Below are 64,503 nucleotides of genomic sequence, written 5' to 3' on the forward strand. Positions count from 1 at the left end.
ATGGTCACACTCTGGGCACCCCAGGATGCGAGGAGAGTCTTAAACTGCACCAGAGGAGGTTTAGGTTGGACGGGAAGAGGAATTTCTTCACGGAAGGGGTGATCAGACATAGGAAGGAGCTGCCCAGGGAGGTGTTTAAGGAAACAGCGGACGGGGCACTCAGTCCCGGGTGCGGTGGGCGCAGTGATGCTCGCTCCAAGCTTGGGCTCGATGAGCTCAGAGGTCTTCCCCAAGCTGTTTCACTCTGTGACTCGGAGCCCGCACAGGCCGATGCGGGCAGGTGGCTGGGTTACCGTGAGGGAACATGATGAAAACGTTCATTTTGGGGCGATCCCCGCTCGCCCCCCGGGCCGGGCCGGGCGCGGCCGCCGCCGCCTCAGGGCGCGGGTCCCGCCCGCCCTCAGCGCCCGCCCCGCCCCGCGGCACGTGACCCCCGGGGGGAGGCGGGCGGGGGGCGCGAGCTCTGCACCTGTCAGTCAGCGCGTCACTTCCGCCCGTCGCCGCCGCTGCCGTCGGGGACCCCCCGCTCGCGGCTCGGAGCTCGGAGCGGCTGTGAGGGCACGGACGGCGTCGGCTCCGGCAGCGCGGCGGCCGCGGCACACGGCGCGGGCAGCGGCCGGCGGAGGAGGGCTGCGAGGAGAGCGGAGCGGCGAGGAGAGGCCCGCGCCGGCCCCCGGGGTAGGAAGAGGCGGAGGAACCTGCCGGTGGTGCTGAGGTCGGCGGGGAGGGCGAGTCACCCGGCAACGGTGAGGGGCGCGGGGCGCATGCGCGGGGGGTCCCCGCTCGGGCCGCTCGGTGTCACGTCAGGCTTCAGGAACCTTCTGGCACCGGCCCGAGCGGGGCGCGGGAACTTCCTCCTGCCCAGCCGCTGCAGCCGCGAGCTGCGAGCTGTCAAGGGGCGGCAGCGTCCCCCAGGCTGCTGTCGGTGGGACGGCAGCGCTGACAGCCCGGCTCCTGCAGGAGTGTGCGCCCAGGCTGCGCCCTCCTGGCACGGAGCGGCCGGGTACCCCTGGCAGGGCGCGCTGACAGCCCCAGCCCCGCTCCCTGACAGCCCCGGCCCCGCTCCCTCACAGCCCCTGCCTTTCTCCCTGACAGCCCCGGCCCCTCTCCTTCACAGCCCCGGTCCCGCTCCCTCACTGCCCCGGCCCCGCTCCCTGACAGCCCCTGCCTTTCTCCCTGACAGCCCCGGCCCTTCTCCTTCACAGCCCCGGCCCTTCTCCTTCACAGCCCCGGCCCTTCTCCTTCACAGCCCCGGCCCCTCTCCCTCACAGCCCCTGCCTCTCTCCCTCACAGCCCCTGCCTCTCTCCCTCACAGCCCCTGCCTTTCTCCCTCACAGCCCCTGCCTTTCTCCCTCACAGCCCCGGCCCCGCTCCCTCACAGCCCCGGCCCCTCTCCCTCACAGCCCCGGCCCCGCTCCCTGGCAGCCCGGTGGGTCCCAGAAGTTGGCACAAGGGCGGTCACTGCATCGCCTGGGTCACCAAGGCAGCGCTGGGTCATGCACTGAACGCGCCAGGCTGTGACCGAATATATCTTCCGAGGGGTTTGCTGCTGTGAGTTTCCACTGTTCATGGAAGCTCCTTAGGGATTTCAGTGGAAATGTTTCTTGCTATCAAAAAGTTGCTTTAATATGAGATGGCCCAGTGTTGGGGTGCTCCTTCAAGGTTTGGAAAAAAACAACAAAACCCGACAACAAAAAACCCTCCCATCACAAACTGCAATGCCAGCTTTTAATGCACAGCTCTCTTATTCTCAAATTCCTTGGTCTGGCTGCATTTTAAGAAATTTGTATAAAATTTCTTACTGCTGCCAGGCTCAAGATGGGGAAAAGAGGTAACAGATGAAGAAAGTAAATACCACATTATAACTCTTGCCTGTTAAAAAAAAAAAAAAGAAAGTGAATATATGAAGAACACACAGTTGTTTATTTTTTTTTGGCATGTGTTCCTGAATGTCCTCAGGGATGGAATTGTTAGTTTGTGAATTTAGAACAAATTGTTAAACTGGATTAGTGTTTAGGTTTGAAGTTTTCCTGTCTTCCATGCAGTTTAATCTGCAGTATAAAAAGAGCAGAAAACTGATTTGTTGGCCTATATTATAAGCAGTTTAGCTATTTTGTTTTTTTTTTTTACTGCTCATAACTAGTAAATTGCTTTATGTGTTCTTTGTTGCATAGACTTTAAGATATTTAAGATCTCTTTTAATCTTCTTTGTCTGTATTTTGTACATTGTTTGGCTCCATAGGGATTCTTTCCTTGTCTCGACTATGTAACAATAAGGAATTAAATACCTCAATGCTTTGAAAGCATCAAACTGGAAATTTACAGTATTGTTTTAGAAAAATCAATCAAGTAAAGTGTCCCATGGTTGCATTTAAGGAAGCTGACTCGGAGAGGCTCCTGGTAGCTTTTAATGCTTGCAGATTTTGACATGAACAACATGTCAAAACATCTGAGTTTGACAAATGATCGTTTTTACCTGCTCTGTGTTAGTTTGGGCACTTCATTTTTGTGTTGCTTGAAACACTGGAGGATCTTCTTGCACTCATAAAGACTGAATTTAACATTTGTCATGTGTGGCTCCTACCCTGAGAGCCTGTGCAAGCAGTGAAGCGTTGCTCTCCAATGTATATAATGGCATGTTTGAGAAGCAGGTGAGGCTGGAGAAATATTCTGTGTGTTTGGAACAGACATCAGAAAGTTTTGAGTCCCTGCTTGCTGCGTGGGAAGGCTTTATGGGCTTGGGTTTTTTCCTTCTCTGATACTCAGCCTTTGGATTTCTGCTCAAATGCTACAGCTGAGCAGTGATGCCCCTTTCCAGGGGGAAAGTAAGAAAAACCCACCAAGTCTGAGCTGATTTTTTTTTTTTTAGTTTGGACTTTTTTATTTTTGTGTGGTGATTCTCTTTTTTCCCCCATCCCCCACAAAAGAAGCTGTGGCTGCATGGAGGAGGAAGTGATGTTGGTGCAAGTTGTCCTTTAATTCCGTGCCTAGCAGGTTAACCCTGCTGCCATATTAGCACACAGAAATCTCCTGGCCATTTGGGTGGCAGTGAATCAGCTAGTGCAGGGCAATTCATCATTTCCATCTGTGAGGATGAAGGATGGAAACTTTTTCAACTTTTTTTCCTTGCATTGCAGGCCTAGTTGCATATTTATTGATAAATTCAGACTGTTATTTAAGAGCTGAAAATTAACATTTTATCCAAAACATGAGGAGGAGATACAGAAGTGAAGGAATATTAAATCTTTTGTGAAGGGCTACAGAAGAAGGAGATTGTTACTTGTCATGCAGTTTGTAAAGTGATGGCTCTGTCAGTTTTTCAGCAGAGGGGCTCTGTGTCTCTTGTCACAATTGGATTCAGGCAGAGAATACAAGAATTTTCCATTGCTCCCTGGAAAGTTAGTATAATTGAGCAATTCAGTCTTGATAACTATTATTTTCTGTAAGGTCAGAGATCAAAAATTTTGTTTGAGAATGAGTAGCTGTCTCAAGGCTTGGTAAATTCAGATTTATCTTCACAGTTTGTACTGGCTTGATAGCCAGCTCAGTCAGTTCAAGTGAATTCTGTGGATTATTGCACTCTAAAACATAATATATTTGTTACTGCATCTTCTACCAAGCTTTTTTTTTCTGTCAAGCTGGTTTGTTTTGAAGTCTTAAAAACATAGTTTAGAAGGTCAAAACCTGTTATGTTTGCACCATATGGGTGGAGTCATTCCCTACAAGAAATGGGTAATATTTTGCAGGCCCATGTTCTGATTAGTGAAAATAGTTCTATTGTGATATTAACAGTTCTACTCTTGTGGTCTTTCCCCTGTGAATGTGTGAAATCCTGTATATTTGTCTTAAGAAAAAAACAAAAATGTGCCATTTGAACTTAAAATACAGATAGGGCTTTACGTTTGTGTTCAAACAGCTTGTAACAAAGACTCTGGTTGCAGAGGCTTTTTCCTATAGAGAGCTTTGAATGGTTTTTATTTTCTTCTCTGTTTGGACATTTGTAAGGACATTTGGGTGGGGCATGTGCTGGATGTGAGCCCTGCATGTGGTGGGAGCCCTGCACGGATTGTCCAGGTTCCAGTGCTGCTGGCAGCTCTCCTCATGTGGCTCTTCTGTGCACAGTTCCCTGCAGTGTGCTAGCATTAAAATTTGTGCTCAGCTGTGTAGGACAATAACACATGGACAGAACTGAAAAGGTGAGAGCTGCAATCTTATCAACATGGTTCTTTCTTCTTTTATACCCTTTCTTAAGTGTGTATTTTTGAAAGGTTTTCTCTCCTTTCTGCTGAACTTTATATTTAATGAAATCTTTTGTTGTCTTGGCACTCTAGAAATATAATCAGGTTAGTTAATTTTAGTCTGCAATGTAACTCTTAACCTTGTGATTTCTTCAAATTTAGTCATAATTAAGTTTTGACAGAGGACCTCAGTACCAGACCCCTTTTTTTTTTTTTAATTTCCCCATCTCTTTTAATTCAGAGAATCATTGCTGCAGCACTGAACTCTTGGTTGAAATGTCTCTCTCCTGCCGTGGGGGTGCTGAGCCTGTCCTTTATTTTGGTGGCACGTGCTCGAGGCTCTGCCAGAGGCAGCGTTTGGGTATCAGGGGCTGTGAACCATTTTGTGATTGCTGAGTTCCAGTTTGTGTTTCTGCTGACCTGTTTGGGAGGGGAGCAACAAACTGATGATAAATGTATGTAATAGGATAACTTATGTATAATGAATTAAGTGCATTATATATTTATAGTTTGCTTTTTTGGTGTCTCTGAAATAGCTTGGCTTCTGTTCCAAAGTCTTTTTTAACAGCAGTTACAATTGTTAAACTGCTTTGCTTTTATAACGTGAAGCTTGCAAGTTGCAGAGTTTTGCTGATAATTTCTTCCTGTCTGTTACTTTCCTGTTCTTTAATGATGCCATTGCAGCCAGGTTCTGCACTGTCTGATGCAGGGGCAGTGAGATTTGTGTGCTTGTGGAGTAGAGCTTTGCATTGGGGGGTGGCGAGTAGGATGAATATAATTAGCTGTTACACAAGATACAAAAGCCTTTTTATTTATTAACTACTGTTGTTAAGAGTGTGATGGGATCTGTGTGAGCAGGAAGTTTCTTTAGAATTCTGCACATGTGCATTGGCAGCAGCAGATGAGAGCAAATCTGGCAGTGTGTGGTGGTGGGTGTGAGCACTGAGCAAACATCTACTTTTTCTGGGATCGCTGATGGTTTTATTTTCTTGCTACAATGTACTTGGAGGATTCTAAGTTGCTGTAATGCTGGTAAAAAGCCTTTGGATTTTATCTAGTAAGTGAATATAAAACATTCTTTTTGCTTATCAAAATCAGCTAACATTTTGATGACCTCTCAGCTTGTTCTTTAAAAGTGTAGAATATTTTTGGAATGTTGCTTAAATCAGTCACTGTATTTGGGGTTTTTCTAATGGATTGGATCTGTCTCTCATGAGGGTCTGTGAACAATGGGCGTTTTCAGAATGTGCTCAGGTTCTGTCAGCTGAAATTGTAGACTAAACTTTAATGACTGGAAAATAAATACTAATCAGTATTATGGTTTCTTGGCTTGTAAATAAATGAAAAAACTCACAAATTCCAAAATTATATTAGTTTTAGTTATATCTCTTCCAGAGGAGTTTTCATGAGGTGTTTTGTTTCTTTCTTGCATGGAAACGACATAAAGGCTTAATTTAAATTGTTCTAATTTGTAAATTAGAAGGCTTGCTGCCACATTCCCAGGGAACAAAATTGCATTAGAATTGCATTCCACTAAATCTTCTGGTGCATTTTTTGTGCTTCTACTTGCTGTGTCAGTATAAGCAGTATTTTGTCAGTTGAGTGGTTTTGAGACCATCTCAGAAGTGCTGCTGGCCAACGATGGAGAATTTCTGTTTAACAGCACTGAGGTTTAATGTGTGTGTGAATGCACACGTGAGGGCATACACAGACAAACTGCTCATTAATGAGAGCTGCTGTTCATGCTTCTGCTGGCTCCTTTTTGATTGTGTGCAAAACTGCAGTGGGCTGGTGTCCTTCTGATTCCTGCTTAACCAGAAAGCCAACAGGGCAGTGAAGAGTTGGGAACCATAATGAGAAACAAAGGGAGCAGCAAAGTCACATCTGCTTGGGAAGAAATTCACTCTAACATGGATTCCTTCAACACTGCAAGTGAAATTTTGTAGTTCTACCTAATTTCAAACAGTATGCCTTAATGGGAATGGGGATTGTGTTCTTAAGAAGACCAGCTTATTAAATTTAAAATAATAACTGAGCCAAATTTGCCATTCTAGACTTGTGGCTAGAATACCTCTTGATAGCTGATTTCACTGAGGCAGAAAGAGGAAATCTTGCTTTAAGAGTCTATTTTAAGCTGATCTTGCTGGTTTAAAAACTTTTATTTTAAATAATTATTGTTTTGACTTTCAAATGTATTAATGAGTTCTTAAATGTGATTATTCTTTTTACATAGAGGATGTTCTGTGTCTGTTTAAGCACTTGCACATCTCTGCATGCCTTTTACTGTACTCTTGAGACAAATTTGTCCTTTCTGTGTCCTGTAGATTCTGTTTGTGGGATTAATTTCAGTTTGTCTTTTGTATAAATTTACTGCAAGCCATGTCCCCTCCCCAGCCTGGCCATCCTTGCAATTTTGACTGGACTATTTCAAACAAGCAAAATGCTCTGGTTTTACTTGTTAGCTGAACAAAAGCTGAAAATCAGACGAGGAAAAGCTCTTTTGCCCAAAAGCTTCATCCATTGGGAATGCTCACAGTAATTTGAGTATACAAATGGCATGAAAACCAGTCAGTGCTAATTGTTACAAAATTCAGTTTCCTTTTAACTCAGCAAAACTAAAGAGTGAGATGAGGAGCGCTGGTTGCCGTTTTTGGAGGCAGAAATAAGCGCAGCAGTCAGTGAGTGGCTCCGTGTGCTCTGCAGAGCTGGGACTCAGAGCTGTGCCCAGGGGAGGCTCCTTGCTCTGCCCTGCCTGGCAGCTGCCTCTGGGTGATGTCAGCAGCAGAGTTCCTGGGATTCCATCTTGCAATCTGGCTCTTAGGTTTTGGCCAGCATTTAGAAATTCTTCTTAGAAAATCTGTTTAAAATTTGATCATTTCCAATTTAGCAAAAAAATCAATTATTTATTTGGATTGGCAGTATGTTTGCTGTAGGCAGCCAGGGAGATGTCACAGGTTTTGTCTATGAGTAAACATAATACATTATTTTTCTTCATCAAATCTCGAGGAAGAAATCAAAAAGTTTGGGACTAATGTTTTTGTGGAATTGAGTTTGTAAATAATTATTGCAGACAAGGAGCATTGATCTCTTTGCACTGCAGGGTGTGTTTGTGATCTGTAGGACTCACTTTGCAGGCATGTGATGCTTCACAGGGTCACAGCACTGCAGCCGAAAAAGCCAAAAAAACTTGAGGTGTGTTTCCTGAGAAGCTGGGATGAGCCATTTTGTTGCTTTTTTCCCTATTTAAAAATCTTAGTTTTTACTTTTATGCATTAAAAACAAATATTCACTGGCAATGTTTGCTAATGCCATGAAATAATGTATTAACACAGAGCAAAACAGCAGTCAGTGTTAGCTTTGGGTTGGTTTCAGAGACAATACGAATTTCTTGCTACATAAAATGAGCAAATAAAAGAATTGCTGAAATAGTTGAGACTTGTGGCAGACATTGTACACACAAAATTAATGTTTTCATTCCTATGGCACAGTTTCAGTTTGCAGCATTTCTTTGTTTATTTTTGCTTGTTGTTTCATTCCTTTGTTTTAAGGAAAGGTGGTGGAACCCTGAGAACTTTCATTTAAAATGATGCCCATATATTATTTGTACTTCAGTCATTAATGTAAAAGCTGAACTAAATGTAAATCTAAATTTTCAAGTGTATTCCTCAAATATTAGCAGTTAGCCATGTATTCTGTGGGGTTTTCAGTGGCATTTCATGTGTGGGTGTAAATGCTTCTCCATTTGCCAAGATAAGTGAATGCTGTTATGGCAGAATGAAGCTCACGGTGCTGTTTTCCCAGCAGACCCTATAAAGCACTTGCCTTAATTAAAAAAAGCAACCCAAAATTTTTTAAATAACACCAGACAGCACCGAAATCCACAATACAAAACAAAACTCTGTATTTTACCCTCATTTAAGATGCTTGGGCTCAACATGTTACAAAGGACATAGTAAGTTTTTTCAGTCCCTTGTAAAATTGTGGTGTAATATGTGGTTACAATAAGGTGTATTTTTACTTTGCTGCATTTATGTTTTGTAGAGCATGATTGTAGCTTAAGGATGTGTGGGAACTCAGCACAGCAGTCCTGATGTGCAGAGTCACCGAGACAGCCCTTGGGGGGCTCCGAGGTCCTGGAACGTTGCCAGAAGTGTTTGGTGGTTGGACTTTGATCCTGCACAGGACGTAACAGCTGTGTGAGGATGGGAGGATCACACAGGGATAAATGGTGAAGGGATAGGTTAATTATAAAGTGAAAACACAGGTTTTAGGATCTCAGTACAGGGGGGTTCTGAGGGGACAAGATGGAGGAATTAGGGCGTGTCCTGTCCTTCTTCTTCTTCTTCTTGTCATCCATCTTCGGTGGTGATGGTGGCACTTTGAGATTGGTTCTTACTGAATGTGCACTGGTCAATAAGGGTGAAAGGTATTGGGGGAAAAGGTAAATATCTTACACACAGTTTTGGGTGTAAGGATAAGTGACCGCCCCGAGGGCTCTCAGTGTGCTCATGGCTGGCTGCTGTGCAGACCTCTGCTGGGCTGGGGGAAATATTGTAGATAAGAATGAATAAACAACACTGGAGACTGAAAAACCTGGAGACTCCTCTCGTCCTTTGGAGCCCCAAGGCCACCCAGAGCCTTTCCAGGCCATTGGAACAGCCGAGCAACGGGACAAGGATGTTTTTAAATGTTTGTAGTAACAAGCAGGGGAAGTAGATTGAAAAAAATGCAACCAGAATGTTTATAATTAAACTCAAGCTAGGTAGTTTTCTTTTGTGTGGTTTTGGTTTTTTTTTTTTTTGTTTTTTAGTTGCTATTTTTTGTCTTTTTCTTGATAGAACTTGTGAAGCATTTAGGTTATGAAATTGTGAGGGAGAAACATGTGCTCAGAAGGATCAGGATAATATGGGCAGAAGAAGAAAGAGTGGAATGAGTGGGTTAGCTCCTGTTTGATTGGGGCAAAAAAAAAAAATTAAAAAACTCCACAGCATTGCTTAGAATTTGTGAAAGACTCTGGAAATAATCCTGGAAGTTGCATGTCCTGTCCTGGTTCTCGTGTGTGCCTGCAGTGACGTGCTGCACTTCCTGAGTCACGGGAGGGCAAACGGGAAAGCTTCTGATCCACAGAAAAAGGGCAGATAAAATGTTTAATTATTAACAGTTTTTACAATGTTGGACATAGCAGGAAGTAAAACTTGCTGAAATAACTTGAATAACTTTCAGAGTTTCTAGCTCTTTCTAGATTTGGTAAATGTCAGATTAATTGTATCACAGCCTGTGGAGAGAGCAGAGCCTGAACTAAAAGGGAAAAGACTGAACTGCTCTGAAAATAGATTGTTGTGTATAATGATATATTGAAATGTGTGTGTCTGAGAAGGTGAAAATGGGGCTTTCACTAATTTTTCTAGGTGATAATAAGCCATATAAAGCTTTCTTCAAAGTATAAACCTGGGTTGTAAATCCGGTTTTGCTCTAACAATGAGACAACCAGGCTGTTTCAACTTCATTCTTACCTTGCCAAGCCAGTTAAAATAGAAGTTTGTATTCTTTTTCTTTTTTTCATGCCTCTTGAATGAAATTAATATTCAGGCAGCCTGTTCACTGCTGAGCTTTCATGTCAGTGAACTGAGCACAAAGTTGCCTCTGCTGAGAAAGCTGGGCTGTAAGATTGTTCAATTGGTGCAGAATTATGAAGAAGTGGTTACTTCTAATTTGGCCTTTTTATTAGGTGATGTTTGTTTTGAAGGTTTGTTTGTTGGTTTTGGTAAGTCAGCCTGAAGCATTGTGGCAGATCCATCAAAGGTTTTCTCCCAGGTGCCCTTAACCCCACAGCTGGCCAGTGAGAGGTTTTCTGTTCATTGTGGGCAAGCTGACTTTGGTAGAGCTTGAGAAAATAAACTGTGTGCAACTTCATATTTTAAATTTTGCTTGATATGTTTGGATTGATTGAAATCTACTTACATGCAAAGATTATGTTGACTTTCTCTTAAAATACCAGAACAATAAATAAAAATGGCTGTACCAGGCCTCCATAAATTATAGGAGGTCATGAATTGCAACTGCTTTATTGTTGGAACCTGGTAGGATCTTTTAGTAACCAAGAATTTGCAATAACAGATTTGAACATGATAGGGTGAAAAAAAAAAAAGTCAAACCCATTGACTAGAATATAACCCTTCATTTTCTGTTGTCAGCTCACCTGGAGCCCTGATCTCAGAGCAGGATTCACTTGTGTGAGGCTTAAGAGATTTACAGCCTGTGTGTAATACAAGGCACAGAGACCATTTAAACACTTCTAAGCCTGAAATATTTTTTCTCTAGGTCTCAATGCAAGGAAATGCTGAGGAGATGGAAGCAGTCTTACATAGAGCTTATGACCAACTCCCTCAGCACATGGATGCACTTTAGGGAGGGTTGGGAGCAGCAAAACTGCTTTATTCAAACTGCTGAGAGTACTCTGGGCTCCTGTTGTGATAGCTAATGAATGGTCTGGCATTTTGGTACTGAAAGCAGAGGGCTTGGTTGTCAGGAATTTGCAAGTGAAGATAAAGTTTATTTGTCCTGATGTGGAACAGAAGCAGGAGCTGTGGGAGAACAAAGGGAGGGAAGGTACTTGTCTCCAGGCTGTCATATCAATCTCCAGTTATGAAACAAAAGGTTTCAGTGAATGTTTTGAAGCTGGGGAAAGCCTCTTTGTTATCTAGTTTTGGTGATGAGTGTTGTGGTTATGTGTGTGTCACAAGCTGCTTTTGCCCAATCACAGTTGCTTGAGTTTATTTAGAGCAGGCAGTGGGGAGATCAAGGGGCTGATGTGACTCTGACTGATTCTGGGCATTACATTGGCTCCACTGTGCCATGAAGCTGCAATTTAAGTTTTTAATACCACAGAAAATTAGAAAGGCAATTTACTGTGGTTTGTAGCTATTTTGAGAGCTGAGAAGATGAAAAATGTCCAGATAATCTGGATCCTAAGTAAAAGGTGGCAAAAGTGTGGGTGGTTCTGTGGAATCTGACATGGTGAAGTTGCTTCCCGTACCCAGACCTGATGATCACTTGGACTCTGAACTGGCAGTTAGGACACGTAAGAACTTCCTAGAAAGGATGATCACTACCATCAAAGACTGCTTGACTGTAAAGGTTCCTTAGTTAGGATTTAGGTTTTGCTCTTGCTGTTTAAAGATGTTGTATTAGACCAGTGCCTGAGATCATTCTAAAAATTTCATAGCCATTAAATATTTTAGCACGGTAGGTACTTTAAAACACTCTGTGTAACCTACTTAACTCTCCTTGATTCTTTGGAAGAGTATTGAATGAGTCTGCAAATTATTTCATAATTGTTAAGACTTAGATGTCCAATGCTAACTTTCACTTCAGATTTGGTTAACTCATAAATGAAAGGAGGGATTTGCTGTTTTAGGGGCTCTCTCATAAGCTGTGCTAATGTGAGCTTTATGCTTTCTTGTTCAGAACAAGAAACTGATGATTTGACAAGAATTCCTCTAACGTGATGTTTGGATTCCTGACTGAGTTGAAAACTGTTGAAAACTTTATGATCTAATAATATTTTCCTTCTTTTCAGATTAACTGCTGAAGTACTGATCGAGTTCTGCTATTCTTCAATGAGGAACTACAGGCTGATCTTTTGCCATAATCTTAAACAACCATAAATGACAGAGGAATGCTTGGTCAGTGAGGGCAGCTGGCGCAGAAAGCGTTTTTCAAACTCGGCTGTTTAAGTACTCTGAGGTGGGTTTCTTAACTGTTTCTTAACTTGCTTTGCTGGGGAAAAAATAAAGGAAGAGCAAGTGTGAATTTCAGAATGTCTAATCTATTAGAATTTACCTCTTGGTAAACAGAGAATTTTAGTTTGGTTGCAGTGCTTTGACTAACAGCATTTACTTCATGTTCTATGTGCCAGCTTCTGTCAAAGTGACTGCTGGCATTTAAGCAAGTATGTTTTCTTTTCTTTTTATTAGTTATTTTGAAAGGACAGTTTTTTCTTTCCTAGGAGAAATATTTTGGTTTTGACAGGATTACAGCCTGACTGACTTACACTGCCTTTTGTTATCGATCTAGATCCTTTATCAAGCAAACACTTGCAAGTGAAGCTCAAGCTTCTGCATGATAGAATGGTATCACTGAGCATCTAGAAACTAGCTTTGGGGGTTTTCTGATCAGTAAAAAATTTAATTTGATTCAGGTGTGGAAAGCTTTATTATGTAGACCAGAAAATGCCAAGTATATTTTAAAATTATTACAGCCCAGTTGAGTATCACAAAGTACTTAATCATTTCATATGATTGAAATTAGGGTTTTGGTTTGGTGTGATCCACTGGTTTCATTTCCTGTTGAGAGACTTTTGTATTGAGTTCTGAGAGCCTAGCTACTAAATACTGTCAGAAAAAGTACTGAGGAATTTACCAAAATACCTTAGAACTTAATTAGAAATGTGGTAACTAGAATTTTCTGCATTTTCCTTCCTGCTGTATACATTCTTCTCAGTCCTCTGTTGAGGGCTGGACAGAACACCTCAGTGGTAGTCATTTATTGAGCTGGCTGTGTTTGGAGACATTACAGAACTGTCCATTAAAGCAGTGCATGGATGGAGACAGACTAGAGAGTATTTGCATTAGGTAATTAAAACACTTTGTGTTACAGATTAATGCTTTCCAAAACATACATTGAACTGGGCCTTTTGGTTTTAATTTCTCCTATTGACAGAAAAGACAGCTTTGATTTTTGGCTGCAAAAAGATATGAGGAAGAGCTCCTCCCCTTCCTTGAGTAACTGCAACTCTGTTCTTGCTAACAAAATATTTGGAATTCCACTTGATGAGCTGCAGCAAGAAGGGCAACCAGACAATGAGGTTCCATTCATAGTCCGCCATGTCGTGGACTATATTGAGGAACATGGTATGTATTACCTTGCCTTATTTAAAATAATGTATTTCACTGGCATTCTTACAGAATGGATTGTGGGGTTTGAAGAGTACTTGTTTCTGAAGTTCATTATTCAGTTGGATGTGATTTGGTTGTTTTGGGTTACTTCCTTTCTTTGCTCCTTCTGTTATGTGTATCACAGTAATGTAGTCAGCTCTGCAGGGCACCTCATAGGAAATGCTGTGGTTTAGGTACTGCTAACATGTCCCATGTTATTTTATTGTTACTGGACACATGAATGTGTGTGTTGGGAAGGGAACTGTGGAAAACTGTTGTCCAGAAAATGTTTCAGTCAGTATGGGAATTGTGCATAGCTGATTATCACTATTTTCTCCAATATATTTGTCCATACCAGAGCTAAAAGTTTATTTATGCAATTGTTTTCCTGGCTCAGGGGGTCTGGAACAAGAAGGACTTTTCCAAGTCAATGGGAATGCTGAGACAGTGGAGTGGCTCCGGCAACGATACGATAATGGAGAAGATGTGGACCTGGTTAAAGAAGCAGATGTACCCTCAGCTATCAGCCTTCTTAGATTTTTTCTTCAAGAACTTCCAGAGCCAGTTATTCCAGGCAGTTTGCACATACATTTGATGCAACTTTCTCAAGGTAATAACTCTTTTTGATTCAGTGTTTTTATTTGATGATTTTAAGAGTAAAACCCAGGATTGAATTGAGATTTGTAGTGGCACTAAGGTGTTTTTGGTGCTCTGTGTAATAGTAAGAGTGATAATATTGCTGTGCACTTTGGCAGTGTTATCTGTCAGGACTGGAAATGGGACTGAAGAATATTCACTTGGTGTGACAGCAGAATTCCCTTCTATGACTGTAAAATCTAGTGTGAAAATTGTTTTTTTCCTCTCATCTTTGTATAGATCACTGTGGATAGGTTTACACATGGATTATTTCTAGCATACAATTCCCCAGTTAGTTCTCTTTTGTTGAAGATAGAGAGAAACTTAATTTAAACTTGCAGCTTATTGACTTTGCTGACTTTTTTAAAGTGTAAAAGTTATTTCAGAAAACTTTAAAGTTATCTGTAACAAGGGAATCAAACCACATAAACCCTGAAACAGTGCTTTCAGATGCTAAAATGAGACTTTTGATTTTCTCTAACTGGGGTTTGCCTGTCTGATAAACATCTCAGTCAGTTTTCGGAATTACATCATCAGCTGCATTTGAAGCAGAGGAATTGTTTAAAGACCTGCAGAAGGTGGTAGCAATTGTTGAGCCGTGTGTTAGTTCTGCAGTTAGGTCAGGCTCAGTTCTCAGGGTGCCTTCATTGCACAGCAGGGTGTGGCCTGTGTGCATCGTTAGGAGCTCATTGCAGGCAGGTGGTTCCTCAAAGAGAGGTGATTTGGCTAATTGGGGTGTGAATGTGGTCATCCCAGAGCACGTGGCCCTGTGTCCCTGCTTTGCTGCCAGAGGACTTCAGTTAGGGTAAAAATGTTCTGCTTTTGGGTCTCTGGTTGCTTAGAACTCAAGTTTCAGGAGGGATTGCTTAGACAAAACATGGAGATGTGTCTGTTCAGAGTGGTCTCATTATCACCTTGCTGTGGTCTTCTTGTAAAAGTCTACATTGTTAATGTACTTCTTTTTTTCCTGTTCTGTTTCCAAAGTGCAATTTCTAGAGTTAGAGCTGTCAATGAAATGTTCATTTTAATGTGTAATGTGTTTGGAGGACCATTTCCTGTGCTTGGTTGCCTGTATTCAGGTGCTGTAGGTGTTGACTGTGTCTGAGCAAATGAAATCCTGCAGATCCTGCTTGGTGCTCCTGTACATGCTCAGCAGGGAATTTACTCACTCTTTGCTCTGATATCAATAACTAGTATGTCTCTGCTCTCTCATCTAGAGGGGCAGAGATGGTTCATCATCTTCAATCATGCTTTTCCCTTTTTAACCGATCTTAGAAGAGTTTTCAAGTGTCTGAGAAAGAAAGAGAGGCCTCTTTGTATCAATTTTTCTCCCATTTTGCTTTCCTGACATTTCTTTTCCTATGGATGAAATTTCTCAGTTAGGTACAAACAGCTGTAAATCTTTGAACCTTGCTGCCTGTAAGGCTGATGGGGTAACAAATAAGATTTATGGGGACATATTTTGATGAAGAGTATAGTTAAATGGGGTGAGAAAGAGGAGATTTTATGGTGACCCTTTCTCAGATCTGAAATTGAATCAGCAAGCTTCAAGCTGAGCACTGTGAAGGTGATTACATTGAGATAGCTTGGATTTATCAGTTAAGTATTATAAAAGCAGGTAGAGTGGTGAGAATGGGATGCTTGTGAAGGAAAAGGTGTCAAAGCAGCCTGTTGCCAGAAGAATTTAAGTAGATGGCAGTTAACTCACTGTTGGAGCAGTTGCTGTCTCTAGAGCTCTTCTGTGGAGCTGCTGTTATGTAACAACGGTAAAACAAAAACATTTCAGAGTTTGCCCTCTGAAATCAGGAATTTGAGTGGGCATTAATTGGGGAAAACGTGCAGAAGAGAATGTGGTGAATTATGAACAAATGCAAGAAAGTTTTCACATTTTAGGTTGTGGTTTGGTCAAATCAGTTGTCTTTTCAGAAGTAAGTAATTGTCAGAGGCAAAAAGCTGGTTACTATCAAATAGATACCTTCTTTGTGACTAAAATATTTTTATTACTTTTTCAGATTATAATAATGAAGATGAATTTGGAAGAAAGTTGAGGTTCCTCTTGCAGCAGCTTCCACCTGTTAATTACAGTTTGTTAAAGTTTCTGTGTAAATTTTTAGCTAACGTAGCATCACATCATGAAGAAATTTGGTCAGCAAGTTCTTTAGCTGCAGTCTTTGGCCCGGATGTTTTTCAGTAAGTTAATTATAAAAGTTAATTCGCTGTTTCTGTGGGAATTTGAGTGTCCCTTTGTAATTTAACGTCATTCCTGGTCCCTGAGCAACAGTAATAAAGTGCACAATATGTTTCAGGCAGAATCCTTTTCTGTTCCCACCCACTCTCTCACCGCAGTTTGGTTTTACAATTTTTGCTGAGATTTAAACAGCAGCTTGTCTCTGAGCTGTGGCATGAGAAACCACTGTTTTGATGATTGCATTGCTGTATTTATTCTGAGGTTCAAATATTTTAGTGGTAATATATAAGGCTACTATATGTAGCAAGAAAACAGTTCTGAAAAAAGGCTGGTAAAGTACCAGCTCAAACTGTTGTTTCCTCTCCACAGGAAAATATTTGACTTTTAAATACTCCTCATGAAAATTTAATTGACTGAATAGTTGCTAATTCATGATTTTTAAATATAAAATAGTATAAAGCTTTATAAGGCACTAGTGTGAGGGCATGCCTGAAGTTCTGTGTGTTCAGAATGGGTAGGGGGCAATGGTGTGAAGTATAGCACTGAGTCATAGGAGACTTTCAGAGGTGTTCTTTGGGGAGATGTTGCATTTAGATTTTTAAACTAAAACAGTGTTGAAATCTTTAGCATTTACACAGATGTGGAGGATCTGAAAGAACAGGAACTAGTTAGCAGAATAATGGCAGGACTTCTGGAGAACTACTATGAGTTTTTTGAAAATGAAGAGGAAGATTTTTCATCTACTAATGATTTAAGCTCAATAACTGAGCAGGTAAGAATATTTTGAATGGCTGTGTATTATCACTTAACTGTCTGTTACACACATTTATGTTTATCAAAGATTTGTTGAAATACAGGTTCTTTAGTATGACTTAGAAGTTTCTTGCAAACTGACAAAACCTGACATTTTCTTAGTGCTTGATTTTATAGTAAGTGTAGCTGTACTATATTGAAAAATACATAGGAACTAAACCAACACAGACACTGTTATAAACAGCTTTCTAATTAGCAATTTAGGAGTAAAGAACTGTTTTTTGATCAAACGAAGAACAACTCTTTTGTTGGTCTTGGTCAGGAGTGTTTCTAGGTGTGTCTTACAGGAACATGCAGGGTCTCACACTCCACTTGATGTTATCAGTGGTGCTTTCCTGTGCCAAAGTTTTTGAATGGTGTTTCTGATTCTAAGAGTTGAAAATGATGGATTTTCTGTAATGAGGAAAAAGGGGAAAAATAAGCAGTTGCTAAGGTAGGTAACAAAGAGTACTGAATTTTACAGCCTATCTCACAAACCCCTCCTCTAGCAAGACAGGTAAGGCAAGTACTGGGGCACTTGGCTGCTTCCTCTCCCCTGCTGTAGGTGCTGATCTGGTGTGCCAGGCTGGGCAGCAGGTTCTGGAGTGAGCAGTGTGTGCTGTGAGAGCTCCTGGGGCAAACTCTGCCCCTCTGCAAAGCAGGAACCTGGCACTGAGAGCTGCCCCAGCCCTGCTGCATGCAGGGAGCTGCTGAGCAAAGCTGGGCTGTGGCTCCTGCAGCTGGAGGAGTCACTGGGTTGGGATCACTGCTCTGTAAACCAGAGCTGCTCTGTGCTCCCATGCTTTGAGATTATTGCCTTGGCTGTGCCTTGTTGTGTTTCAGCAAAAGGGCTTCCTAAGTACGGAATCTCTTTGGTGTGTGGTTTTGTTTGTTTTTTCCCTTAGCCGGAGGGCTGGTGGAGTGTCCCTTTAATTTCGTGGTGTCTCCAGCAGATGTCAACAGTGCACTTGTGTGAGGCCAGAGCCGTGGGACAGAAGGGCTGCTGTCCCTGCAGGGCACAGCAGCTGCCCCAGTGTGTGGGTGGCCTTGCCTTTGCTTCACTGGCACATCCTCTTGCAATTACAGAGGAAAATCAGGGATAAATACATTTCTTGCCTGGAATGTGGTGCCATATAACACGTTACACCCCTTTGAAAAACTAACCAATATCTTCTCTCTGTCTTCTGTGTAATTTTAAATTTCTGAAGTTTCAATTTTTCTTAATTTAGTGTTTTTGTTTTACACTGGTGACAGATACTATAAAGCATATTTTCTTGAGGCTGCTGCTTTAATTTTTGGGTTTGCAAGATTGGGAGATCAGTAATCAGTCACAGAGACAGCTTGGGAGTCAAACAGAATCACTTTTTCCTCTTTACCTTTCCATGTTTTAGACATAGTTTCCTTTAAAAAATAAAGTTTGCTGTCTTGAGTTACCACTTGGTTATATTGTTTTGCTTTTTAAATTTGCTGTATTTTGCTGCTTCAGTAAAAACATCTGTGTTTGGAAACAAAGAAACAAAAATAGACGAGAGCACAGAAACTTTGTAAGTTTTCATTCTGAGCTTTGAAGTTTGGGTTCATAGACGTCTGTATTGCCTTCCCTAGGAGGGTTTGATACGTGGATAAGGCTACCTGTGGAATAGAGGAGAATGATCAGTTTTAGACATAGAAGAAGAAAGGTTGTGTAGTTCATTATTTCAGTGTGGTTGGGATTTTGTTTCTTCATTCTGCTTGTGTTTATTTTTGGCATCAGAGGTGCTTTGTGCTTTTCAGTTTTTGTCCAGTGTTCAAGAGCAGCTTTTTAATGGTGTAGAATTTACAGTTTTACATAAAAGCAAGTCTAGTGTGCCTGGTTTTTCCTAAAATTGAAAGGTATTTCCTTCTTCATGTTACTTTCATCTTTTAATTCCCTGGACCTCTTGGAAGGAGCATTTCAAGCCCTTAACTTTGATGAAATGTTTTTTAGATCAATGATCTCTTGGAAGAAGAGGAAGATGTAAAGCTTGAGCAGTCAGAAGAACTTCCAGAAGACAGCACAGAGAAACCTGTGGAAAGGCCAGCTGTGGTGCATCTAGATATGACAGGGAGTCTCTCAGATTCCAGGAATGTTACAGCATCAACAAGGTAACTTGGTTCTGCCTGGAGTTTGGGTTTAAGGTTTGGATTGTAATTTATTCTGTCTGAGAGAGAAACTGCCAGACTTTTGAAATAAATGTTGGTGTGTGCAAAGTGAAGCTTTAGAAGTAGGTGCAGTTCTTATAATAGTAAAATGTGGGTTAAAATAACTGTTCCCAAATTCAGCAGAGGAATGCCTGTAGGAGCAGATGAGATTAAGTATGGGAATTTATGCAGGGAAAGTTAAAAAGAGCATATTTTAGTGAAACTGTAAAGTGGTTTTTAAACAGTAAATTCTACAGCAGAAATAAGAAGAATCTGCATACTGGTAGATACAAACCTGTTCTGTACCATCCTTGCAATGGGAAACCCTGGGACTGTTTCTTGTCATGTGGTGCTGGAGAGCTGTGGGCAGGTTTGGAAGTTGCAAAATGTGATGTAGGCAGGAATGTTGGAGGGTGACCCAGCTTTAAGAGCAACTCCCATGAAAGAATGTGTAAACATAAAATCATACTTTCATTTGAGAGCTTATTGGTGCTGGCTTAATACACAGATATATATTTTACTTGTAGTATGCAAGGATTTATTGCTTTATTTGTACTTAGAGTTTACATTCTGCAGATGGTGAGTTTTACCTCTTCCCCTCTGCAGCATGTGTTTAGTATGGGCATTGCATGTAAGAACTTGCAGGGATGAGTGAGGAGGAATGTATAATAAAAATGTGACTAAAAGCAGAAGAAATGCAGGGAAAATCACAAGTAAGTCACTGCCTAAGAATGGGTAGTGGATTTTTGGTTGGAAAGTGTTCAGCTGCTGGCTGCATGCTTCATTCTGCTTCATGGCAAGAAGTTGTAAAATACCAAATAATGCTTGAATCATTATTCTGTTTTGTAATTTTATATTTAAATAGTTAATTATATATTTTAATAGTTAATTATCTTTATCAGTAATAAAGCTTCTTATTTTTAGTTTGAATTAAATTTTAAAAAAGTTGCAGTTTAACTATTCACAGGTATTAGGTTGCTTCTGGAATGTGTAAACACAGCAGTAGTGACAAACTCAGCATGTTTGAGAGTTTAAATTGGATAGCCTGAAGAGACAAACATTTTTACTAGATGTTTAAGGTTAATTAAAAATGAATAGGCATTAATTATGGTTGGCATTGTAAATAATTTGTGGGGAAGGATAAGGAGGAATCCTTTAGAAGAAGGAGAATCTTGACTGTAAAACCAGAACAACTGCAGGAAACAGTTAAAAAGAAATTAAGTGAATGAGAAAGTGCTCTTTATTAGACTTTTAACCACTATAAATACTGTAAATATTTTCCCAAACCTGATGGCTTATATGTACACATTCAGTGACCTTTTTCTGGTTTTAGTTTCTTAATGTAAAAAAAAATAAAATTAAGAAAGCAGATGTTAATTTGAATTTATTTGGATTATTTATTTTTGTTCTATGTAGAGCCTTTGGCAGTTTATACAGGAAGGAGGAGGAGAAGTAGATCTCAAACATGATTCTTGTAGCTCTTTAAGATGGGGTTTTGTTTCCTTTTTGCTGTTGTCAGATTTTGGGAACCAAATATCTGTGTATTTTGGTCTCTCTATGAAGAGTACTAAAAGAGATTGTTTATCTTGATGTGTACAATGGGGCATCTGACCTTCCTCCTTGTTATTTGCTATAACTTCCTACTAATTTTGCTCACTGTCTTTTTTCTCCACTCATTCTGTTTGTTCTTGCTGGAACCTATGACCTTCCTGCACTGCATGGTGTTAATTTGACTGAGTTAAAGATCCTGTGAGAATGTGGATAATCATTAATGCACTTTGGTTTAGTGACTGCTTGAAAATGGTATTTCTCATAAACCTGGGGAGTGATCTTTGAGCCCATTACCCAGCAGGGAGCATTTGTTGCTGCCAGGTTGGTGTTGAGCACATAAAGGAAATTTGTTCTCCTTTACCAGGAGCCTTTTCCCCACAGCTCTTTGCCTTGTGCTGTCCTGACTTTTGGAGTAAAGAATTACTGACTCAGCATTACAGCTGAAATTTAAGACATGCTGTTGAAATAAGTACTTTAGAATCCTCCTCTGTCATTATTCCCAATTTTTCATCCCTGAGCCTTGCCAAGCAATATTTGCTTTAATTGGGAGTTCATCTCCAATATTGTCAGTCAGAAGCCTAATATAAAATATCTTTGGTTATATGTGTAAAATACGAGATGTGGCAGGCAGTAAGTTATATAAACAGTTTACTTTGTTTCTACTAAATGCAGTGACAAGGGCAACATCCTCACTGCTTCTGGGATATTTTTGTTAACCCTTTTGTTATTTAACTAGCTCTGATCAGAGAGAAGTGATAATATTAACACCTGCCAAGGGAGACAAAATCCATGGTATAGCTGCCTGAAATTAAGAGCTGCCTAAACTGCTAAAGAATACATTATTCTTTTAATGTAGTGCTGTTTTTAGCATCCAAATACTTTTTCCTCCTTCCATCCTGGAAAATGTGTAAACAACACGTTAGGAGAGCTTTCAAGTGTTGATTGGGCAGCTTATTGTCAGGAGTGACCTCATGTTGCAGTCGATTTCTATTTAGACTGCAGCCTTTAGTGCAGCACTCCAGAGGTGCCGCTCGCAGGCAGCCCCCGAGCACAGGCAGCAGCATGCACAGCCAGCAGCCCTCAGCACGCTTTGCTGCCTTCCACATGAGGCATTTCTACCTGAAGTGCTCTTTTGGGATAGCAAAAATTATCAGAATGGCCTGCAAAGTTCTGCTGCACAGGTAAATATATGAAAAGAAAATGTCATTTTGGTATGATCTCAAGTAAGGGTTTAACTTTTAAAATTATGGGAGATTAAATGTGGTTTGGAGATACCAAAATGAAATAATAGCACAACTGATTATTTTAATGAGAAATATGAATCTGTGTATGGTCAGGAAATTACCAAGGAAAACTTGGACATGTTTTATCTCCAGTTAATGTATTTTTCTACTTGAGATATGTTTTTACTGGGACCTTTTCTGGCTAGGGAGCTAATGCTGGAGGGGTTCTCAGGAGGGAGTTAGCATTATGAAACAAAGATGTTTACCTTTCTGTGTCTTGCTGTGTCATGCTGCGTTAAGGCTCTGTCTGGCATTATAAATTACAGCTTTTAAAAAGTATCCTGGAACTGTGGTAGGTGGGCTTAGAAGTTGTAGTGGCTTTTCTCTTAAAATTGTCACATTTGTTTCAGAAAGTGCTTAATTGCTAAAGTGATTTGTTGAAGATGTAAGATATTCTTCATGTAGTAAGAGGATTCTTTAGGATTTGTAATACTGCTGATTTATGCACAGCTTTTGCTGAGTACCTCTAATGCTCCCAAAGGTATTGAGTGAAAGCACTGGAGAGCCATCCTGTGCTGGGGGCTGAAGGTTACACACTAGGATGGAAAATTTTCTTCTGAACCATGTCTGGAATCATCTGGATTCTTTGGAGATGAGTTTGATTCTCCCTGTTCTTGACACATTTCCTCATTGTCTCAAGTGGTGGAAGAAAAGGTTTTCAAGTCATCAGTTTCCTATAAATAGTGTTTGTACTTGTGCCCTTGACTGAGTTTTTCTTGCTCTCTTTTGCAATTAGGGTGTTGCAGTGTTCTGTGCTCTAATTGCCTCATTTTTTTCTACCAATCTGTCCAAGGAGTGACTGTTTTATTAGTAATTCAATTTCAATCTACACAATTGTGTATTTGTACCTTTAGAATACCAGCATACCTTTAATACAACTGCAACTTTGTAGAACTTACTGAGATGGATACTAAAAACTACATTTGTCATATTTTGAAATATTACTGGGATTTTTTCCCAAGATTATGCTTCTTTTATCTTACTTTGTTCATGAAGCTAAACTTGTAGCTTCAAATTTTCATTTTTTATTTCAAGTATTGTTAATACAGAGTATGTTTATCAGGAAATTGACTTTGTACAGGTCGTAGGGCTGTGCTGAACTTCTGTGCATGGAAATACAAATGACATGTAAATATCCTAAGCTGTAAACTCCCTCCTGCCACTTTTTGTTTGTAAGAAAAATATAAAATGTCAGCGTGTCCCCCCTCAGTTATTTGATCTGCAGCTGTGAAATCAGTGGCTACAAGATCTGGCTTCCATGTCAGGTGTTTTAATTTCCTGAAGCTGTGTCTGCTTGGAAATAGAAGTGGAGTGTTGCCTGTTCTGTCAATGCATTTGCAATAGATGAGCTTTGGCTTTTCACCAGGCAAACACACACACAAATCATAAGATGAACTTGATTTGTCAGCCAGTTTCCATTTTTAAAAAAGGGAAGAAAAGAAATTAAAAGCATCTATGAGCACCTGCTTGTTCACTTTGTGTCATATGGGCTTTAAATGCTGTGCACTCTGCTCTTGGCCCAAGGTGCAAGTACAAGGTGTCTAAGACAAACTGGCATAGTTATTTTTAAATAAATACTTTAACCACTTTATCACCTTATATTTAATTGAAAGCACTTTATTGCTTGTGTTTCACCTACTTGGAGGTGAGTCTGCTTGAGGTGATTTCTCTCTGGTGGTGGAACTACTAATAAACCTTCTAAGTTCTAATCAAGGAATTCTTTACTGTGTTGAAACTATTCTTGGGCAAACAGAGAGACTGTCTGCATTTTTTAGTGCAAGCAAGGCTCATGGCAGTCAAAACTGATAGGGCACCTCACAGAGGTAATAACTTGCTCAGTTCTCCAGGGGAGTGGCAAGCTCCCTTGTATTTCAGGGTTTACCATATGCATTCATGAAAATAATATTTTTAATCAACTTTGGCCGCAGTGTTGTTGCATGGTAAAGAGTAGAATAAAATTTTCTTCAGCTTTTTGAGCTTAATTATCTGTAATAGAAAGAAAAAGCCTTTTTTAACCTCCCTCTCTGCCTCCAACTTAAGCTGAAATTAATATTAAATTTTTTTCTGAGTGAAATTTGTGTGTGTTGCAATTCAGGGCTGTTTATAGCAGATTTCTCATCTTTTATTCTTTATTGTCGCTTTGTCTGAAGTTTTAAGTATTCTGTTTATAATAAAATTTTAATCATATTAATGAAAAATTGTAGAGGGACCACACACACATGAATGAACTGGCTTGTGTTAGTTATGTTGATTTCCACCCTCCCACCCCTCCTCGAGGAGCTTTCTAGGCTGAAGTGGCTTTGCCTGGAGATTTCCAGATGCTTTACAAAAATCAGGCTCCTGTCCCAAAATCTGCCTTCTACTTGGAATGTTGTAGCTGTGCTCAGAGTGTTGTAGATCTGTTGAGCATTGCAGAACAGAATTATGCAACAGTGGGAAGAACCTGTGGAGGAAAGCAAAGTAATTTGGAATTTGCTTTAGGCAGCAAGGTTAAAATCTGCATTCTTAAGCAAGGTGTCAGGAAATGTTTGACTACAGAATGATTAGTATTTCCCATGGGAAAAACCATACATCTGAGAGCTTGGAGCTTCATAGCACAACAAATATTGGCTCTTGAGAGACTGAAATCTGCATTGCTGCTTCTACAACTTTCTGCCTCGTGATGCTGCTCCTTAAGATTTTGTTATTTAAATAATAAAGGACTGCAAATCAGGGTGTTCCTTTCATGTTTATTCTACTTCTGTTAGCTGCATCACATGCAATATTTAAGTATTTTTAGGTTGCTTTCTGTTGACTTCAAGACTTCTATTTAGTGTGAGAAGTTTCTGCATTATATTAATTTTTCTTTCTTTATTGCAGTGCTCATATCTCTCCCATAAGTATCTTGCCAGCCTCTGCAGAGTAAGTATAATGAAAATATCAAATGTTTGAATTGTGCTCTTACTAGAACATGCATAGAAGTTATGTATCCTTCCAAATGAATGCAGTAGGTTTGATTACAGTTATGAAGGAACATATTTGAGTCTGAAGGATTTCACTGGTGGCTTTTAACACTAATGCAGGAAATACCAAATGCCTATCAGTGTTGTTGGCTGCAGGAGCATGAAAGCAGAATGTGCTTGCATCCAAAGTCCAAAACTTTGATTTTACACTTAGATACATCTGAAATTTTTTACTTAATTTTATAATACCATTCATATTGTGATTTTAGCACAAGTGATGCTGAGTAAAATTCAGTGGAATTCTTTGTACATATATGGAGGAAAAAATAAAAGCACCATTTCAGCTAAAATTGGATTAAATAGCTTAAGATTTTTACAGGAGGATTTTTAGAGGCCTCTTTTGTGTTGGGGATGAGCTGCCTGAGAGGTGCTCAGCAGAGCAGTCTGTTTTAAAAGAATACTGTTCTTTTCTTGATGAAATTTTGGGTGTATCCTGTGTCCTTTATCGGGTACTTGCTGATTGTTGCTCCTATTTGTTGGCTTTTGCCTTTTAAGATGACAGCCCTGTTCAGGAGAGGGTGCAGCCACATGAGATGAAGTGGAGCCTACTCCAGGGTTGATTCTGACCTGTTATAAACACAGTATTTTATTGTCACATTAATCTCTAAGGCTTTTATAAGTTTATGTGTATAGTTGTTAAAAAATAGGTTAGTTATTTTAGTGTGTTGATTACTCTTAAAATACTGTTGATAAACTTCATAATACTTCATGTAAATGAGTAATTTCCACTGCTTTTTGGAAAAGCTAGTCTCTTTTGCCTTGAAGTACTGCCATCAAAGATTATTGTCATGTAAGGTTTATCTGTGCCTTTCTGTCTACATGATCAATGCAAAAGTAGATCTCTTACTCGGACTTTTCCATCTTTTTTTTAGCATTTTAGAAAGAACAATCAGAGCAGCTGTGGAACAGCATCTCTTCGACCTGCAGAGCAGCTTAGATAACGATCTGAAACACATACAGCAACAACGACTGGGCTGTAACAATGAAACAAAAAGTCCCGGTGGGGATGAGGAAGGATCTAACAACCAGTAAGATTTTGTTGTGTCTGTAATGAATTCTGTAGGGTTGTGTATCTCAACTCTTCCAAAAAAATCTACCCTAATTCTCCACCTCGACCCAAAAGTTTCAGCTTTGGCTGTTGAGTTCAGTTTTATCTATTTTAAAGCAAATCAACTTCCATCAGATGCCAGTAATCAATAGCTCTTGAAGCAAGTATTTTAAATTGATCTTGTAGCTAAGAATGCTGTAAAGTGTAGTATCTGCTGAATTCTGTGCAAATAGCACAGAAACTTAAATTTATTCAAGTGCTTTCATTCTTATCTCATCAACACGACTTACAACAAAATTTTAACATCTTAAAGCTATTGTAGATTCTGTTTCATAACCCTGTCTTTCTGTGTCAACATAGCTACTTTACTGCTCTGGCTGCCAGTGGCAATGAAACAGCCAAAAATGGATAGAATGACCACTGTGGGTCTATTTGCATGCAGTTCCAACCTTATTTGATCAGATTTTATTTTTCTTGTAAATCAGGACAGATTCTGAGTGTAGTGATTGCCATGGCAGCATTTGGAAGCTGGTACATTTTGGTACATTTCATTAAAAATAAGTAGTCATGATTAATACCCAGATTTCAAAAATGTGTGAAAGATTTCAATACCTAAATTTCTTTGTTGCTCAGAGCTAGAATACATGAACAGAACCTGAAATACATGAAGTGTTCAGCGACTCAAATGCTCTTTTCTAAATTCTTCAATCTTTAGTGGTTTTAGAAGACAGGAATAAAGTTTGCAGTGGATGATAAAAGTAATAATCATTGCTGGTAATGATCAATTAAATCTGAGTTTAGTGCTAAAGATTCAATGTCTTTGAAGTAATGTGTAAGTGGGTAATTGCCTCACAGCCCTGGAGCAGCTGAATTCCTTCAGTCGCAGTGTAAGTGCTGTAAAGGTTGGCTGATCTCAGAGGGGGAGGCTCCAAGTGCCATCACTGCTGGTTTGAAACCAGTATCCTCCTCTGGCACAGACACTGCTGCAAATGCTTCTGATCATCATTCCACTGTGGATTAACTGGGAGAGAGGATACATGATATTGTTCTTCAAGGGGGTGTCTGGGTTCTTTAAAGCAGCAGACTGTGCACAAAGCAAATACACAGTTAAATTAAGAACTGAAAAAAGCAGTGATCCAGTGCCAATTTCTTAGTGCTAATTTAATGGCTGGAATTAAGAAAAAAGAGCTAAATTGTTAATTTTCAACCCATCCTGTTTATTTTCTCTATATCTGATAGAGAAGGAGATTTCTTGATGTGGTCTGGAATTCTGTTTGAGTGAGGGCAAGGAAGGCAAAGCAGTCAAAGGCTTGTGATGAATGACAGAGTCATGTGGTGGCACATAAAGAATATATGTGAATACAAATGTGGTGTCAATTAGTTTTAATCTGGCTGTAATGTTACATGCCTTAAGTTGAAGTCTCAGCAGATTAAATGTTAGAAATAATGGGATTTCTCACTGGAGGGGAACCCAGTGACAGTAGCTATAAACTGACTGGCTTTGGTACTGAGAGGAGTGGAGCCACAGCAGTGTCATTGAGTCCCTGTAGTTTCAGGATGTCTTTGCTTCTGGCTATTGTGTTTTAATTCCTTAGGCTGGTATAGTAAGTGTTTGGTGTATGCCTGGCTCTTCAGACAAGAAACAAATAAATACATTTTAATATGTCTGTCATGTCTGGATGTATAAAAAATCACATCAATAATTAATTTTGCCTACAGGTCAGAATAATTCTGTTCAAAAAGAAACCCAAGCAAAAAACATCCTGATGTTTGATAATGTTCAAGGGGGGGAGGTGTGTGTGCTTTTTTCTTTTTCTTTTAAAGGTGTAACAACAGATTTCTAAAGTCTTTCTGTTTGTATCTTCAGGAATGATGTTATTGAAGATAATGACACTGGTAGCAGTGAAAACACAGGAGACTGCTCTGAAGTATTGGTTTGCACTGATTTAGACAGTGAAGCTATGAAACATGATACTGTAACTGAGGAAGAAGAAAGCATTCAGGTGAGAGGAAGAATCTCCTGTATATCAAATCATAAATTGCTGCAACTTTAGTGCTCTAGAGATCCAAGTTCTCCTAGGATCTCTGATGTAGCATGACATAGTGCTCTTGCTCTGTCAGTTGTCTTCCTATTGTGCCATGTGCACTGAGAAATCTCTGTGTCTTTTGGTGGGACTTGTTTGGTCCCTGACTGATATTTTTCCATTCTTCTTTCACAGACACCAGCCCTTCCTTCTGCTGAGGTAAGTTGGAGTATGAGGCAGCATAGCACTGGTTGGAACAGCCTCTGTGTTAGTGAAGGCTTCCTGAGGAGCAGAAGCTGTAGAGCAGAGATGGCAGCATAGCCCAGAGTCACCTTGCATGGATCAGGAAAGGGGAGCAGTCACTTTGAGACTTTGCAGCCTCTTGGCTCTGCTTGTGCTAGGAAGGTTTGGTTTTGTCATTAGCTAATTACAGTCTTTCCTCTCCATTTTCTAATTTCTTTTGTGGTAGGCAGAGATGTTCTGTTCTTTTCAGCACATCTTTGTCTCTTCCCTAGTTGATGCAATCAGGGAATTCTGCAAAATATGTGCTGACAAAAATGAAATCAAGGATAACAGTTAAAGTGCAAGAGAAGAGAGTATTCTGCCACTCTGCATCAGGCATATGCAGGTGTCAGATAATACCTTCCAATGGAAAAAAACAAATCTATAGTTCCTTATTTATTTGGTAACACTTTTGTTTCTACAAATCTAAATGATAAATTATGTGGGTGGAGAGATTTGTTAAATGTGTAGAGAAGTTTCTGCAATGGTTTTCAGCTTCTTGCCTGTGAGTCCATAAATCTTCCTGAGAGTTTCCTGAAAGATAAACAGATAAGCAAACCTATTGTTTGTAGACTTAAATTAACTAGAAGAATTTAATAGGTCTTTGAACTTGCAAAGATGGGAATGGATTCCTTAGCACAGTGCAACTGAGTTGTCTGGAATCTGTATTTTTATTAAAACAAAATGTTTCTGTAGTGCTTTTCACTATTGTGATGTGTTCTGCTCTTGGGCTTTTGTTTGCTTTTGGGGATCCCAAATGACTCTGAATCACCTAGCAAGCCAAATTTTCCAGTTGTTCCCACAAAGTAACATATTGTTTTGGAATCCCATTCTGTAAATTAAATTTCACAGAATGTATTCATTGTCCTGGTTCTTTCCTTTAGTGCCAAAACTTGGTCTAAAAAATAATTAGATTCTTATCCTATAGCACAAAATGCATAAAACGTGGTGTTGGATATAAAAGGGAATATGATGCTTGTGAGTGCACAATAGAAATATTTTCTTGTCAAACCTGGTGGCATTCTTGGCCTTTTTTTGCTTTTTGATGGACTTCTGTCCATTGCTGTCAGTAGTAAGGTGACATTTTAGTGTGGAGTTTTGCTTTTTTTCAATGTTAGTTTTTACCATCTTTTTAATACACTGTTTCAAATGCTCTTGGAGAATTGTACCATTTATGGAGAGGTTAAAGAGAAAATGTGGTGATTCTCCTGTGTGAAAGGAGTTTGAGAGGAGCGTGTAGGGTGGTAGGAAAAGAAAGCTCTGCATGTGAGTTCTCCTTTGGGCCCAAAATGGAAATAGAAGCAGCTGTTTGCACAACTCGAGTAAGTGTGACTGTGCAAGACTTGTACAGCTCATCTCCAGGCTGGAAATTATCTGCTGGAGTATGACAAATGCACTGTAATTAAAAATTGTTTCCCCAGATTGGAATTTGACTTGAGGACTGAAATAATATCAGCAGAAGAATGATGTTTTTTCTGACGGGGGTGTCAGTTGCTGTCAGCAGCATAAAACTGGCAACTGTTGGTGTGTTTGAAGTCTCCTGGTAACTTGATGTTATCTTCAGGCACTGGAAAGATAATTTTGTGAGAATTCCTGAAGTCTAAAACCAAATGACCTATTTTATATTTCAAATTTCTTTTATTCCCCCAAATAAGACACTTTTCTGAAGAAATCAAGTACTGGGCCTTGGCATAAATACTTCTAGTGAACAAAGTGGTGACGTGGATTCATCTGAACTTATTTTGTGAGATGGTGTCATGGAACTGACAGCACTTTTTCATCCCCTTCCAATTCTTTCTGTTTTATTTAGTAACAGGGATTAGTAACTCCTTTAAAAAGTTTGTCAGACTTGTTTCATTTCATATATTTTAGATACATCCTAGTCTCAAAAACTCAGAGGTTTTGAGACTAGGATGAACAAACTGCCATGATTTTAGTCACCCCAAAACTTCATATCATGAGTGACAATTTTAGGTACAACTTTTATTGAAGAAATAATAAAAATGGTTAATCTGAAGATGGAAAGTTACTATCTGAGTTCTGGTGATTAAAACACCTGGACACTGGCCTTAATTGAGAAGTTAAAATATCACATGGTTAAAAAGTGTGATTTCCATTGCCACACACAAGGAAGTTTTAGTTTTTGAGGGCATTTTGTGGTCAGAGATGACTATGCAAATGTTTTCTGTTGAGAGAGCCATTCCCAAATCTTTCTAAACGTTCTTTTTCCTAACAGACTGCAGACATATTATTGAAACCATGTGTTGAAGATGAAGATGTTGATGAAGAAAATAATAGTGAAAGGTTTGTGGTTTTCTGTACTCATACAATCTATATGATTAACCTACAGCTTTTTTTTTTTTTTTTTTTTGTGATCAGCCCTATGTTGGCAAGAGAAACAGAAGAATAAAAATTTATTTTCTACAAAATATTTTGACACATTTTATTGCTCTTAGTGATTGAAGAATTAATGTTAGCAACAGTGACTAGCCAGAAAGCTTTGTTAATTTGCAGCTTTAGTTCAGCACTGATTAAAATTTCAGGTTTTTTTCAATTGAGTTTAAAAACGTTGACTATTTGAGAATAAAGGTCTGAGCTGGTTTTATTTTTAGCTTTGTTCAAGTCTAGTTGTTTACATGCTATGACTTGAAATCCAATGTGAAGATCAGAAAGTGGAAAAAAGGTAATATAACTTTTATCCCTCAGAGTTTTAATTATTGCCTGAAGTAAATACATTGGCTATCTGCTTAAACTGCATGGGGTTTGTAAAAAAAAAATAAGGGGAGTGTATAGTGTTTACTGTCCATTTAAAATGATAATGTCCATTTAAAATTATAATGAGGTCTGTCTTCTTTTTAGGGAAAATAGTATATTGCTTGATGGCAATGATAGAAATTCTTCAGAGGCATTTCTGGTAAGAAAGATTTTGTTTATATACAGATACACGGCATCTTATAAGATATTCAAATGTGAAGTAACACAATAAATTTAGTTTTTAACATCTTATGGTGTTTGGTGCTGCAAGGCTTGCAAGACCTCTGTTAGAGAGCTCATCATGTCACTTCACAGAAACTTAGGGCAGCACAGCAAAGTTTGTGCTTCTGCATCTCATGTAAGAAATGTTTTGGAATGTAAATAATTGATTGCTGTTGCAGTGTGTGTGTCTATTTTTAATTCCTTGTGTTTGGAGAGATTTCTTTTTTTCCTTAAAGTTTCTAAAAGTGCTGGAACTGATTAAATACCTGATTTCCAGCTGCTGAGTAATAATAAACTTGTTCTGTTTTTTAAATACAGGATTCAAGTAGCAAGCCTTGTGATCTCAATGCAAACCCTGATTCAGAGGGGCTGGGGGACGGCAGCGTTCACGTTCCCGAGGAAGCTCCGGCTGTCCAAGTGCCACATCTGGATCTGAAGAATGTGTCTGAGGGTGACAAATGGGAAGGTAATTCTCACTCTTTAGCTCACACTGTAGTTAGGGAGGAGTGATAAATAAAACTATTTACAGAGTAAAAGCAGGAGATGACAGCATGTTCCTGTACACATGGTAAGATCAACCAAGTCATGACATAGGTCTCATCTTGTTTCAGAACCATCTGCAACTTAATTAAGGACCTTAAAAAATATAAGGAAAACTAAAGAAGGAAAGCAAAGAAGTCCAAGTTTCATTCTAGGTGGCATGTTTTGTTGATTTTTATTGACCCTGAGTCTCTCATCCAAGTCTTTTAAAACACTTTGTCAAATTATATAGTTTAGTTAAAATTATCATTGTGTCTTGTTTGTCTTTTATTTTATTAATTGTAAACTATTGAATTGGCTGAATTTGACTTAAAATCACTAACCTGCCAAACACAGCAGTTCATACTTCAGTTTTTCAGAAAAATTTGTCAGTTGTTTTGGTTTCCATGTCATTGGAGAATTTGAAGCAGCTCTGAATTTTCAAATAAAGGCTGAAGTTGCAGATGTATTTTTTTCTGTGCCCCTTCTCCTTCCATGGTTTGCATTTTAGGAGAAGAAAAATACTTATAACAGTTTTCTCTCAGACAGGATTCCCTATGTTTGTGACCATATTCTTCACTGCCTTCCAGGTTTAGCAATCCCCTGAGCTTGTGACTTGACTGAATTTTATTGCTCAAATGTTTAGTTAAACTGTTAAAACTTTTGTTTTACTTAAAACAACCATAAGTTCTTTGTGACCAGAGCAGAACACTCTTGTCAATACCTTCTTTTCAAAATACTTCTCTTTTTATATCTTCCTTATATCGTGTTTCCTCTGCCTGGTGTTGGAGTCATCACACCTTAAAAAATGCAAGTGATCTAAGCTGCTAAACCACAGTGAGCTGTCACTGACAGTGCAATGGCCACAGGCCACTCAGTTCTGGTTTGGAAAACCTGCAGTACAACTTGATAGATGTATGCAGGTTAACTGTGCAGGGACAGGGTTTTAGCTTTCAGCATGCTCTTCCAGTGACAGCTGTTCCTTGAGATGCCTTTAAGTGTCACAGTGAAACCTTAGCAAGGCACTGGTAGCAAGGAATCACTGCACTGAACTTGTGGTTGCAGTGTTGGAAGTATTAAAATGAGGGAAGTAAAGCTGGAATGTGTGTTCTGTACCAGTGCAGCTTGGAGCTGTCAGCACATACAGCTTTGTCCTGAAGCTCAAGTGGTGAGAACTGATTGTTGGTTTGTCACTGCTGTTGACTGTCTTGCAAATTAATTGACTTCATCAGCCCACACTTCTCTTTTAACCCTTTTGCAAATAGTGAGGTTTTCAACTTGTGATTGGCTTCATTTGTTTTGTACAATATTTGCTGGTTGGTGCTCTTGAACCCTAGCAAACTGCACATTCAGGGTAAGTCCTGGCATAGAGAAGTCAAATTGCAGGCACCCAGAGACACTGAGTCCAGGTTTCCATTCTTGTTGCCCAGGTTAAGAACAAAAGCTAGAACATAAAAATCCTGTTTATGTTTTCAGTGTTTTATTTAGTTTAATTGCTTACTTGCACATTACATTTTGTTGCATCCTCTATTTGTGCTAAGATGACTTAATATGTATTCTCAGAAGGTTTGTGGCATCCATTTTCATTATTTCCTTAAATCTGCTCATGAAGTTGCTTTTGGTTTTACTTCCCCAAATAGCTTTATGACTCTTGTTTTGAAAATAGAGCAGTGTATCTCTTTATAAATTTATATTATAACTTCTTGGTATTAAATCGTGTTCTTTGCAAGAGGTCTTAATCTCACTGTGAAGTATTTGAACATTGACTGTACTTCAGTCCTGTTTAGGATGGTTATTAGGAACTCAGCCTTCCAAGGCACTGCAAGTCCTTGTGGCATTCCACTGAAGTAGAGTGATTTTGTTAAGAAACCTCTACTAATCCAAATTCAGTTACAAGGTTTGGGTAATTAAAGCAAATCTAGTAGAAAACTAAAGGCCTGTATGCAACAGAGTTCTTGAAAAGCAACATCAAATGCTTGCTGGCCCGAGGTGAAAATGCAGAATGGTTGATTTATATTTCTGAGTAATTTTTCTGCATTTGCTCTGCTTTTTGGAAATCACCACCATCTCTATTATTTACAAGCTCTGATCAAAAACATTGGAGCTTGCCTTTGTTCATGTGAGGATGCACAAGTCTCTTACTAAACTGCAATAAGTCTTTACTATTCCTCTACCAGTTCTTTGTAAACCTTTCCAGTAAAAGTTCAAATTGGCTGAGGACTGAGCATCCTTACCTGCCATGGGAATTGCTTGGAAGCTGAGAGTGCTCAGGGCCTGGTCCAAAAAGATGGGATGTTTTTCCCTGGTACTGTATCTTCCTGCTTTACATGTTATGTATAGTTTGTTCTGACTGTGCTGTGTGTTCACTTTAGTATTTTTGCCATTCTTTTTCATTTTATTAGCGCCATGCCCTATCACTTTCCCCCTCATTGATTTCAAAACAATGCATCTGCAGAGAGAAGGGGAGGGTAAGTATGGTTCGCCATACGTTCAGTTATCTGCCTTTTGATAGTTGATGGTTTGCTTTCTGACTAACCCTTCACCTGCTGTCCCTTATATCTTGGGAATATTCTGATCTGCAGCTTTTTTTGTTGATTCAAAAAGGTCCCCTTCTTGTATCTTGTACTGTGCAAACAGGCAAGATCACAGCTGAAAAACAACAAAAAAATTCCCAATCATACTTAGTAAATGTGCAGTGGAAAGCAGGTACAAGGGTTATTTTTTTTTTTTTGAAGATTACTTTGTGGGTTTTATTGTTGTTCTGCACACTTTGAACCCAGTTTTCAAATTTCTGATTTGAACTAGGAAAAAGAACAGGTAACTCTGAAAGGAAAAGGGGGGTGGGATTTTAAATTGAAGTAATTGAAAGGCTGTGTCAGCTTTTTTTTAGACAGCAAAAAGCCATGCCAATTATAAGAAATGTTAGCAAGGAGCTTTTCATAGGGATTTGAAAGAATTGATTGTTTTGGAATCTCCCTCCTAAAAAATCACCTTCCACAAATTAAGAAATCTCTTTTTCTTAGTGTTGTAAAGGTAGATTTTATCATAAAACCCAAAAACACTCCTTGAAAAAGACTTAAGCAAATGGGCAATGTCCCTAAACCTTCTTCAAAACCAAGAAGACCAACTTTCAAAGTACATGCATACAGTATGAAAATGAATTTCCACAGCAAAATACTGCAATGGACAATAAACATATTCTTCTTATTTTATGTATATTTCTGACACATAAATAAGGCTCTCTTACACTGTTGAACTGCTCAGAAATGCATACTCCCAAGATACACTTTGAAAAAGGGATCCTAGTGTGCATACTTCATTTCAGTACCTTTTTCTTTCAGTTTTATGACAGAATTTGTAGCTTTCTGATGCATTTCACTGTTTTTATTCACTTTGTGTATGACACCACATCCTCTAGAGCATACAAGACTAAGCATTGGGTTCGCATTTTTGTTTCAACTCTAGTTGATAGTTCTGGTAACAGAAAAGTACCATTTTGTGTCTTTTTTTTTATCTTCTAGATCCATTTCCTGCTTTCAAGTCTTGGCAGGAGGACAGTGAATCTGGAGAAGCTCAGCTTTCCCCACAGGCTGGCAGGATGACTAACCATCCATTGGAAGAGGACTGTCATCCCATTTTGTCACATCGGAGTTTGGATTTTGGGCAAAGCCAGCGTTTCTTACATGATCCAGAAACGTTGGACTCTTCATCCAAAGCACTTTCTTTTGTTAGGTGTGTATTTTATTGCAGTCTGGGGGCCAGGATGTGTTAAGCCAGGATGAAAATACATCTGTTTGAGATTGCCACGAGTTTTCATGATCTGAATGAACTGAGGACCAAGGTCAAACACTGTGTGACCATTTGGCTGCTCTGCCCGCCCAGGAACTGCTGCAGAGAGTTGGAGCTGAGGTTCAGCTGGGGTGGGATTGTGGCTCTCCAAGTGGCCTTTGACAGATGCTGAGGGAAAGAGGATAAAAATAGGACAAGATTGCAGAGCTTTCCCTGGCATTGGTCACAGCTTCAGACAAATAGCACTTCCTGGACTGAAAGTAGTATTTATATCCTTTGTTTACCAGGCTTTGCTAGACTCTGGTCTGATTTTATGTAAGCTCTGGCATTTTTTTTCTTTTATTTTTTTAGCCTAGTATATTAGAGTTGTCACTAAACAAGCTGCAGGTTATTTGTATTTGTGAACTGGGCAGTGTGACTCTCCAAAACTGTAAATAACTTGTGACCTGTACTGTCTGCTCCTGTTACTGGGAAAGGGAAGTTGAGAAGATTTTTCATGCTTGTTAGGGAAAACATAATGTCATAAAAATGAGAAAGCCTGAAACAGGAGATTGGAACAAGTTTAGAGTTTATAGTTGTCTGTCTGGCAGATTTATTGATGCAAAAAGATCCTTGTGCAAGTTTTCTCCAATTAACCACAGAAGACATTTTACCAAGTACTGTTAAAATGATGTAGAAGAATGACCTGCAGAAAGTGCTGATGATAATAGCTCTTCTCCTCATTCTGAAACTAATAAGGATCTGCTCTAGTGGATTATTAGATTAGTATTGCTAATATCTTGGACTACATAGATTTCACTGGCTGTGTTGAGGGATGTTTCAGGCACTTTGTATAATAAGTGTTCTGGAAAATTCTCATGTCAGTTTTGAAACAAAAAACACTTTACAAGAGCAGCAAATGTCGAGGAGCTGTGTGAAAGATGATGTAAAACCAATGCCACATACTTTCTAAGTCTGTTAGCAAAATCTAAGAAATGTATTAGTAAGACTGACAAATTATGTGAATACTTTTTGGCTTAATTATCTCTTAACTTACCTGAGACAGTTGAGTGAAGCTGTTTAATTCATTCATGAAGAATGAAATTATTAAACTCTTTCTTAAATATACATGTTGTTTGCACTCATTAATTATCTAAATGACATTTTAAAAATGTTTTTAAACAGAACACGAAGAGCATCCTTTAGCTCAAAAGATGACAAAAGGGAAGATAAGACACCTTATCAGCTTGTCAAGAAATTACAGAAAAAAATAAAGCAATTTGAGGAACAGTTTGAAAAAGAGAAAAACAGCAAGGTACGTTAGCACTTCTGTCTTTGCTCAGGATAAAGAACTGCATGGGAGGGCTGAGTGACTCTTGTGGTTCATTATTGAATAACTGTTCACAAATGAGAATTTTGTTACACACTGCAAAAGGGAGCTGAGCAACAGCAATATTAGAAAATGTGCCAGAATGCCAGAGCCAGAGGAGGAGAGTGACAGTTCTGCTGAGAGACTGAGGTCATTTCAGATGTGTGGAAAAGCAGAAGTGTCTTACCACTCTGTGGTTCAGCTGCTGAAGTTGTTTCAGTTTTATTTTCAGAGATGTTGTCCTTATGTTGGCACTGAGATCTGAACTGATACTGAGTGGCATTCCTGTTCACATTTACCATCACAAATCTTACCAAATCTTGAAAGAAGTATTTATAAACAAGATTTAGTGTGTTTGTTTTAATATGTAGTTTATTTGTATTTTTTTCAGCCTTCCTATAGTGATATTGCAGCCAATCCAAAAGTTTTAAAATGGATGACTGAACTTACCAAATTGAGAAAGCAAATAAAAGGTAAGAGATTGCTACAGTTTCTTCTTCTCTTGCAACACAACTTATCTCCATGACTGAAATGGCTATGTCATTCAGCAAACTTCCACAGCAACAAAAATGTTTCATTTCTACATTCTGCATTATTCAAAAATCGAATTATTCTTATGGCTTTAGTTCTTTAGGAGGGAAACTTTCCATATGCAAATTGCTATGTTTCTGTACTTGGAGTGAAATAAACTGTGTTATTTTAAACCTTTGGACTGAGCAGTTTTTCTCTTTTCAGATGCAAAGCAGCGGAGCTCAGAGGGAGAATTCATACCTCAAACACGTCCACGAAGTAACACTCTTCCAAAAAGCTTTGGTTCCTCTCTTGACCAAGAGGATGAGGAAAATGAGGATGAGATGAGGGTTGTGCAGAAAGAGAAGAAGCCCACCAAGGAGGCTACACTTGAACTCATTTTGAAAAGATTAAAGGAAAAACGAGTTGAGAGATGTTTGCCAGAAGATATAAAGGTAAGCATAAGGTTCTTTCTGAGACAATAAGGGGGAAATAGAGCACTTGAGATACCACTTTATCACATGATGATGCCTCTGGCTAACAGCCCCTTGCCAGGCCATCATACTTCAGACTCAGTGGGGAAATTATCAACATGAACCACATTCTCCTTGCTCTATATTAAAATGTTTGCAAGTTTGTGCTGACAATATTGAACAGCTTTAAATGGAGGAAGGTGGGTTGTATGATGTTAACTAAGCTAAGTTTGGCTTAGGCATCTGGATAGCGAATAAAAGTGACTTGTGTTTGATTAAATGCTAATTATTCTTGATAGAAAATGACAAAGGACCATTTGGTAGAAGAGAAAACATCTCTCCAGAAGAGCCTCCTGTATTATGAAAGCCAACATGGACGGCCGGTAATGCTTGGCTTTATTTCAAACTCTGCCATTGTGTGCATAGACAGCAGTAACTCTTGAGCAGTACTAAGACCAGAACTTAATGCTGGTGTGGGGGTTCTTCTTTTTCCTTCTCCAAAACACAGAGGTATCTATTGACCTCCATGTTGCCATCTGAGGAACTTGCTGCATTGACTTCTTAAAAAAGAAAAAAAAGTATGTATTAATAGGCCCCCTTTTCAGAAATCAGCAGTTGATATGAGTCTGCAAAGTGATGGGTGTCATTTGGTGCCTTATATGTCTGTGAGGCAAAGAGATGTCTGAAAAATAAACAAGATTATTGAATTTCCTCAGAAAAGACCAGAAATGTTATTCTGGATTTCACAGAAACAGAAATGAAAGGACAGTTCCCACCCCCCTTCTCTACAGTTTCATCTTTTTCTTTTTTCCCTTTCATTTCTGTAGAACCATCATCATTGCCAGGCACACATCTTTTCCCTCACTTCTTGGTCCCTTTTTGCCTCTTTTCCATGGATATTTAAATACAGGGTTTGCCTGTGCTGAGGCTCCCCTAAATTTTAGGAACCGCTTAAATCTTCTCCCTGAAAAATACAGGGTGTTAAAGTGAGAGAGGATGAAAAAGCACCAAGTTATTCCCTTTTATCTGCACAAACCCCCTTTCATGCACACAGTGTAAGGTAGTTTTATATTCCTAGCTGGAATGTTGGTGGCCTGGCAGGAGAAGCACACAGCTTTGTGTTTGCTTGTCTGTGATGGAGTGACCGGTATCATTAATTCTCTGGTTTCTCTGCCTCTAGGTTACTAGAGAAGAAAGACATATTGTGAAGCCACTTTATGACAGATACAGACTTGTAAAACAAATGTTAACTAGAGCAAGCATTACTCCTATTCTTGTGAGTAAAACAAATGCCATTTCTGTTTATTTTCCCACTTTTGAACTGCGAGGCTGCCTTTAGAAAAGCTAGTGACACTGTTGTGTGAAACATCTTTCTTGTGAAAGATACAAGATATTGTTGTCATTGTACTTGAGGCATTTGATTGATTTACTGCTGAGAACAGAGCAGTTCCAAGCTGTCTGTGACCTTGATGGCTCTTGGGAATTAAATGGTTCTCTGTGGAAGTAAGTGAGCTGTGCTAACTTGCTGTGGCTGAGATGTTCCCAAGTGCCTGTGCTAGGTATGGATCCCCAGGACATACTGTACTTTCAGTCCTCCCCAGAATAGTAACACCAGTTGCAGTGCAGGTTGCTGTCAGCAGAGGCTTGAGTGACAGGATTGCCATCAGAACCATTTCATTCCTTCATGCTTCCCCAGAGAGAGACATGTTACAGCACCTGCAGCATCTGTACAACATCCCTGCTTTTTCATTGTGTTTTCACTTCATTTCCTTCTGAATTTTCTATCCTCTCTCTGTGGTCTTCTAAGAGATGAGGAAGAAAAGTTTTCATACTGTGCAAGGAAATTGATGTAACCTTGTTTATAGTACCTGTAAAACAGCTGGGGAATTACAGCCAGCTGGTTTTGTTCTGCATGAGCCACAATCCAAGCCTTGCATACTGACCCAGACTTGCAAAATACCTGTTTGGATGTTGGCTGCTGACCCTTTTGGAAGGAAGGGACTGCATAGCTGACACGAGATAATCTCTTTGCATACAGACAGTTCTTCCCAGACACAGGTAGCTGGGCTTACTCAGCAGCACTTTAATCTGCTGTTTACATTGTCACTGACAGTTCTGAGCTCTCCCCTCTGAGCTGGAGTACACTGAGATAAAGGGACCAGGTCAAGATTCTGCCTTTCTTGCACATACATTGGTTTTGGTGGCTCCTTTTAAAGAGAAACATGATTTTTGTCACAGTCAGGTTTAAGGCTTTTCTATCAGAATCCCGTTCTGAACTCCATAAACACAGGCTGCTCTTAGGCACCAGTGTGTTTCTGTGTGGCTGGTGAGTCACAGCTTTTTGATAGTACCCTTGATTGATTGAGCTCTATCCCATCTCTCCCCTCAGAAATCTGACTTCACCTGAGATGGGTTTTACATTCTGGGCAGCCTTATGACTGTACCATAGCCATTCTGACTTTTTGGCTGTGAAATAAAGGGATGGGTACAGCCCACCAGAAGGATTTTAAATTCAGGAGAGATGTCAGTAACATGATTCCTAACCTGTAGGCAGCACCTGTAAAATCTCTTTCACAGGTCTTTGGTTTTGAAACCTATAAGAGATATGAGGAGCTTTCTTATATTGCCAAGGATTGTAACTTCTAAGTAATATATATTCAATAATGGATTTTTAGGTTTATAGGACAATTAATTCCATGAGATCTCTTACTGTATTCTGGTACACCAATGACATGCACTGAAGCCTGTATGGAAATGTCCAGAAAAGCAGGGGACTATTTCCCTTTCATGAACTAAAGTTTTTGACAGGTCATTGTCTGTGTGGCTTTTGTGTTTCACATTTTCCTGTCCAGAGAACATCTGTTGGAGCTGCTTCTGCTGTCTGGGGATAAGGGATGAGCAGGACATTATGGCAGGTGTGCAGCAGGCACCTGGACAGGGACACTGCTTTAGGCTGGAGTTTAAAGGATTTTGGCTCTGAGGTGGCAACACATAGCTCTGATTTCACACTTCCACCTGCAGGGCTTCAGAGTGGTCTGGAAAAGTAACCAGGCAGGATTATTCCCAATGGATGCCTGGTAGGAGCATCCAGCTCTGCCTCTGTAACTGTGCTTTGGTTTGGGAGGAACAAGAATCAATACAAATTCAGAGCTATCATTGCACTTTATGAATCTTCTACAGAACATGGAGAGAGCAAATTCTTTTTAGTCTGAAAATTAATATTGTAAAATAAATTATAAGCTACAACAATTATTTCTGTGTCAAGGATACTTTGGGTACCTGAGCTTTTTGGGTTGTGTGGTTGTTTGATTTGTGCTCTGTAAGTATGTTCGTTGTCTTTTATTCATCTTAGGGAGGAAATATTGGGTGTCTTCAATGTAATTCTGACTTCAAACAGCACTTGATGTCTTACTGTACATTTTGAAACATTTTGAAAAAAATTTCCATTTTTTCAGGGCTCACCATCAACCAAGAGGCGGGGGCAGATGTTACAGCCCATTATTGAAGGTGAAACTGCCCATTTTTTTGAAGAAATTAAGGTAGGTGCAATGCCTTTAAAAATACTCCCAGCATTTGTAATAGGGAACTGAAATACATCATATTTGTTTTGAATTTCTGTTTTCACTTTCAGGAGGAAGAGGAGGAAAGTGATGGTTTGTCTACAGATCTGAATGAAATCTTAAAAACTGCTGCCCAAACACAGCCTGTTCTAAGCCCAGTTGAAAACTCTGAGTCTGATATTGAAGATGGTCAAGAGAAACTCACCCGGGACCTGAGGCTCTCCAGCACCCGAGCTGCTTCTATGTATGGACAATTAAGTGGATAATTTAATTATGATAGCTGTAATTATTGTAGTTAGTCATGATACTGAATCTCTGATGATGGGTGAAAGGGACTGACATGTTCAGCACTTCTCAGGAAATGTTTGGATTGAATGAGTGTTCTTTGCTCTGACATGTCTGACTAAGATCTTTTTGTACTCAGTGAATTATTTAGTATCTTCTAAACCTTCTTCAGCCTTACTTGAGCTGTGTAGACAGCAGAAAATTTATACTCCTTTATTAACTGCTAGTTTGTTCTCAATATTTCACTTTCAAACTGACAGCATGTTCCTTATGAGCCAGACAAATAAATTATTAGTGCAGCTATCTCAGTTGTTTCTGAGGAATTGAAATTCTATTGTAAGGCCACCATATTTTTCTTTCACTTGAAATTTTTAGGCCTGAATTATTGGAGCAACTGTGGAAAGCCAGAGCTGAGAAGAAGAAGCTACGTAAGACATTACGAGAATTTGAAGAGGAGTTTTATCAGCAGAATGGAAGGTTTGTTTAGCACAATACCAGATGCTGGGCTGCAGCCTCATTATGTAGCCAAGTGTGTTTTCTAACTTTGAATCTTGTCAGCTGGAATCTGATCTGTTTTGATCTGCTGTGAATAATCTCCTGTGGGAGAAAACTTTGTGTATTTTTAACAGTTCCATTGAAAAAAAAAAACAGCATTTAAAAATACCTACTAGAAAGTATGGGGTTTTTTTTATTTTAAAAAACCCATATTGTCTCTGTTCTTTAACATGGGGCAGGGAAATTTGCCCCTTGTTCCAGTAGGTCAGTTCTGGCAGTGGATATTTGCTTTACCAGTAAAGGTTTTTATAACTTTTATTCTCCATATAGTTTAGTTCTTTTAGGTTTCTGATTTGAATTTGTTTTGTCATGAATTGGATTGCATTGCTGCCCATTGTATTTTTGAGATGTCTCATGTCATGAGCAAACCTAACAACAGTCCTAAGAGGTCACTTCCTTGACTGGCAAATGTTCTCACTTGACTTTGCCTTCTCCTGTATTTCTCCTGGGCTACAAACTCCTGTAACGTGGCTTCATTGTGCACTTACTGAGTTTGGAACAAAACTCCTTTTGACTTCAATGGCAAATAATGAGGTTAATCATATTAATAGATTATTTATTGTAGTCCAGCAAGAATAATGCTCTGCTGCCAATTTGTGGGTCAATCTTCTTAGAGTAAAAAATGTAGGCTGACTTAAATGTGACTTTTTCTGTAGTGTATACCCAGGATCTGAAATGAAACTCTTCATATCCTGTTAGTAAAATTCCCAGGAGAGCTTAGGGCAATGGTTGTTACCCAATGCTGCAGCAGTTGTGCTGAAAATTTTCTGCTGGATTTTCAATTCAGTTTTTTAGGTGATGGCAATTTTAACTATCATAAACTAAAATATGTCATGCCTCTTATTGGTGAACAAGCTGCCAATAATATTTTCACGTGCCCTAAAATAACTTCCTGTAGCTGCTTGTGTGTTTGGCTTGCTGCAGGATGGATGATTTAGTTGAAATTTTGATGTTTTTCCTTTTACAGGAATGTACAGAAAGAAGATCGGGTCCCAATGCTGGATGAGTACAGGGAGTACAAGAAAATCAAAGCCAAACTGAGGCTGTTGGAAGTCCTTATCAGCAAACAAGATTCTTCAAAATCAATTTAAATTATATTGCTCCAACCTGTTGAGTAACATGCTGTTTCCATATACTACCCCTGTACTTATTGGGTGCTTGTGTTCATGTGTCATGCACTGTTGAAAGAATCCAGTTTGTGCACTTTACTGTGGTGCCACTAGGACATGTTTGAAGGGTAAGTAGGTCCTGTCTAGAGAGCAAATAAGGTTTCTGAGTTTGAGACTGCTCTATCCAACTTTAGCAAACACAGTTTCCATCGAAGTTTTGTATTCCAGATGCATCCATCCTGTTCCAAAACAACCATAGCCTTTTTTTTATCTTTAGCATTCAAGAACTTTGAGACTTTTGTTATTACTAACCTTTTGCATTGTTGAAGAAATTATTAATATTGTAATGCTACACCGAACTATTCCTCTTGCCTAAAAAAATCAGCAAATTAAGGGTACAGCTCTTAATTCTTGGAACACTTAAACAGACTGTAATTCCTTTCAAAGGACTGCTGTGGAACAACTTTGATTTTTTGGTATTCTAAATTGCACCTGTACACAGTAATAATTAACGTCTATGGATTTTGCTCATTAGCGGTCACGTTTCCTCCTTGATAAAGATGACAGTGGACAAACCAGAAAGTGACCTTTTCTTAGTGGCTTTTAAACCTTGGAAAACTGAAAAGTTCAATCACATGCTGCCTACAGGACTCATGTCATTGTTGTTCATTTGATCCCTTTTTGGGTTGCTGTTTATCAGCCAGTGGTGACGTAGTGTTTGGGCTGAATTGGATACGGCATCTCCGCTTTCGGAAGATTTGAGGAGCACAGTGAACACTGTGGTGGTTGGGAAATCTGGTGGTGCTCAGACTTGTGTGGCTCCACAGAAAGGAGCTGCTTAGGACAGTTAAAATCCCACTGTACCTGAAATGAGTATGGTGTCAAGGGCTAAAATCAGAGTAGTTAACACGCACCACAGGGAGAACCGGCGGTTTGGAGTGGAAAGATTACTGCTGTTTATCACGGTTTTGTTTTACAGTTGGAGAATAAAAATACATTATCTAATCCTTACGATGTAAGCAAAACAGTTTATGGGCCTTGCATGATTTAGCTTCAGAGTTGAATCTAAATAATGTTTTGAGTATCACATCTGCTGTGCTGAATGATGATTTAGGGACTAGCTTTGCTCTGCAGCAGCCATCCGCAGCTGTTTCTGATCTGGCGAAATCAAAATGTTAATTTCAGCTGGTGCTTTCTCAGTTGTTTTGTTTTTTTTTTATTTCAGTGTATCAGTTTGATTGTGGCCATGTTTTGCATGCACCTACTCTCACTGCATGTTTTTATGACTGGCTAATGTCAACATAGCAATGATTCACTCTGCTTTATGAAAGACCAAAAATGAACTTTCTCACAATGTAAGAAATGGCTCGCACATAACCTCAGAGACTTGCTGTTCTGTCATGAAGCATATGAAATAGGTTGCAAGTAGGATTTTTAGTGCTCAGATTTCATTTGTGTACTGTAGAATACTTCTTGGTTTGTTTTACTCTGCTTGTAGGCATGTATTTTTGGAATTCAGAAAAAAAAAAAGCACTAAAACTATTGAGCACTGGTGGTATGCCTTTTTTTCTTTTCTCTTTTTTTTTTTTTTTAACTGCAAAGTGATCTGGGACCTTAGAGAATTATGAGGTTAAAGTAGTCTTTGAGACCATTTACCAATTTTATTCAGTTCCATTGTGCAATGTACACTTCAGTTCCTTTTCTATCAGTCTACAGACACGGGTGTATCCAAACATTGAAACTAATGTGTACTGTATAGTGTTGTACATGAATGTTTGTGTTTTATATACCACATGCAAAATGTCAATATGCACTATTTAAATGTTTTAAATAATATATTCCTCCTTTATAATGCTTAAATCTATATGATTCCAATATTTTTATAAGTGAGTGAGTGATCAGACTGGTTCCAATTCAGAATTAACAGCTGCTTTGTGTTTGTTATGCAGTGTTTGGCTGTTTATTCAGTATAGTAGATAAGCATGGCAACAGTTATGCTGAGTGTGTTTTGTGCCATCCTTGTTGAGCAATAAATAAATGGTAGAACTAGGCATTTTGTGATATAACAGTTTTACTTTGGTAAAAGCAAAACCTATATATCTATATGGATATATAGATATGGAATATATATAACTAAACCAGATATAATTGCATTGCTATGTCTGGTGCTCATTGTATAGACTTTTATAATAAAAGTACCTTAACCTTTATTGTCTTGTATTTTTGTTTCTCATTATGCTTTCTCCTTCACTGCCATCTCTTAAAAAGGAGTGCTGAATCCTTTACTGCAGGGTGCTGTGAGCAGGGTGTGGATTCCACGCTGTGCCCTGGTGGTGGCTGGGGTGACACTGCATCCCCTGGAGCCGTGCGGGCTGTGCAGGGGAGGGGCCCCAGCTCCTGGACGGACGGCGGGGATGGTGGTGCCGGCTGGGCTTCAGCTGCTGCTGGGGGTGACGGGGAGCACACCGGGACACGGCTCCTGCCTGCCCCAGCAGCAGCGGGTGGGTGCAGGAGCCACCCCGGCACCGTTCATTCGCTGCCCTCGGCTGAGCACATCGGGTGTGTGTCTGTAGCCACGAGGATCTCTCAGCCTGGAATCAGAACTGCAGCTCTGTATCCATGAGGATCTCCCAGCCCTGGAACCAGTACTGCAGCAGTTACTGCTGGTTCTGGCCAGGAAACATTGCTCTTGCATGTGGTGTTTGTGAGGGTCCCCAGGACAAGGAGAGAGATGGGAATCTACTCACAAGTTCTTAGAAGGCTGATTTATTATCTTATGATATTAGATTACATTATATTTTTAAAAAATGGTATACTAAAACTATACTAAAGAAAGAGGAAGGATACATCAGAAGGCTAGAAAAGAATGAATAATGAAAACCTGTGACTCCTCAGAGAGTCACTCACAGCTGGCTTTGATTGGTCATTAAGTAAAAACAATTCACATGGAGCCAATCAAAGATGTACCTGCTGGTAAACAACCTCCAGAGCACATTCCAAAGCAGCAAACACAGGAGAAGAGAATCAGATAATTATTATTCACATTTTTCTCTGAGGCTTCTCAGCTTCCCAGAAGAAATCCAGGCAAAGGGATTTTTCAGAAAATATCATGGTGATGCTTGCACTCTGCTGTACACACCAGAGGATGCTTTTCCTCTCAACCAAAGAGCCTTTCATAGTATGTTGTGAACTCACAGAAAGTGGTCAAGGTCTTTCAAGGTGACTCTTGTGTTGTGCTCTGTGAAAATCCATCTCTCTTCAATCTAAAGCGTGGCAGGGACTGAAGAACTCCTGAAGGTGAAGACTGCACTGCAGGTAAGTGGGAACAGGAAACCAGCAAGTTGAGGGAGCAAGGGAGGAAGAGGAGATGGGAGGCAGCCTTGGGCATGTGCTTTGGGTTGGGACAGGGTAACCTTCCCTCTGATCACATGGCCTTTCTCTGAAAATGGGGGAAAGAAATTCTTGGGACATTGGCCTGTAGAATGTACAAGGTTCCTACTGATCTGTTCTACAATCCCCCATTTTCCCTTAAATCATCATTTACTCAATGAAGCTTGCTGTGAGCAGGATGCTAATAGGGAAAAAAATTCCTTCAAAGATGGTTTAGTGGGAACTGCTGCAAATCGATGTGCAGTGAAGTAGGATATTAATGAGGAAAATAACTGTGTTGAACACTATTAGTTAAAATGGAGGAGCAGCAGGTTTCTGAGGGTGCAAAAAGCTCAGTTATATTAGGAAATCTATTACTGGAGAACCAGTTCTGAGACAATGCAAGTCGAGGGTTTTCCAAGCTTTCCCTCTCCAAGCAGATTTGCCTGAGCTGTTGTGTCTCTGCAGGGCACAGAGCGTGCAGGGAAATGCCAGGCAGGGTGTGGAGAGGGTGTCCTGTGCCCCAGGGGAGTGAGGTGAGGTTGAGGAGAGCTTGAAAGCTCTTTTGGGAAGTTCTGGGAGAGGAAATGTGTGCAAAGGTTTTGAGGCTCTGTAGGAGAGGGCTGCCAGGAGGAGGAAAGGTTGGAGATGTCACAGGTGCCACACACCTGCTTTTCTGCTGTCATGCTGTTGAGTAATCCAGATAAACAAATCACCAGTGACCTGTGTGTTCTGGGACAAGTGTCCTGGGCTGCTGCCTGGCAGCAAGATCCCTTTGGAGGGAAGGGAATAGGGGTTTAGTTTTTAAAACTGGTCCTCTTAGAAGAGAGTGGATGGCTTGGCTTGGCTTTTGGCCAGCAGACCAAAGTCCAAAATCAGTGACCCCTGGCAGGGCTGCTGTGTGCCCTGTGTTCCCTGACTGTGCTGTTGGGCTGGAAATCCCCTCCTGGGAGCCTTAGAATGCCTCTGCTCCCTTCTCTGTGACCCTGCTCCTCCACACTGGGATCAGAGACAGGGAGAGCAGAGCCCGTGGAGCAGCGTTAGCATTAACGAGGTTAATTAGCATTAATTAGCATTAACCCCGGCAGCTGATGCATGAAGGGAGCAGGGGTCGGGGTGGATGTGAGCCAGCAGGTCCGGGATGCTGCGGGGCTCAGGATCTGCCCCTTGGTCACTCAGCTGAGTCTCAGAGCTGCCCCAAACAAGGCACAGGTAGCCAGCTGAGGAAAAGTGGCTGCAAGTGCCTGAGGTGCCCAACCTTTCCTTGTGTCTTTATGGAAGCATCATGGCTCAGTAAATTGGATTTCACACATAGCAAAGGTAAGAGCTCCCCTGATTATCCAGAAGAGGTTCTCATTAGCATTACGTCTTGAGAAATACATATACAGGATATCGGCTTTGAAATACAACCGCTGGTAGGATTTGTGTGAGATTCGGGGCTTTGGGGCCGGGCTGTGTGTCCTGCAGGAACAGAGCCGGGCAGGGCCTGGGGGTGCGGTGGGTGCTGCGCTCCCTGCTGGCCCCGGCTTTCCCGGGGCACTGTCCGGATGGAGCCTGGGCACGTTTTCCTCCTCCTGCCGCTGAGTCCTGGCGACAGACGGACAGCAGTGACTGCCTGGGGTGCACAGCCTCTGGCCTGCCCGTAACCTGTCCCCAGGGTTACGGGAATACAGGGATTGAGGGATAAAGGGATGTTCCCGGAATTCCGGCTGGTGCGAGGAGGGAGCGAAGCGCCCTCTGGTGCCTGTGAGCTCTGAGCCAAGGGGAGATTTGGGGATTTCCCTGAAAGCTTAAATTGATCCCTTTTCTCTGACGGTAACAGATAGCGGGGTAGGAATTGTTGAGAGATTGATTAGCATTAACCTCTTGCATGAAGGGAGCAGGGGTCGGGCGATGCGAGCCAGCAGGTCCGGGATGCTCCAGGGCTCGGGAGCTGCCCCTTGGTCCCATGGCTGGATCTCAGAGCTGCCCCTTGGTCACTCAGCTGAGTCTCAGAGCTTGGGAACTGCCCTTTGAACACTCAGCTCAGTGTCAGATCTCGGGAGCTGCCCCTTGGTCACCCAGCTGAGTGTCAGAGCTGCCCCAAACAAGGCACAGCAGTTGTCGTCATCCAGGCGTTTGTATTTCCAGCAGGGCTGGGCAGTTCTCAGAATAGCACCTGAAAGGTTCACAGAACAGACCCAAAATGCTGTTTATATATTTATTGACAGTCCTGCTCCTCTTTTCCAGAAATAGGAAAATAAAGGGGGGTAGTTGGTTTTAATTAAACTGTGTGACCAGTCTGTTACCAGCTGAGCTCAGGCATTTTGCTGTGCCCTCTGTGTCCTGAAGCTCTACTAAACCCTTCCCTCCCAGAGGGCAGCTCTTGCCAGCCAGTATAGAAGCACTTAAAGCATCTTAACATCACTGACTTGGTGCAGTTCTTCTGCCTCTGGGGCTGTCCCTCAGTGAGGTTTCAGCAGGGCAGCATCTGCAGGAGCAGAGTGCCCCACCCTGCTGGGATGCTGCACTGGAGATGTCGCCCTGAGCTGGGACTGGGTCTCTTCTTTCCATTCCTGTGCTTTGATAACTCGCAATTCAACACCAGAGGGATTAAAAAAATAAAATAAGTCTCAAACAAAGCCAGCATGGCTGACTGGGACAGCAGTACCACAATCAGTCCTGCAGGAAGAGATTCATGGAGCTTTGTGGGGAAAAGTGTTCCACATCTGGCTGAAAGTAGACTTTCCTTCTGGCCCTTCCAAAAAGACAGGATACAGAAATACACTTTTTTTCCAGATTGGAGAGTGATGGCAGGGATTGTTGTGCAGTAATGTTTACAGCCAGCCTGGGGGCTTTAATTTTCTTCTTGCAGAAGTGATTTTAAAATAAAAATATGTTGTACAGACACAGACTTAGCCCAGTGATGGAACTGGAACAAAGATTGCTGGAAACCTTTTAGCAAAGCAAGAGGAAGTTGCAGTAATATTTCTCCTTGCTGTAGATGCAGCCTGTGACCCAATAGATTGCTGTGAAACTTGTTTGTTTTCCATACATCTGCTTCTGGTTAACATTTGGGGAAATGCTCAGCTCACAACATTATACAGTTACTAGAACTCACTGATCTTATCCTGCTGCCAATTCTGCTGTTCTGTGTATGACCCAGCCTGAACAAGCTTTTATTTGACTTTATGGGCATAATTGGTGATTTTTCTTTATTTATGGGTTTAGTTTTGCTATTCTTATGATGTTAAAAATAGTATCCTGTGGAGAAATAGCTTTTGTAAGTCACAGTGGGGGCAACTGTGACTCCTTTTGTATTCTTCAATTTCCAAAATGCAACCAGCAGTTTCTAAGATTACAGGAAAGAATAAAGCCCACCTTTTCCTCAGCACTGTCTCCATTGGTTTGGCCCCAGAGCACCTGGTTAGGAACCAAGGTAGTTCCTGGTTTTGGAGAAATATGCACTCTGTCCAGAGGTCAGCGTGTGTATTTGCAATTAAAAATGCAATTAAATTAGGTGTGAAGGCAGTCCTGAATCAAGGTCAGAACATTTTGCCTCCTTCTGCAGTTAAGAAGTAGCAACTTTTTAAATAGCTTTTGGCTACAAAGCTATGACTGCCTTGCTCTCTTACAGCCAGGCTGCCTGTACAGGTCATACCTGGCTAACATGGGTCTAGGAAAGGCTGAGTTTAGGGAGGCTTTTGCCTGTGGTGATTTCCCAGCTGCTCCAATGGAGACAGCTGCCCACGTGCAACGTTTTTTTAGCTGAGCTTGGAATTTGCATGACCCATGATCATGAGGGGGAGGTAATTTTAAACCCCTCTGGAATCTTATAAACAGAATTCTCCCTTTGAGCTGCACCTTTGCAGCTCACCCGTGGAAAGGTAAAAGTGAACATTCATGCTGTGCTGAGGAACACTGTGATTCCTGAGTACAGAGAAGGGGAATCTGAACAACACTTTATCCAGGGAAGGAAGATGTTGACAGCATGTTTACAACGTGGTGTTGTAAAGAACTTACCAGGATGCAAGGAAACAGAAATCTGGAGAGACATTGGCATAGCCAGCAGCTCTTCCTTTAGCAGGGACCCTCCTCCAGGGCAGGAGATGCTGGAGGCAAGGGCAAGGATGGATCCTGAATGAAAGCAGGAGCAGGGAGACCCAGCCCAGCTCCCTGCCCTCCCTCCAGGCTGCCATTCTGCACAGGGAAGACTGGTTTGGCTTCAAAATACGGCTAGATTTGAGGAACCTGAGCTTGTTGGGTGTTTTGTCATAACCTATATATCTCTATGAGGCTTTTCTGGCCAAACCTCTTGTGTTTGTGCTGTGTCACCCACCCCAGTTTTACTGTGCCAGCTCTGCTGTGCCCCAGCCCTTCCCTGCTCTGCAAACAGGGTGGGTAATGAGTGGGGAGGACACAGAGCCACAGCCAGGCCAGCAAGGGGCCCTGGACCCTGGGCTGAGCAGCCTCTCCAGGGTAGGACAGAGCCTAAGCAGTTACTGCAGGTTAGACTGAGCCTGACCAGGCTCACCCCGGGGCTCTTTAGACAGGGCTGGCCAAGGCTGGCAAACACAGAGGTGAAATCATGGGGCAGCTCACCCCCACAGCAGCAAATGCAGCCAGTTCTGGGCACTTCTGGAGCATTTCTTTCTCAGTTTTACCACGTTTGTAGCTCCCTAGATGATGGGTGCAATGACAAAGAGGAAACATGAGACTCGTCAAGGCCACAGGATTCATCACCACTCGTGACTGATCTGATGGACTCCACGTGGGAGGGGTGTGGGGGGCTGAGAGCAGCCCTGGTGTCAGGAAAAACAGGGGGCTGGTGATAAATGCAATCCCTTTGAATCATCTCAGGCCTTAATTGACTAATAGTGCTAATAACAAGGACTAATAATCCAGTCTTTGACCTTGAAAAGGCTGAGAAATCTTTCCCAACAGCAACCAGAGTACAGACTGGACACCAACTATTGCCAAAAAAATGGGAAGGATGGATCTGGGTCTGTTCCCTGATCTAACTGAGTTCTGCATTTTTAATGAATTACCCTCTTGCCAGCTGCTACCTGAGGAAAGGTGGCTGCAAATGCCTGAGGTGCCCTTATGGAAGCACCATGCCTCAGTAAATTGGATTTCACACACCATAAAGGTAAGAGCTCACCTGATTATCCAGAAGAGGTTCACATTAGCATTACATCTTGAGACATACATACACATTTATGTTTATGAAACACAAACCCAAGTATGATTAATGCAGCTCTGGTTCCTGCAGGGATCCAGCTGTTCTGCCTGAGAAACACCAGCTTCTCCTCACCCTCCTGCTCTGATGTGGGTGAAGATGTGTCCTCCACTGCTGTGCCAGCCCATGGATCCCAGTTCCATGGGGATAATGAGGGGGCTGAGGAGTGCTTCCATCTCTCAGAAATGGGGAAACAAAGCAGCTCAGCTTATGGGACCTGAACTGATGTAAGCCTGGATTTTTATTTTGTAATCCTTTTTAGTCCTTGTGTTCTTCTGCATGCAAAACTGACGACTAAAGGCAGACCTTGAAATAACATTTTCTTTACATGAAGTGCTCAGGAGATACACAGCCTTAGCATATTCCCAGTGCCTTTATTTAGTTAGTCAGCACCTTCACAAAACAACAATTGCTTATTAATCTGGATTTCACCCAAGATGGGCCAGGCACTTTATTACTTTAAAACCTTATTTCATTACCTTAAATGAAACAACTCTGGTTTACATAGTTCATTGTTACTTAGGCATGTTCACATGGTCTCTCTTATGTTAAATCAGTGCTAAATGAAGTGTGTGAAGCAGAGCATTTCCAGAGTATTTTTGCCTGATTCCAATTTATAAATATGTGATTTAAATTAAAGCCTCCCTTTAATTGATTCCTCCAGAGATGATAGAGGAGATAGAAGCACTAACATGTGCTTCTGCTCAACTGGGCTTGCTCCTTCCAGTTCTTCCTGTCTCTGCTATGGATTTCCCATGCCAAATACCCATCTTTAATGTTGGCACAAAAACAAATCCATGGTTTATCTCAATGTAAACAAGAGAAAAGCTCAGCTAATTGCACTCATGGCTGTTACTGATGCAGAATCGTGGCACTTTCAAACATTTCTGTGCTCAGACAGGATTACTTGCTCAGATTGATTCCTTAGACCAAAGTCAGATCTGTCTTCAGCTCAGTAATGACATTTGCTGTAAGTATGTTAAAAAAGTGTGGAATTACAGGAGATGGATCCAGTGTTGTTGCCTCCTTTCAGCTGGTGGAGCTGGGCTGCTTCCAACAGCGAATTCTTTTGTAAATATGGCTGTTGTTGTTTGGGAGGGTTAATGTTGTGTTGTGGTAGCATTTGTCCCAGCAGAGTCCATCCAACTGGAATCCCTTTGCAAACTATGAAAATAATTTTTATTGAAGTCTTTTTCCTTGTGTTTTGTGTATGATGCAGCAATTAGCTGGCCTGTTGTTTTCCTAGGCTGGTTATTCAGAAGTTTCAGCATTGTCTGTACCCAGAATTTCTCCAAACGCATTTGAAGGATTTCGTTGCCTTTCCTGAGCTGAAAACACAACATTTAGCACGAGGTTTTTGGGAGCCACGAGGTGAGGTTGCTCTGAACTATACTGGGAGCATCTTCATTTGTTTCTCTGCATGAAAACATTTCCAAGGAAAGCCTTGCCCTCCAGAAGTCCCAGAGCTGCTCCTGCCATCCTCAGCAGAGGAGAGCTCCAGGCAGAGGTGGGACATGGGTTTGCTCTGGTCTGTGCTCAGCACCCTGAGCTCACCAGAGAGGAGGGGCAAGGAGGGGATGGGTGCTCACAGGCTGAATTTGGAGGGTGACAGCAGCTTCTAAGCTTGCTCTGCCATTCCCACTTGTCACTAAGCTGTGCTGCTGGGAACTGAGAGCCATTTCCACTGCAGGGACCTTTCTGGGTGGATGATGTGTGGGGTGAGGAGCGAGTACTGAATGAGGCACAGCTGACACTGTGATTGCTGGTAAAGAGTGTGAGGCACCTCAGGTATTCCATTTGTGTGTAAAAACACCTGCCAGGGAAATGATGCAGACTTTCCAACCTGCCAGTGGAGCCTAAACTGGGTGCTGGCTTCATGTGATCAGCTCCATCTCCAAATGTGCAACAGGGGAGTTATCTCAGTAAATTTCATCACTTGGGCAGCCCAGAGGAGATGTGTGATCATAGAGCTGCAGGATTTTTGGGGAATTTAACAGTCAGTGTAATGCAGTTCAGATTTGGAGGGTTATTTAATGGTACTGCAATGCAGGGTGAAACTGAAGCCTCATTTTTTCTGTTCTGGAAGATGCTTGAGAGGTTTGCTGACTCTGCACCTTGATGAGGAGGTCAGGTCAATCAACCCCCACAGATTTTCTTGTAGCAAGTACAGTTGAAAGACCTCCAGTTTTGGTTTTATTCCATGGTATTTAATATTGTTTTTGAACAAGGTGTCTGTGAACAGCAGCACACAAACCACTTGGGTGACTCAAATCAACAGCTTGTTGAGAGTCAACAGCAGGATAAGTTGCAACAACTCCTTGATTAAAGGAGGGAAAACATGATAGCCCTAATGATTCATATCATGGAGGGCAGCTTTTGGGTCAAGTGTGCAAGGAGAAGAAATATTGATGTTGCCTCACTGGCATGGTGTAGTGTTAATAGGGTGTCAGCATTTAGTTTATGCTAAATATTTGGTATATGCCAGATGACAAATGTCAGTGGGAACAGACAGGGGAGGGGACAAGTGGAAAGCTCAGGAGGGTAAGAACCCATCTTCCCCAGGCAGCCGCTGATGCCAGGCATTCAAATCTGCTTTTAACAGATCAAGCAAGGAAGAGTCACAGCTGATTGGTTGGTTATTTAAAATTTTATTTGCCTCTAATTTATTCTCATAAAAACACTCTACTCTATTTGGTTTTAGTATTCAGACAGTACAGACTTCTGATATTACCATGAGTGATATTAGAGAAGCAGCACAAATCAAGCTACCTTAGCATGTAACCAAGCACAGGTGGAACTAAGCCCACCCACACTTGTTAAAACTAATTCACCTGCTTTCTTAGGCTTTCTAGTTCAAATGCAATACTCAGTAATGGTTACAGTCACCAAACCATATAAATAAAATCTAACATGGTAAAACAGGAACAGCTGAATGTGCAAGAGTCAAGGTAAAAATATGCAAGTAGGTATTTTGCTAATTAGAGCAATCACCAGTTAACTGCATCTATGTTGTAACTGTCTCTTATGGGTGTGAGGTTTTCCTCTTCATTTCCAGTTAAAGTTCATCACTTTCATACAGTCCAGACTGCTCAGCCAAACGCTGAAACTCCCCTTCTGGTGAGAAAGCTTGTTTCACATCCAGTCCTCTTCCATTGAGTGCCAAGTACTTGCTGAAGGTTGGTCGAACCCGTAACTGCTTTGGGGCTGGAAGTGGCTTATTTGTATGTGCTGGAAGAGAGAGAAAAAAACCTCTTTTAGTGCCTTCCAGAGTGCACAGAGACCCATGGCAGGCAACCCCATTGCTTTGCATCTGCAATATAAACCAGCAAGCCCTTGGAAGAATTTAGCAGACAAACCCATATCTCAGACACCAGAGATTTATATCCATGCTCTTGCTTGTTGGAATTGTACTCTTTAAAGGAGCAAAAGGACACTCCACAGTGTCCTGTCCTAAACAAAAGAGCTTTTCCCAGGATAGTTACTATCTGTCTGGGAAATAAATCCTCCCAGCAGTCTGAACATCATGAGATTATTCTTGAGGGCCAGCTCTAAGATGCACTTTCTGTGGCCCTGGGACCTGGAACTTACTTGCAACCTCTAGCCTGGCGTGGCACGTGGCCACCCCTGCCCCGTTGACAGCAGACACGGTGTACCAGCCAGCATCCTTCTTGGTGGCATTGTGGATCAGCAGGCAAATCCTTCCAGTATTGTCATGGAGCAAGCTGAAAAACCAACGTGTTAATGCCTAAGTGCTTTGAGGGGCAAGGAGAGAAAGCAGAGTTCACATGCTGAGGAGCTGAGAAAGCCCCGGAACAATCCTCGCACACTGTTCAGACATGAACAGTTGTGTTAGAGCCACCAGTGATTCACATCGTGGCATCAGTGTGCGGCCCCACACTGCACATTTCGGCCCTGAATCTGTGCGTCCCCAGGGCCCTCTGCTGCTGCAGGCACTGAGAGGAGCCCTGGGCACAGCTCTGTCCCCCTGTGTCCCCAAAGGCTCTCAGCACATGGCCTGTGTCCCCAAAGGCTCTCAGCACATGGCCTGTGCCCCCAAAGCCACGCTCTCAGCACACGGCCTGTGCCCCCAAAGCCACGCTCTCAGCACATGGCCTGTGTCCCCAAAGGCTCTCAGCACACGGCCTGTGTCCCCAAAGCCACGCTCTCGGCACATGGCCTGTGTCCCCAAAGGCTCTCAGCACACGGCCTGTGTCCCCAAAGGCTCTCAGCACACGGCCTGTGTCCCCAAAGCCACGCTCTCAGCACATGGCCTGTGTCCCCAAAGGCTCTCAGCACACGGCCTATGCCCCTGTGTCACCCCCCAGGGCAGATCCAGCCCCCAGCCTGCTGCTTACAGACCCAGCCCATTTACACCTGGCTGAGCAAACACTGGTTGCTGTTTGTAACACCCCGATGCCAGCTGAGCAGTGGGATACCTTATTCGGTCCGTGTTATATTGTACCATTTCGTTGTTTCTTTTCCAGTAAATCCGAGGGGTTGGGATGGCAGAGATCTGGCATTCCAGCCTGGCTGTGTCTCCTTCAAAAACCTTTTTGCTTTGGGGCTTGAAAATGAAAGTTGGAGGCGTGTGATGCTCTTTAGCTGAATTAAAGAGGAGAGATAAGGAGGAGTTACTGGAAGTGTGGAACGCTCATGTCATGCTTGTTTTTTAAGATTTTGGGTTGCTAAATTCAGGAGGACATGTGTTCCTCACTGCATCTCAGCCTGCAGGCAGTTCCCATGAGCTAAAGGGTGTGGTGAACACAGTCCACCTTAGAAGGAGAGTCAATTAACACATGCTATCAATCCTGGAAAATTAATAACATCAATTAAATTAAATTATGGACATCTCAATATATCTAAATATATATTCTGGATATCTCACTATATCACTATATCTAAATATCCTGACAGAAGTGGCTTGAAGAAATACTGCATCCTAGATGTAGTTGTTAAAATAGTCTTGGAATAGTAAGTTGATTTTCATTGTTTGAGCCTGAATTGATTTTTATTGCTTGATCCTGGATATGTGGAGTGCTACCTCTACTTCTTATTACTCTAATGTCCCAAACACAGGGAGAAAAGCAGTAGATTGCTGAGATTTCCCAGTGTGTCCAGGGAACTATCAGTGCTCTCAGTCTTACCAATTACTTCCACTTTTACTGTGAAAGATGCTTCTCCTGCACGGTTGACAGCCACACATTCGTATGTCCCTGCATCAGCTGATTTGACTGCTTCAAAAATGAACGAGTGGAACCCCTTTTCTGACACTATCATTTTGTGGAACTGATCCTGGTGAACCATCCTTCCATTCTGGTACCACATCACATCTGGAGTGGGGAGCCCACTGACCTGTGAGGGAGAGGAGAGCAGGGAAGAGTTAAAGATGATAAAATCCCTCCAACACTGCAGGGAGTTTGATGCTGATGGTTGACCAAACTGCAAAGCTGTATAGTGTTTCCTAGTTCTGAATATTAATGTGATATTGCACAGAAAGGCTCAGGGAGTGCTGTGGAAAGATGAGCTTTAGCTACAAGACAGTGGATGCTGTTCCTGCAGCCCCCTGTGGTTCCCTTCCTGTAGGTGGCTTTGATCAGGCCCAAGATGCTGATTTTGGGTTCAGCCCTTCGTTCCCAGAGCTGGCACTGCTGCAGTGCTGGCACCCACAACTGATAATGGTTGTAAATGAGCTCCAGCTCCTCCACAGCATCCAGAAGTTTGGGCAACCTGGAGGGAGATGGCTAAAGGCCATGTGTAAGTCTGGCCAGAATTTACTGAAGCAAAGAGGTGGGCACCCATTAGGAAACCTGTGAGGGAGGGCAGAGTCCTTTCTCCCCCCAGGGTTGGTACAGCTGCCATGAATTTCAGGCCATTCTTGAGTTTTGTTTCTATTTAGGGCATTTCCTTGCTTGTCTGCTCCAGCAAAGGTACAGTGAGTCATGGAAGATTCACTGAGGGGAGGTGAGTTCTGCACAGACCTTGCTGGATGTGTGTCCATTGAAGCAGAGGAGTCCCTGTGCAAAGCACAAGGTTCCCTGACAAAAAGCCTTTTTCAGCAGGGCATTAATAGTCATTCTTCCCAAGGAGGTCCAGAGACATTCTGTAGTGGTCTGTATTTACCACTAGTTAGCTTTAATCATAATCTTATGCAGATAATTCCACTTATATTTTCCCAGAGAGAATGCCGACATATTTAGCCATCTCCTGTTTCTTGGTTTCCATAGCCTGGGGAGACCCTGAACCTTCTTCCCTTAGTGCTCTGGGTTATGAAAATGCAAAGGCACTGTAGAGACCTCTCTGCATGCCCCACTCCCCAAGAGGGAATGGAATGGGAGGGAGAGGTTGGCAAAGGAATTGGGAGAGGTTGTCAATGGAATTGGAGGGAGAAGTTGGCCGTGGAATTGGGAGAGGTTGTCAATGGAATTGGAGGGAGAAGTTGGCCGTGGAATTGGGAGAGGTTGTCAATGGAATTTTGGGAGAGGTTGGCAGTAGAATTGGGAGAGGTTGTCAATGGAATTGGAGGGAGAAGTTGGCAGTGGAATTGGGAAAGGTTGGCAATGGAATTGGAGGGAGAAGTTGGCAGTGGAATTGGGAGAGGTTGTCAATGGAATTTTGGGAGAGGCTGGCAATGGAATTGGGAGGGAGAGAGGTTGGCATTACTTTGAAGTCCAGCCTGCAGAACCGCCCCTCCTCGATCACCACATCTTCAGGCACTTGTGTGAAACGTGGCTGGAAAAACTTCTCCTGGATTGAGTCATGTCCGCGATCGTCGCCTCTAGAGGATGGTCTGCTCCTGAAAATGGGACAGGAACAGTAAATTGTGTAAAAGCTACTGTAGCACAAGTGGTATCAAAGCTCTGATTGCAGCCGGAGTCCCTCAGCTTTAGGAATCTAACAGTTCTGGTTGGTTTTTCAGTTGTAAGTCATGACTTTTGATCAGTCACTTCTCTTGCTCAGGTTGTTCATTTCAGCACACGAGAATAACCTTCATTATGGCCTACTATCCAAAAGACTTGACAAGACAATTTTCATGTTTAATTTTCATTATCTATAATAATTTCATTCAATATTTATATATTTATTATAGAAATATTATATTAATAATTTATATAATTTAATTCAATATTTATATTTCTTTGACTAGAAATTAATCTTCTAGAATACAAAGAGTATTTTTCCAATGTGCATGGGAATTGCATTTCCCAACTCCCAAGGAGTTTTTAAACCTCTAATGCTATGCTTAGAATTCACTGGATTAAGATCATAGGCATCATCACCCATCCAAAAATGGTAGCATTTTAGTCAAAAGGGAGTGAATTTAGTAATTACTGCTTTAGGAAGAGTGATAAGTAGTGAGATTAAACCAACATTGTCTAGAAATGTTTGAAATAAGATCTTGAACAAGTTTTTGCTTTACCTGACATGTGTGGTGGGAACCTGCAGCCTGATGTTTTCTGCATTCTGGTGCTTGGGAAGAGAAAGAGGAGAGGTGAGTTCACTTGGAAAGATTTATCTGTAGACTGAATCAGAAGCCTAAGTTCATATCCTGAGTGCTGCTTAAAAACAAAATGAATGTACTTCAGAAGTCCTTGGGACAGGAGGCAGAGGAGCTTGCATGAGGATCTGACACACTCTGTGCTCACCGTGGGCTTTGCCATGGCAGAACTTGTCATTGCTGCCCAGGTGATGGGTGCAGCAGCTTTGTGTGGCACACAAGGTTTTCTGCCAGCCCATAACCTTTGTGAGAGAGGAGCAGCACTCCTGGCAATGTCTGAGCTGAGAGCTGAGTACAGAGTGTCCTTCCCCACAGCAGGAATAGAAGTGGGATTGCTGGCAGGAGCCTCGTATTGTGCCCACTTAAATGTGGTACCAGCAGCCATGGACACATGCTGAGCTGGAAAATACTTTTCTTTCTAGATCACAGCACCAGCTAAGCTCGCTGACAACTCTGAAATCACATGGCTAAATCTGCTAAAGTACTCAGGATTGATTCCTGTTAGGAGCCAGGATGTTTGGAAAACGCGACGGGGTTTGGTGCCAGCAACTCGTTTTAGCAATGGAGTCAGAGAGAGCAAACTCTGCATGGAAATTTCTGGAGTGCTTGCCTTGGGCCATCCCAGGGCTTGGTTCTGTGCTCTGCAGCCCAGCCCTGTGGGACATTTAAGCCTGGGTTTAAACTTGAAGCAAGGAGGCAGTTTTAAGTTCGGGGGGGGAATATGACATGAATGAGGGTTTTGCTGGGCTCAGTTCATGTGCAGTCCAAGGCAATTGCCTGTATCTGCTCATTTACACGAGTTCTGTACAGTTATTACTTGTCCTGTGAAATTATGCTGTAGTGGTGAAGCTACTGATGATTCTAATGACCTGTTACATGGACTGAGTTAAGTTCCTGAGGAATCAGTGATTGAAATATTTAAAATTAAGACTGAACAATGGAAGTAAAATGTCCCAAACATAAGCCAATCTCTGCTTCCAATGTTCTTTTTTTAAAACAGCATTTCACACATGCTGAAAAGTTGTCAGTCAGCCTGTTTTGACTGAATATTTCATTGTTGTCAGCAAAAGATGAGGCTTCCCCTGCTCTCTGCCATTCATGATTTCTCCTTCTTTCCTGATCTTGCCAGGTGATTGCTGGGGAGAGATAGCTCAAACTGTGCATCCCTCCTTTGCTGTGGTGCTAAGTGTCTGTTCCATGCAGGAGTTTTGCTGAGGGCTCTCTGCCAGGTGTGTGCCTGCTCCTGGCTCTCTGCTGCTGGCAGCAGGAGGGGTTTCTGTCCTGCACAGGTACCCAATGCCACACCATGGACATTTCCACTAACCTTGAGCACAGAGGCGCCAAAGAGAGCTTCTAACTGGCTTGAATAACCAACAAATGATGCAAATCTCCAACTAAAACTCTTTGGAAAATGCCAGTAGTGATAAATTCTTGTCTATCAGCATGTGGGCTGCTGAAATAACTGCTTTGCATTCTCTTAATGGCTGCAGCCCCCTGCGAGGGCTAAAACCCAACCAATCTCAGCCCAAGGCCACGACCTCTTGAGGCCAATGTCACTTGTTCCCAGCAGTGGCAGGTGTAAATCTTGTTGTCCTGGCCCAGCCTGCACTCAGGCTGCTGGGAGTGGGTACCTGGCTCCCTCGTGGTGCTGCTCCCTGCCTGTCACAGGCACTGGGGCTGTGCTGTGCAGCTGCTGCTGGAATTCCTCCCTGGAGAGGTCATTCCTACAGATCAGGCACAGCAAGGGAATGGGGCTTGAATTTTCCCTCTGTGAAAACACCAAACCCCTGCCACGGAGAGCTCTGCCTTTGAGAGCCACCCCTCACCTGCACTGGCAGCAAATAAACCCCATCTCTGCCCTCCCAGGTACAGGCAGGCCACAGCAGAACCCCAGGAAACCCTTTCTGCAGAGGCAGTGCCCAGTTACCTGTGCATTCTGCACGCTGTCTTCACTCTGTGAGTCCAGCACTGAGGCAGCATTCACTGGTCCGAGCAGCCTGCGAGCCATCCTCTCCTCATAGGTCAGTCTCTGGGGGCACAGTGCACAGCAATTCCAGTCACAAGCCCATTCACTGTTTCAGATCAGCTTGTTAAGAGCACATTAATATGCCACAAGTTCACATTAATATGCCACAAGTTCAGGATGTTGTCAATGGAAGCAGGAGCTGACCACGTCTGGCCCAGAGGGTTTGCAGACTGTGATGCCAACTGAAGTCAGCCTCAATATATACAGCACTGAAATGCACAAAAGATTAAACTGCCTGTTCATCAAAGCCTCCCTAATGCCATCTGTGGCCTTCCACTCCTCCTCTTTCTCTGCTGGGATTATTTATGGGTGGCTGATGGCATCATCCACAGAAGCCAGAGTAAGTCCCAGGGTACCTTTCTGTCAGGGCTGGGAAAGCTTCCCAAGCCACTCAGCTGTGGAGCTGGAGGCATGATGGATGCTCCCAAAAAAGCCACAGCAGAGGCAGGCACAGCCAGAGGGGAGCACCTGCAAGCACTGGGGAGGCTTCTGCCAGCACATCTGCAGGGTGAAATGCTGGGCAGGAGGCAAGGAACCTTTCAGGCACGGCACAGTCAGTGCCTGCACTCTGGATGTGGCACACAGGGATAAAAATGAGCAGAGCTAAATCCAAGCTCTGTCAGTTGGGTTACTTTAGAGAAGCATGTTAGCACCACAACTCCTGACGCTTTGCTGCCCACAAAGGTTTGGATTTTGACACAAGGGTGAGCTCTGACTGAATTTCTGCTCTGTACAGATACACATGAGTTGGCTGCTGGCTGGGGAAAGCTTTGGGAGCCTTGAGGGACTTTTCTTTAGAAGAGAGCACAAGACCTTCAGCAAAACCTGTGAGAGCTGCCTATCCCTGAGGTCCTTACGTGTGTGTCAAGTGTGGCTGAGATTGGCCAGTTGGCTCAGGCTTGTTGGAGGACAAGGGGAGGAGGACACAGTGGTGATTGCATAAGACTTATTTTTAGCCTGGCTTCTTCCTATGGGAAGAAAAGCTGACTTGCTATGACAAGGTTTCCTACGGCACATAGGACATTCCTGTTTAGGGGCATATTCAGTCAGATTTGACCTATTTGCTTGCCCATTCAATATTTTAAATTACATATAGGACACAAAACTGCTCTCACTGATGGTCATGAGGATACTCCTTTCTGCTTCAGGGGAAAGAAGATGGAAACTTTAAACACTGAGTTTTTACCAGTCTGCCTGCAGCCAGCAGAAAGTCTCCCACATTAGAAACCTGCCTGCACTAGCTGCTACTGGTAGCAAATTTTCCCCCTGGATTTTGATTTATTGGTAAGGGGGATTCTGTTGTGAGCCTCTGCAGAATAAATAAGTACTGAGGCTAAGAGGCCTTCTTATAGGAGACAGGCTTTATGATAAAAGCTCATATAATTTCTTTCATTTATTGTTGTTCATATAAAAGAAAAAATTTATCCCATTTGGTAGTGACCCCTAGAGTGAACTTTCAAATATTCCAATTTTTCTAATAATTTTGAGATATTTATTAACCTCAGTGTTGAAAACCAGGTTGTAGTCATGTCCATAGAACTGAGGCATTCTCCTTGAATTTTTAATTTTCATTGATGTGATGTCCAACAGGATCCCCAGAAGAGAGTTCAAATGTGTGCCACAGCTCTAAACATGTTCCTTTCTCTTTCACATTGAAAGAATATTCTGGTCATAAATGGCTTTTGCTCTGGTGGGATGTGTCGAGGTTCTGAGTAAAGGGCAGTGCTGCTCCTGCATTTCCTTCTGCTTTTAGCTCAGTTTGGAGGCTCCAGCCCCTGGAGCAGCACCTCTGCAGCCTGCCTGCCCTCCCAGGAGCTCCTTAATCCCTTACCTGGTTGCCATTCTGCAGGAGGCTGTCCTTGCATCTCAGTTTCTTCTCCAGGTCCTGGATGAGGGCCTCCTTTGTTCCTCGAATTTCTTGGTCTGATGTCTTCTGCATAGAGTTGATGCTGGCTTGTTTGTTATACATGGGCTGTGAGTAACTACTCATACAGGAGGAGAAAACAAAGTTATTCCTGCAGGCCTGATGGATTATTTGCTTCACAGAATGCACAGAAAATGTGAGCCTGCCCCTGAGAACTGAGGCTCAGATGAACCCACAAAGCATGTAGGAGGAGAACAGGCCAAGTTGGGCAATTGAGTATCAAAACCTAAAGGGGAAGAAGCATCACGGTGCAGCCAAATCACTGAGTGTCCTCACAACACAGCATCCCTGCATCCTGCAGTGTCCCTCCCAGGCTGACCCTGCCATCCACAGCCACGGATACAGCCAGCTCCCAGGGCTGGGTACCACATCTGGTTCTGGAAGATGCCAGGAAAAGAGGGGCAGCCATCAGAACGGGCTGCAAAGGTCTGCTGGAGGTCACAGCACTCTGTGCTGACAGGCCTGACCTGGTCTGTGACCTGCACTGGGCTCTCCTGTGCTGCACTTGTGTTCAGAAATTATTTCAATTCCAAATCCTCTTCCTCCTGTGGCTTGGGAATTGGTTCTGCTGGCTAGACTAGAGTAGGAGGGTTATAATTCCAGAATACTCCCAGCACTGCTTGGGCTTAATAACTTAATGTGAGTTATAAAACTTGAGTGATTTGCCCCAGAGATGAACACACCTCATGTCCCTGTTTGCTCATTAGTAGTGAGATTGGAAAAATAATCCCTCAACTCATTGCATGTTGTATTTAAGAGCAACTTATACAAAAATCATAGTGAGGCATCCAAGCCCTTTGCTATGGAAACAAACAGCCCCACACTACAAACCCAAACCCCAGCAGGGTCCCAAACCCTCCAGAGTCCTGCAGGACTTCAGGAAACTCTCCCCAGATAACCCAGCCCATCTTACCTTTCCCTTCCCTCAGTGCCGTGATTCAGAAAACAGACAGAAATATTCTGATTTCCTGAATGCAAACTGACACTCAAACCTGGGTTTATATCCAAGTCAGCAGGACCCCCTGCCCCTATCAACTTTCCAATATCTCACTTTGTGTGTATTCTACCCTGACTTTCCCCAGGACCTCCAGCTGATATTGGCAGGAATACAAGTTAGTGAGAAGGCAAGGCCCAGCTCCCTTTGAGAGCTCACTGACCTTGGAAGATATTTGGATTGCAGCCCAAAGGCAAAATGATATAATACATA

General features: G+C 41.7%; 2 protein-coding genes across 7 annotated transcripts in view; one reads left to right on the plus strand and one right to left on the minus strand.

Annotated features, from left to right (window-relative positions):
- The first annotated feature begins 602 nt into the window (after nt 1-602).
- On the plus strand, nt 603-45,474 carry FAM13B (family with sequence similarity 13 member B). 6 transcript variants are annotated; one of them, XM_058034576.1, is made up of 25 exons: nt 604-746; nt 11,818-11,984; nt 12,960-13,150; nt 13,572-13,784; nt 15,823-16,000; nt 16,626-16,770; nt 18,757-18,914; nt 24,644-24,685; nt 25,659-25,814; nt 27,702-27,837; nt 28,054-28,077; nt 30,377-30,444; nt 31,000-31,054; nt 31,435-31,582; nt 34,038-34,103; nt 35,157-35,367; nt 36,589-36,718; nt 37,164-37,245; nt 37,508-37,737; nt 38,055-38,138; nt 38,936-39,031; nt 41,211-41,294; nt 41,387-41,559; nt 41,976-42,077; nt 43,123-45,474. In XM_058034576.1, the coding sequence occupies exons 3-25, from the start codon at nt 12,994-12,996 to the stop codon at nt 43,244-43,246; spliced, it is 2,862 nt and encodes a 953-aa protein (XP_057890559.1). In that variant the 5' UTR covers nt 604-746; nt 11,818-11,984; nt 12,960-12,993; the 3' UTR covers nt 43,247-45,474. The 6 variants fall into 6 exon arrangements, with proteins under 6 accessions (XP_057890564.1, XP_057890559.1, XP_057890563.1 ...); XM_058034577.1 differs by having other exon boundaries at nt 619-678; XM_058034579.1 differs by lacking the exon at nt 604-746 and adding an exon at nt 4,178-4,196.
- A 9,005-nt stretch (nt 45,475-54,479) lies between these two features.
- The window catches only part of MYOT (myotilin), a 12,962-nt gene continuing 2,938 nt past the window's right edge, over nt 54,480-64,503 (minus strand). Inside the window, exons 3-10 of the mRNA XM_058034729.1 lie at nt 63,204-63,354; nt 61,274-61,375; nt 59,269-59,318; nt 58,512-58,644; nt 56,996-57,203; nt 56,288-56,453; nt 55,440-55,573; nt 54,480-55,079 (exon numbers count right to left, since the gene is read on the minus strand). Coding sequence (XP_057890712.1) covers nt 54,907-55,079; nt 55,440-55,573; nt 56,288-56,453; nt 56,996-57,203; nt 58,512-58,644; nt 59,269-59,318; nt 61,274-61,375; nt 63,204-63,354 — 1,117 coding nt within the window. The 3' untranslated portion in view covers nt 54,480-54,906. The remainder of the gene's footprint in view (nt 55,080-55,439; nt 55,574-56,287; nt 56,454-56,995; nt 57,204-58,511; nt 58,645-59,268; nt 59,319-61,273; nt 61,376-63,203; nt 63,355-64,503) is intronic.

This window comes from Melospiza georgiana, chromosome 15, assembly GCF_028018845.1.
Source record: "Melospiza georgiana isolate bMelGeo1 chromosome 15, bMelGeo1.pri, whole genome shotgun sequence".
NCBI classification, from domain to species: Eukaryota; Metazoa; Chordata; class Aves; order Passeriformes; family Passerellidae; genus Melospiza; species Melospiza georgiana.

Bases quoted from the DNA above. Each gene is read 5' to 3' on its own strand.
- FAM13B (XM_058034576.1), top strand. From the start codon at position 12,994: ATGAGGAAGAGCTCCTCCCCTTCCTTGAGTAACTGCAACTCTGTTCTT. The intron at 16,771-18,756 runs GTAAGAATATTT...AATGTTTTTTAG, and splicing joins TAAGCTCAATAACTGAGCAG to ATCAATGATCTCTTGGAAGA. The intron at 37,738-38,054 runs GTAAGCATAAGG...TATTCTTGATAG, and splicing joins GTTTGCCAGAAGATATAAAG to AAAATGACAAAGGACCATTT.